The sequence below is a fragment of the Drosophila hydei genome, unplaced genomic scaffold (assembly GCF_003285905.1).
Source record: "Drosophila hydei strain 15085-1641.00,03,60 unplaced genomic scaffold, DhydRS2 tig00008124-arrow-arrow-pilon, whole genome shotgun sequence".
NCBI classification, from domain to species: domain Eukaryota; kingdom Metazoa; phylum Arthropoda; class Insecta; order Diptera; family Drosophilidae; genus Drosophila; species Drosophila hydei.
The window spans coordinates 1,032,704-1,104,792 of NW_022045834.1; the positions used below are offsets into that span (position 1 = coordinate 1,032,704).

At 35.2% G+C, this 72,089-nt stretch overlaps 2 protein-coding genes across 3 annotated transcripts; both read right to left on the reverse strand.

Moving 5' to 3' along the window:
- Positions 1 to 8,211: 8,211 nt before the first annotated feature.
- On the reverse strand, positions 8,212 to 9,474 carry LOC115483403. 2 transcript variants are annotated; one of them, XM_030225195.1, is made up of 3 exons: positions 9,153 to 9,474; positions 8,565 to 9,077; positions 8,212 to 8,499 (listed from the first exon to the last, which is right to left on the reverse strand). In XM_030225195.1, the coding sequence occupies exons 2-3, from the start codon at positions 8,851 to 8,853 to the stop codon at positions 8,411 to 8,413; spliced, it is 378 nt and encodes a 125-aa protein (XP_030081055.1). In that variant the 5' UTR covers positions 8,854 to 9,077; positions 9,153 to 9,474; the 3' UTR covers positions 8,212 to 8,410. The 2 variants fall into 2 exon arrangements, with proteins under 2 accessions (XP_030081055.1, XP_030081056.1); XM_030225196.1 differs by having other exon boundaries at positions 8,565 to 8,750; positions 8,799 to 9,474.
- Positions 9,475 to 36,804: 27,330 nt separating this feature from the next.
- LOC111600365 (transcription factor Sox-1) lies at positions 36,805 to 39,604 on the reverse strand. The gene has a single exon (XM_023316442.2). The coding sequence runs from the start codon at positions 38,630 to 38,632 to the stop codon at positions 36,848 to 36,850; it is 1,785 nt and encodes a 594-aa protein (XP_023172210.2). The 5' UTR covers positions 38,633 to 39,604; the 3' UTR covers positions 36,805 to 36,847.
- Positions 39,605 to 72,089: the final 32,485 nt, after the last annotated feature.

Here is a 72,089-nt window from a genome sequence, read left to right on the forward strand (position 1 = left end):
ATTTGCAGCAGAGCTCTAGCTGCAAGCGCACAAATTTTAAAGTTTATAAGACTTTTTAGCGGACAAAAAGAAAAGAGAAAATCATAAATATTATAATAAAAATAAATATAATAAAACTAAATAAACAATTAAATATAAAATATGATTGATCAATTCAAAAGTTAAATTAATACAAACTGATCTTAATTCAATTCAATTAATTCTAATACAAAATCAAATATTAAATATCCAGTAAATCACTAGCTTTACTTGCTTAATTAAATTTGATTTATTTTTTATTATTATTATTATTATTATAAAATTCAATTACATGTTTTCATACTTACTTTAGTTAAAGTCAAGCATTCATGTTTGTAAAGTTCTTCCATATTGATAAAAATATTGTAAATATAAATATACTTTAAGTGTCCAATTAGCATCTTAATCGGCATTCTACACACTTAAACCATTAAGGGTCGTTCTCGATACGTATAAAGAAAAATGTATATTAATAACCAAAAAGCCAAAAATTCCATTCATAAGAAAAAATACAAATATGCAGATATTTCTCACTTAATACATAAATATTTATATTTTTGCTGCTAATATATTTATATACCAAACGACGTTCATTCACTTGAACTAAATATAGATAAGGTAGGCTTTCTTTCATATTGTTTTTAAGCCGAGAGACCACTTAATATTCTACGCTATTATAGGCAACACCATCTTAACAATTTAATCTTAGGTTCCCCCATTGATAAAGTTCAGTATTTAAGATTGGCTTTTGTAATTTAAAGAACTTGTCAATCCACATTGGGAAACATTGAACAAATAAAAGCTTTCAAAAATAAAATAAAAAAGATATTAAAATAAGGAATTAAATAAATTAATGAATGAGAATTGTCTTCGGGAATGTGTTCACAAAAGATACCCTTTAATGCACTTAACATTTATTTCAGCTAGTTAATAACAAATTAATAAAGGAAAAATTTTAAAGAAATAATGAGAACTATAAAGTATTTATAATTTATAATATTAAAATAATTTAAAAAAAATTGGGAACTTGAAATGAGTAATTGATTAAAATAATATATTTGTAATCAAACCAAAAAAAAAAAAATATTAAAATAATGGAAGAAATCGTTACAAATAAAAACAACAAAATAAAGTTTAAAAAAAATTGCACAAATACATATTTAATAAAGCTTGCAAAAATAAATAAACTATTTTTGACTTAAAAATAAAATATAAATAAAACTAAAACTGAATTATATTTTTAAACAAACTATTATAATAAATAACTAAATAAAATAAAATATAAAAAACAAAATGTTATATGTAACAAGTAAGAAATTTATAAAAATGAAAAATTGAAATAAATAAGAGCCTCCAGATTTGCAAAATTTTAATTTAAAAAAATTTATTCCTAATATATAAGAAAAATATATGATTTTTTTTAAATTATTTATTTATAATTTTTTTTATTACATAAGAGTTTTCTAAAACTTAATTTGATAAAGAAAATGGTAAATATAGAGGAAAAAATAATAAAAACAATAAGTGGAAAAAATGGATTCTGTAAATATGAATTAAAATGAAGGTTTAAACAAAACAAACAAAAATTCTCAGATAAGCATCAAGCGAATCCGTAGCAAATCGCATGGAATTTAAATTGATCTCAATTTATGCAAAATTAACACTTTAGACACATGATTTGCGACAGACAACAGATAAGCAGACAGACCTTAGATATATCCACCACCTGAAACCAGTTACAAATTTGCATATTTCACGAAAGAAACTTGATTTAGAGTAAGGCATCAGAGCACCTGGGTTGCATATAGGCATATATGAATATACAGATAGCATATGTAGATTTCTAAATGGTCTACATCGATCTAGATAAAGCATAATTCAGCGTGTTTATGGCCCAAAATGTTGACGGCCGCTTCATTGTATGTCTTTTATTTATATGAAAATTAAATAGTAAGTCAATTATAAGCAAATTATGATAGGACGATGGACGAACAATAGTGCGTCGCAGCAAGTTATAAGATTGTATAAAATCTTAATCCCCCAACGGACAGGTTGCCATCATTAGGCGAGAAATTCTCCGCTCTACCGTTTCGATTTCTGTTTGGTTTTTGTTATTTCCACAAGTTGGCCATAAATTTGACTTATAAAGTTGTTAGCTGACAGCAGCTGTGAATGAACTGGCCGGCCCTTCGGTCAGCTCTCAAGTGTGATATCATTTTTGTTAATACGCCAAGAATCGAAAGGCGACTCCTCATCTGGTTAACAGCTTGACATATGTGTCTATATATTTATGAATTCGAAATGGAAATGGTAAGAGTTTTAAGTTTTGACTTAATTCGGCTCTGAACTGGAAATATTTAAAAATATACAAATTTACATTACTTAATCGCAGGGCCAGGAACCTGTTGCTATTTCTTGTTTATGAAACTGCAGAGGTCCATGAAAGGATGGAGAATGAGCTGACACAGACGTTATCGCATGAGTTAACAAAAACTGTTCGAGGATTAGAAAAAACTCGATGAGATTTAAGGAATTTTTTGAAGAGCACGAAATGAATATTTGGGAAAAATAAATAGTCTTAGCTGAATTTATATATATTTTTGTATACCATTTGATTACATTGATTTTTTCAGCTGTCTGAGAGTCATCAATTGTTGGTTATTACAGCTGCAACGTTCCAGTTTCCAGTTTGGCTTCAATTTGCTGTTGGGCACCCCCGCTCACGTATTGTTTGAAAGGCCGTCGAGCATAGACAGCGCGAGAAATTTGTAATTGCAGTTGCAAGTACAGCAGCAGCAGCAACCCTTCAGAAATCGCGGCTCACTTCAAATGTGCGAAACTAATGACATTTCGTTGCAGGCATCATTAGAGAGTCATGGCCATGACTTTCACAAACATCGCTCGGGCCAGACAACGTGACGCGGCTCGACGGCTCTTCAAAAATTCCTGCGGCTCGCACACACCTGCAGCAGGAACTGCAACCCCATGCAGCGAGCAGCAAGCAGCAAGCATCGTCGGGGCGTCTCGCTGTCTGTTTGCAAATGAAAATTTCGTTATAGTTCTCTCGGCTCGAAATTGGCAAACGCATCGGGCTCAAACTGTGCGCGGCCTTCATCCATGCTGCGACCAGGTGAGTTGAGGCTAAAACTGCATGGGCTCGACCATATGCCAAAAATGCGAACTTAGCCCTAGATCTGCTGCCTCGTCTGGCAAGGTCTAGACAGCAAGGCGTCAAGTGCTTTAGCAAAAGTCTCAGCAACGGCAGTGAAAGGCTCCGGCAACAACTTTCTACACTGCACGAAAATACTGAATTACTGAGTATTTACCAATTTTGATGGCCTCAAGTCCATTAATAAATGTAGAACTTCAGCCATAAATTCGAGCGTCTTCTTATCAGCTAATGGCCCCTAATAGATCACAATATAAAAACTATAAAAACCATAAAAATAACCCCCCCAAGATTTTTAGCCCACAGCTACTTGTGTGTGTGGTCAAGAATTTATAAAAAAAATCAAAATTTATTCTAAAAATTAATTTGAAATACATTTGAAATTTTGGAGTCTTTGTTCGAGCTCAGCCATTGCGATAAGCAAATTTAATGAGTTGAACTTACTAATTCTAAACATATAATTGGAATTTAATTTTATAATATTTTTATAGCCGTTGATCATAAAAATCGAAATGAAAAAAAAAACAAAACAAATAATGAATAGTTTCTTTGTATTGGAATATTTTAGGAACCGGCTTGCACATATGCCTCAACTCTCTCGGATGAGAGATCCGAGAATATCTATTTCATTTGATTTTACGAGCGAAAAATAAAGAAAACAATTAGATCTTCAATGATTTGCATAATATAGAATACCCAGGCTGGCATTGGAGTTGGGTATATTGAAAAAATATTATATTATAAGTGTGAAAATTTATTTTTTTACTTTTCTGTAGAACGTAGAGTAGAGTGAGCTTTTAAAGCAAAGGTTAATGATATAACCCCAATGAGTTTTTATGATTGAAAACTTAATTTATTCAATTTTAAATATATTTATTTTTTTCAAAAGCTCAATCAGAGCTTTCAATTTGCATGACTTCTGAAAAGCTCACGCTGCACTTTAATGTGCTTTTAATGCGGGAGCTTGTGAAATTAATACGTTTAAGCTTTAGTGTGCTTTTAATGCCACAGGGTAGAGCTTTCAATAGCTTTTTATGCGCAAATTACTACAGAGCTTGCTTTAATTTACTCTTAATGCGAATAGAAAGACTGATATACTTTGATATACCTTTAAATTTAAGCTCAACAATAGACTTCTCCAAAGCTAAAACTAAAGCTAAATGAAAAACTGCTTAAAAGCTTTACTTGAGCTTACATCTTCTTCGACTCACTTTTTATCGATCTAAATTCTTAGTCTCCATTTAAGTATGTATTAAGTATCTTTATTTTTGGTATGTGCTTTAAGGAGGCTGCCAAAGCTGCATTCATAACAGCTTTATGCCTCCCCAATTGATGAGTATCTGCGAGTTTATTTATTTTCGTCAAGTCCACTTTTCGAATGGAATCTTGTGTGGCTCCAGCGCTAAACGATTTGTACGTTGTGCGATCGTAAAAAACGAAAATACAAGAGTCGTAAAATCATATCAGAGCTCGGCGAACAAATGCAGAGCTGGTTTCCAATGTTTGTGGAGATATTTTGAAAAAGATTTCGCACCTGTCTGTACCGAAAACCCAAGAGGCGATCGCTCACAGCCACTACACGAGCATTTTACGAGCCCAACCAGAGACGAGTGGGGAGGGGGAGCAAATTGAGGAGACTCGAGATGCTGCTCATAAAACCCATCTTTGAATCGGACTACGGCACTTTAATCGTTGACTTATGTGACATTATTGATCGTTAAAGCCGCGCTACCTTTGCAAAGAGACTACGCGCGTTTAGCGTAATTTTGTAATTTGTTTCTAAATCTGAACAACAATATGCTACTTAGAATGGGTTCACCAGACGGACGACGCGACGTCTTGGTGGTCTGAACCTTTGAGAGACCCCGAATTTGTAGGTTTTTTCAGTTGCTGTTGTTGTTGTTGAAAGATATTGCTTTTTATGATAATCTGTAGAGTTGAGCTTTTATTTTTTATGTTGCCCGGTTTAACGAGCAACTTTTATGAGGTGCGATGACTTAGATATTGCCTTGAACTCGATTCCATTTTCGGCTTATAACGGTACCGATTTTATAGTAGTTGACTTTTTATTTTATTTCAACTCGAAATTATGACAAGTTCGCCTAATGAAATGCATCTAGAAAGTCTACCTCCGGCTTGACTTAAGCTCAATATATTGCCTTACTCGTCACTGATATGCCATTAGGGCACACATTATCGAACTCTGCCAAGTCTTGAGTCGGAATCGATGATGAAATGTATACTTGGAAAAAATTCAAATAAGCTAAGATTTGTGGGAGAAAAAGTATATTTCATAGATAATATATTTGATAATTTTCTTCTATAAATTGTTAGAATTGTGCATCAGTGAGACTTGCTATGTCCTGGAGTGGATTGAAGAACCAAGTTATATTATTCAAAGCAACATTAGAAACCTGAAAGTAAGACTGCTTTAAATATGATTTACTTGAGGCCCCTAAGCTCATAGAGTAATTATACGCGAGCTTAAGAAACAGTTGCAAAGGCTTTTTTCAGCTAGCTTTGCTTACAATTTGTTATACTTCGACTTGGCATGATTATAATGAATAAACTTAGTATGATTCAAGAGCAGATAGTAAATATTTGAGAATAAAGGGAAAAGTTACTTTTAAAATAGAGTTTTCTTATGTACAAAAATAATGCCTATCCCAAAACATTTACAAACTATTGGGAAAATTCAGTTGCCATAAAATAATTCTTTTTTATTGTGAAAGGTACAAGCTAAGAGCTACATGATGCTAGAATCCCTTCAACTTAATCAGTTGTATAATTTAGCAAATGTCAGTTGTGTATGAAACAGCTAGTTCATAAGAACTTCGAGATCTATAAAGAGAAAAATGGAGAGAGCTTAGCTTAACTGTTCCTTTTAAGCAGCTCTACTGCAATTTACTAGCAAACTAATAGAAACAATTATGAATGTAGTTTAAAATGTTTTATTATCCTTCTTAATTTTATGTTTAACACAAAGTAAAAGAGGAGCGTTCAATGGTGTGTGGAATGTACTTGCCTTGATATGTGCTACCAACAGGACAATGCCAGCTGAAAAGAAAATCTATTTTTTACAGAAATGTTTGTTGAGCGTATTATATAAAGAAACATCAGTCGATTGGCCAATTCGATCCCGCAACTTCACGTCTTCAGATGCTTACTTCATCTGTGGAGTCGCTTCAAGAGTTTGGTCAATTAGCCGACGACTTTGGATGAAGCTAGAGCAAATATTTAAGCTGAAATTTGTGTGAAAAGTAATCGAAATAGACCTGAAATTTTTGTGAAAAAAAATCGAAATGAACCTGAAATTTCTATGAAAAATTGTTTAATAGAAATAAAAATTGTATGAAAAAGTGATCGAAACAGGCCTAAGAATTGGCCTTAAGAACTTTACGAAACCGCAATTTTCTACCAGTTTTTATCCAAGCTCATCTAAAGTCGTCGGCTCATTGCTGTCGGCTTCTGTGTTCAGACTTCTTCAAAGAAATGAAACATATTTCACAATGTCCACTTCTGTTTGATGCACAATACAATTTATTAATATCTCCAACTTTATTTATTTTATTTCAAATAGTGAACATACTCCTGATGAAATCCCAATAAAAACACCAAATATATTTTTAAAAATTCTCAAACATTTAATAAAATTTATTAAAAACTATAATGAAAATTACAAACAACTTAAAATTTCATACAAAGTATAATTTGAAGACACTTAAAAATTAACTTAAAATTTCTTGAAATTTCAAAAGAAAAATCCTCCGCGAATAGACTTTGATCTTTTGCTGTGACTGCGACTGCGACTCGAAAATAAATATGTTAAAAAGTCCAGGCAGACAACAGGCAACGGGCAGCTGCTCAGCTCCACGGGGGTTACAAATTTTATTTATCCACATTTGACATTTCGGGAAAATTGTCTCATAGGCGGGGGGAAAAAAGAACTCCATAAACAGCGCTAAGTAGGCGTTGCCTTGGAAAAATCGAAAGACGGCTTAAGTCACAGGCCAATTCCACAAGCCAATATTTTCATTGATAGCCGATCGAGTTGGTGTGTTAACTTCTTTGACATGGGTTTTATTATGGAATCGCTCCTCGGGGTATTTGGAGTCGGCACGACACAGCACAGGCTCTGGCCGTGTGTGTAAAGTGTGAAGCGACACGCATAAATATCGAAATACATATTATTTATGAGGTTCATCAGGAGTTTACGATGGCCGAAAAAAATAAGAAAATACCTGACCAGGTCATAAAAATTATAAAAATAACGTATATGTGCTCTCGACTTGGCCACATGCTGTGTGAAGGGCCCGACGTCGAGTCCCAAGCCAAGAACCTCGAGCTAAAACAAAGCGATGCAGCGCAGCGCATCCTGATTTGAAGCAGCAGCAGCAGCAGTAGAAGCAGCGCGTCTGCCTCGACTCAGACTTCATGACGTCTTCGATGTTTTGGCCCCGTTCGAACGAAAGTACATTTTTCATAACTGGCCTCGACTGCAGATCGATAAATATTTCTGCTGCAGGTAGTCGTCTGCTCACCTACACACACACGTGCTTCTATATATATATATATATTTAAGATATTTGTCGGTGACTGCATGCAGTGCAGCAAGCCTCTCTCGCTTGCCAGACAAACTGGCAGCGGCATCATTAGCAGCAGCTGTGTTGCTGTTGTTGCTGCTGTACTCCCAATGACAGAGCAAAAAAGACAAAAAAATATAAAAAATTTGAATTGATATCAATAAGAGTTAAAGAAAATAATTATATAATTTTCTTTTAGAGCAATACAATTTCTTATTTTCAGCTCTTTATTTTACGTTTAAACGTTAAAAATATATAAAAAAAAATGACAATTTGATTAGACTGCCAAAGAATGACAAACACAAAATTAAAATATTAAAAAAAAATTTTATAAAATATTAATACATATCCCAACACAATCAGAAACTCATTTGATACTATGAGCACATATATTTTATATTTTTTAAAAAATATTAATAAATTATCTCATCTCATCCATCACTTAAAACATCGAGCAATCTTCAGAATGCTCTGAGAACTCTGCTGCACTAGAAGTATCAGCCAAGACAGACACAAATCCAATACAAAAAGAGTTTTTCGAATATAATGAAATATTTAGTAACGTTCTCTCCTACTCTCCAAAGATTTTAATCATCAACTCAACGGGAGTACTTCCACTCCTACTCCTATACTTCCACCATCAGAAAAACACTACTATTCGAGCCGAGTCGTCGGGGGCTCCTACATCATCCAAGTCATAGAAACGTTTGTCATCTTGCAATCTTGATCCTGAAAATTAGGATTAGGAAGACATTGTCATGAACGTCGAAGGCAGCAAAAAACAGCATCCTTACTGCTCCATCTTGCTGCTCCCCAAATCTTTAAACCTCCAACGATAATAATCTTCAAAAGGAGAACTGAATATTCCACCTCGCCACTCTGCAGACAAACACTGATCTTCCAGAAGATTTTGGCTCTTAAGATCCCCATCAAAGGCATCGGTACACCAATCAACATTGAATCCATTCTCCTCTGTGGAACTAGACCCGAGATCTTCAATATGATCAAATTAAAGTCCGCCGCCATACCACAAGCCTTCTCTTTCAGCAACCCTCGTTGCGTCAAATGCGGCCAATTACACATGACGGCTGAATGCACCCAACCAAAGGCCCACACTGCCAACTGGAGGGGAGTCCAGAAGCTGAAAGCTCTCCGCTTAACACCACTTACAAGACAGCCAAATACAACAGGCACACCACATATTATCGAGTGCTGCAGTGGCCAAAAAGTAGGTTGCCACGAACCCCCCAGAGCTGAACAAAGAGCATCTCCAAATAAAACGCATCAGGATTCCGCAGCCAATACATCTATTATACGCAAATCCTCTACTCCTGCATTAGGTTCTTGCGCTCTATATTGAACAAGAAATTCAGACAAACTACCCAGCATCGTATATATCACCTGCCCACTCGAAAAACTCTCGTCAACAACATTCCACAACACATTCCCGAGACTGTTGCTGGAACTGGTCTCCATGGAAGACCCAAACTTCTACTAACCATACTCCGCATCATCACTCCGTAAAAAAAATCTAACGTTCTCCACCGCAGCTCAAAACCCCAGTTGGGAGTAAGCTCAAGACGAAACAAAAAGGTTACGGGCAAACGGAACATCAATGTACAAATTGAATAAATTATAAATATTTAATAGTTTTGCCTCTTCCTAACACAACGAAACAACACTCTTCATGCCCCAAGAAAATAAAATTAATAAATTATACATAAAAAAAATAATTAAAAAAAGAGAAAAAAATGTATATAAAAGGAGAAAAAAGGAGAAGTAAAAAAAAAAAAAATATATATATATATATATATATATAAGGAACTGAAGTTCCAGTCAGCTCGAGAGCCAAAATAAAAGTGAACTCCACAGAGAAGCATTCGAGCTTAGCTGTAAAAAATCAGTGTTGCATAAGAGTGGGGAACATCACAGTGTTGGTCAATGATGATTTTTTTAGTGTTAGTAACTGTCCAGTGTTGCATAACTTCTGCTCAAGTGTTCGGCGCTGCACAAAATGAGGCTTGATTTATTTTAGTGTTAACATTCATAGGAGTACCCTAAGCTGTGGAATATTAGTGCTGTGTAACAGTTGAGGCTATAAAAGTGTTGCACAATCTTAGTTTTTTTATTATCAATTCATATTATCCTTAAGCGTTGTATAACATTTGCAGAAGTGTCAGAAATTCTTAAAGTTTGCCTCGTTGTGCACTGCAAGACTTACTTGTGCAGTAGCTGCTATTGTCAGCATTTGCATTGGTCACACTCGAGTGCAGGCACTTGAATCGAGCTAACGCTGCTACTCTTTGCCCTTAGCCCAAATAAAAATAACAACTCGCACCTCTCAAGTGACCAATATACACAAATTATTGTTGTTTGTGTAAGGTCAGAGTGGCGAGACCTCGGCCGCATGCAAATAAAGATAGCCAATAGATATTTGACTGGCCACTGGCGAAGGTGTCAAGTGTTCCCTGGAACCGAGTTGAAAAGGTCAAGTGAGCCTAGACAAACAATAAATAAATGAATACGTAAGTAGAAAAGAAAGTTGGCTTTGCCTGTGCCTTTGCTTTAATTTGCATAAATCGCTTTAATTGGCTTCAGCTGTCAGAGTCGGCCATCAAAAGGAAATATATATAAATATATATGAGTATATTTTACCAGCTAATTAGCCGCAAATGCGACTCGCGTGTGCTGCCAATCGGATTGCGGCTCACAAAATTTGGTAACTTGATACAAATTAAATGAGGCACGTTGCCACGGCTTACACAAAGCTTAAGGGTTACGCAAGCAGCACCTACCCAAGCCGCTCAACCACCCAGTGCTCACGAGCCACTCAACCACCTGAACAGCCACAATAATTGTTGCCATGGCCGTGGCTAGCGGCCAATTAAAATCATTTTACTTCTGCCATCCTTCACGATTGAGACGGAGAGATATTTGCTTTTTGATACAAAGTAGCTAAAGAAAGTGAATTCCGTATTTTGTATATGAAATACATTTAAATTTTTATGGATGACTTCTTTTGCTGTGTTAATTGTTACAGAAGAAATTTTTTAAGCCTGGCTATTTGTTTCTTAATTAAAAATTCTTAACAATTAAAAATTTAAAAACAAAGATTATAATATAAAATTAAATTTTAAGTAAGACGCTTATAACTAAAAGAAAATATATAAATTTGTTTTTTTAATCTTTTGCCTAGCTTTTCATTAGAGTGTTCATAATATATTATAATAATAAATATTTATAAAATTCAAATATATTTTTAACGAATCATTTTTTCAGCTCTGCCTAGAGGGTATCGAGCACATAGTCAACTACAGCCTTCTTTGTTTTTTGTTAGCTAATGTACTTAAAAACTTAAAACAGGGTATCTAATAGTTAGACAAATAATTTATGTAAAACTTTTGTTTAGAGTATAAAGTAATAGCTGAAGTAGAAATTAATTTTGAAAGTTTTGACTGCTTCGCAAATAAAAATTACACAGCAATGGCCTTTTTTATATATATTCATTCTAATTACAAAGACAACTTCACACATGCATAGATAAACTTATATACTGAAACTACTATCAAGCTATATATGAACTGCAAGACACAGTATCGGCTAGGCAAGCTTTTATATTATATTTTTAAGTTTAGAAAGACATCATTTTGTGATGCTCAGCAAACTCTTTCATTGAATACTGCAGCTTGAGAAAACAGGGTATGTACTGGTCAAACTAAAATGTAAGCTTGTCAAAACAGGGTAGATAGGGTATGTGCAAATACGGCCTTCTTTAACAGGCTACTTGCCCGCCTATAGGCTGGGCTTCGAATGATGACCTAAGCTTAGGTCTTAATATAATTGGGCCTATAAATGCCAATCAATATGGTCCACTGATCAATATTTGAATGGTATATAGAAACAGGGTATCTATGAGTCAAATGAATATGTAAATTCCGTCTTCTTCAAATACCAGAATGTTCTTTGGGTCAACAAAGTATGCCCTAGATGTCAGCCCTCGATCTGGTCTACGCATCAATAATTGAAGGGGATCTCAAAACAGGGTATCTGTTTGTCATAACAAAAATAAGCAACAACTACAAGCATCTTGCTGGTCTTTTGAGTATGTATGCCAAGTTGATGGGTTATACTTGGACTCAGTCGCAATCGCAGCCTCTCTCTCCCTCACTCTCTGTGTATGTGTCTCAGACCTAGAGCCAGACCGACCTCGAGTGTTGTGGTCCACTTGAAATTATGCCGAGAGATGCTCGAGTGGGCACAGCCGCCAATAACCACGCACAACACTCAGCCAAGCGACCACAAACAACCCTCAGCAGCAGCAGCAACAACAACTACAACAACAACCTGAACCTTCACAAATAAGGGTTGGGGGATGGATGCATTGCGTTTCGCTTCGTTTTCAATCAAAGCTGCGCGCACTGCGATCTTTCTAGTTGGCCTCGTTCAGGGTTCGAATCGCGTTACCGGAATCTGTCCATCAGTCGGTTGCAGCTTTAGCTACGCATCGCAAAATTGCCAGCAATTAAGTATTCCATCTACGTATTTCTCTTTACTAGTTTTTCCTTTTTATCCATCAACGCTATATATACATATATTTCTCTCTCTTGTGGGCATAATTATGGGCTTAGCGCAATTTATTGACAAGTGAATTAGAAAAATATTTTCGCAGCGCGTTTCCTATTGTATTCCCTGTTTAATGGACCATTGAAATGTAAAATTCGCTTGAGAACATATTGCGAGCTGTTGGGGTGAGCACAGTTTTCAGTGCCTAATGCCAATCAGGTTAACTCTGTGATTACAAAAGATAAACTCACACAAGCATCGAAAATAAGTTCTTAAATAGGCCAAGAAATTGGTAATTATTTAAATGGATTATTTGGTGAAGTATTATAGATTGTAAGTATATTAAAAACTTGGAAACATTTAAGAAAATGTATTTTTTTTTAATTTAATTTAAATTTTATAATACCTATAATAATAAAATTTAAATATTAAATATATATATATATATATAATATACATATATTAGATATTAGAAATATCATAAATACAAAATTAATAATAAAAATAATAAAATAATAATAATAATAAATTATGAACTAATAAATAAAAAAAATATTTAAAAAAATAAATAAATAATTATGTTTATAAATATAAAAATACCTGATTACACAATTAATATAATTATAAGAAAATTTCAAATATATAAAATAAATATAAACACAAATCTATATATATTTCAAAAGCTTTTATTTTTTTTTTTTTTAAATAAAGATAAAGATTTTTTTAAATTAAAGATATATTTAAAAAAATCAAATAAAAATATACAATAAAGTAAAAATATTTATTTTTTTTAAATAAAGACAAATTATAATATTAAAATGAATACACCAATTTAAGACTAAGCCTAGATCGACAAATTTATATTTAATGCAATTTATTTATTGTTATATTTTTATTAATTATTAATTTTACATTTATGCATTCCAAAGAGTCTTGCGAGTGTCCATGTCCATTTGAATAATTAAAATTTCGAAAAATATCGTAAATGTCTTTTAATAAGAAAAAGAAAAGATACATCACCTGAAAACATGACAACACTTAATTAGCTAGATATTTATTACTATTTAAGGATAATCTTTTATTCACAGTCAAAACTTACGACTTAATAAATGTTGCTGTTTCTGGGCTTTGACAAGTTGTGAACAGGTTGAAGACCCTTCAAATACATTCAGAGATATATATACATAGAGTAGTAAATATATCAACAACAGTTATGCATATGCATATCCAATAATATTTATGGCTTTTAGTCTGATTCCTAAATCATCGAGTCGCGCCTTAAAACAAACGACATTAATCCAAAAAAAAAAAAAAACGAAACAAAATATACAAAGATTTAAATTTTTAAAGAGTTGCCCCAGAAAAAAAGACAGAAACTATAAAATTGAAAGAAAATGATAATAATAAAAGAAATAACCAAAAATCTGTCAAAATGTTTATTCATAGCAAATGTAATTTATAGGCACAAACAACACTTGAGATTTGCAAAGCCAAAGCTAAACTGGCTTTATAAATATATATATATATATATATATATATATATATATATATATATATATATATATATATATATATATATATATATATGTGTGTGTGCATATATCTGCTGTGGCAGCTGCTTTGGGGGTTGGTTTGCCAGCTGGAAGGGGCGTTATGTTGCATGCAAAAATAAAGGATACGCTGGCTGTATGTATAATCAATTTGGATGCCGTGACGTCATCATGACGAATTTACACTCTCAATAAGTGTGTGTGTGTGTATGTATTTGTGTGTGATTTTCACTTTTCGACGAGTTTTCAAGTCGAGTTTTTCGCTGCGTATGCAGCAGCCCAGTGATTTTTGGATGGACACTGGAACAGGCCTAAAACATTCGATTCGTTACGTTTGTTATACATTTTATTCCACTACAGACCCCACACTCAACTGCCCTGTGTGTGTGCGTGTGTGTGTTGGCTGTGGTAAGTGCTTTGGGCCTTTGGATTTGGGCCGCTGCTGCGATAGACTGTGACGGTGACTATGTAGATTTTTTTTATTTTTATTATTATTTGGATTTCGGTATACGTTTTTTTTATGGCGGCAGCGTAACAAAATTCTTATGAATATTAATTGGCTCGCTGTTTGCGTTGGTTGTCACTCAAAAAAGAAAAAAAGAAACCGAATTGGTAAGTGGATGGCATAGTTGGGTTTCCATTTCGATTTGTTACGCTTGTTTACAGCTTTGGACAGGTTGCTCCAACCTAACCTAAGCATTAGGTTTGTCGTTGTAGGTCGCAGACTCATCAAACTCATCTAAGTGCAGTCTGATTAGATAATCAACACAGTATTAGGAGTACTATAAGGGACTGAAGTGCTTTTTGATTGTCTTTAGACTCAGATAAGAGCGGAATTTACTTCCAAAAGGCAGCTGTTTTGATCAGTTTGTCATTTATGAATTCAAATATATTTAAATTTGGAAATAAACGTTTTTACGATTTTACAGGATTTTGTATTTATTTTGTATATGTTAGCTTAGTTTAAATTTGGATATTTCAAGCTACAATGTCTAAATTAAAATTTAATTTAAGTTAAACTAAGTTCTTTTAATTATTATTAATTTAGCATATTCTAATATTTTTATTTTTAATTTAACAAATATTAATTAATATTAATGTTTTTAATTAAAGAAAAATTGTTTGATTTGTTGGTTTTTGTTTAACATTTAAAATAACTAAAAAATATTTAGCTTTTAATTCAATTTAAATTTCTACAAAAATAACTGAATAGTAAGTTTAGAAATTAATACTCTTAATTTATTTTATTTATTTTTAACATATTTATATAATAATAAACCTTAAATACACCCTTTATATGACAATAAGCCATTTCAATATTTTAATAATTTTAAATTTAACGATGCTCTCACATAGACAAACGCCTTTTGCTACGTTTTACCTTTAATGTGTTTAATGAGTGTTCCCATGGCATTTTGTATATATGACTCATTTTATGAGATCTTCACATCCTCTTTATGTTGCTGTAGACAAGTATCAATCGCACAGACACAGATTTCTCACACTCTGCCTGGCCTGGGGTCTCTCGGCACACATTATCACGAATTCATATTTCATATCAACACAGTGAGTAAAAAATTTATGCGCCCACACAGTGCCAGCCGTTTCCCCATTTACCATTTACCATTTACCTTTTATTTTGTTTTTGTTTTTTGGGGTTGAGCACGGACTGACGTCTGACTGGCTGCTGTCCAACATAATCTACATCAATGCGTTGCTGTTGGATGTGCCTGGATGCTGTTGGCTGCCTGCGCATATTAGAACGATGCCAAATGCGACTGTCTTTCCAACAGCTGGTGGAGGAATCCATGAAATAAAGGCTTAACCCGCTGATGTGCTACTAGATATGCTGTACTTTTAAGGCAATTAGAAAACCTAATGAAGGTAGAAAGTTCTAAAAATATTTATAAATACGTGATAATATTTATATTTTTCAAACGACAAAATTGCTTAAATTTTAAGTCAAAAGCTTATCAATTTTTACGTAGAGGCTGTAAATAACAAAATCATAAATATAAATTGAATATGAAATATAGCTAAAAATAAATTTGTGCACATATTACAATTTAATAATATAAATAAATAATTATTTATATAATATTTATTATAATGCCGCAATAAATAAAATAAATATTTATTTAGTCATCACTAACAAAGCTTTTCAAGTTTAAGGCAAATAATAACATTTTTTTAAATTTTTCTGTGGAATCTCTTCAAAACTCAAATAAGTTTTCAAGCAGAAGTTTTCAATTGGCGTATTGCTTTTTTTAAACATATTCAAAAAATTGTAAACTAAAAACTAATACAAATAAACGCTTAAAAATTTTTATGACGTCAAAAAATAAATTTTTAATAAATATTACTTAGTTTTTAAGAAGTATTTTAATTCAGTCAAAAATAACATTTAATAAATTTTATAAAATAAATTTTAGTTACTTCTTATCCTTAGTTATATGCACTCACCTTGCCAATTCCAAGGATAGGGTGTAGAGTAATATTTCTGCTTAGATTGCCTACAGGTATTCAGGTATTCAGTTAGTATAATTATCTCGCGTTTGGCCGCCCACGCAACACATGAGACGACACCTGAGTCTGCATTTATGGCCCAAGGCCCCGTTGATAGCATGTCTCTATTTTCAGACACAAACATACTTATATATAAATATATATATAGATGCAGATATGATGGATGTATAAGTATGAGAGCGACACAGACAAATGCAAAGTTCTTTTATTTTTTGTTATGTTAATTGGCATTTGCATATGCCCAGTTGCCAGTTGCTAGGCCCTTTGCCAGGTTTGCAGTAAAAAAAAGATTTGAGAGAGAGTGTGAGAGAGAAAAAGGCGCACAAGTGGCAGACAGGCTTTAAAACGCTTAACCAAACAAGAGAATCTAAAATAGTTTCACTTTTTTTCGTATGTGTGGCGGCCAATGCGAATGCCAAGGAAGCCCCATTTCAATTGAAGTGCGGAATGTCGCCATTTTCTGCCTGTGTATGTGTATGTAAATGTGTGTGCCTGTGTGTGTGTGTGGTGTTTGTGTTGGCTGTTAAACTCAGCGCTATTAAAGGCTAAGGCCGACTTTTTGTCAGCCATTATGATGCGCACCTTTTGTGCTCGTGTGTTGTTGGTGTTGGTGTTGGCGTTGCTGCTGTTGTTGTTGTTGCTGCTGCAGTTTTCTAGGGAAACCCTAGCACGCACACACACGTAAACATTCAGCTGTGCCCCTCGACACATTCATGAAATGTATAGCATAATAAATCTTTACTTACACCCAACTAGGGACTATGCTATACATATATTTCTCTTCTTTTTTTTTTGCAGGTAGCAGCGCGTTTTTGCCACCTTTGCCACAGGATGTGCGGCAGGCAAGTCGTAGGAGTTGCTTTTAGCCACTGCCTGTTCCCAGAACTATGCACACACACACTCTCTCAGCTAGTTGGCCTCGCATTTTTACGTACCATTTTACGATTTTGATTTTTATCAAGTCTTGTTTCCCTTAGTCCTCGTTTTTTTCTTGCGGTATTTATTAGACAATGCCTCGGTGTAGGTCATCATTGCAGCGACTACTGTGCACTGAGAATTGTTGTTTCTCTAATTGTCACTTGCGGTTCGTTTGATTTGAACAACTGCTTATCGCTAGTTGCATCGCCAGCGATAAGATTAGCCACGACCGATCGCATAAGCCCCTTTGCCCACATATGCAGACTGCCTGTCGCGTTTTCCACAGAATTGTCTGCGGTTGCGGGTGCTAAATCGAACGAAGATAAGTTCGAAAGGATCTCAGAGAATGGCAAGCATGTGAGATTGTGCTCTAAAGGCGCTAGCAGTTTCGAGTGCAGATATGTCTGATGAAAATTATGAGACCAATAATAGAAAAGGGGCAACAGTGGGTTAAATGAACCAAAATGTTGTATAAACAAAGATTTTACGCATTTATTAACTAATTAATAATATAATTTAAAGAACTAATATATTTAAAGGTATTTTAGGTATATCTCATAATTTATCAAGTCGAAATAATATAATAATAATATAAGAAGGTTTCAATAATAATGAAAAATACTAAACGCAAATATAGAAATATTTAATGAATCACTTAAAAATATAAATAGAAAAAAAAAATTTGCAAATTGCCATAAAAAATTAGAATATAATATATTTATATATATAATAAATAAATAAAAAATGCAGTAAAGCAAAATGATAAGTTATGTAACCTTAAATAAAAATAAGTTTAATGCTCGAGTTCTGCTATATTTTTAGAAAAATATCTATTTAATTAAGTTCGGCTTTATAATCTTTATTTAGCTTTTTTAACTTCTTAATATTATGTAAAAGTATTTTCACCACATTTCTACATTAAGAATGATCGTTGCCCAACTTCTGCATTTATAATTAAAATTTATATCTGATTTTCATAAGACATATTATTGGATACCTTAGCTCAGCTGTGCTTAAGTTAATCATGAATTTCTATTAGGCGAGGTCAGTATTCACTTGGCTTTCACACAGACCTACGACAAACTAACTGTACAAAGCAAACCCAACTTCACTTTCCACCAAACGGCAACAACAATTAAGACTTGAAATATTTTTCCCAAAAAAAATCAAAAAATCAAAAGCATTGCAACAGCAGCAGCAGCGCCGATTATCAAAGACTAACTGAAGCCAGATCGACGCAAACCTCAGCCAGCCGCTCCCTTGTCCGGTGTACGAGCTTAAAAGATAACCCAATACTATTTATGAGCTTTAAATTTCGAACAACGGCAACATTTTCGAAATTTTGTTTGCTTTTTTCCCCGCTCTCGGTTCGAAACCAGTTTGGCGACGTTTGTTGTCAAACTGATCCATCGTTTGAGAAAAAAACAAAATATATATAAAACATACGCCAAGTGAAATAAATAAATGCGTTGATTTTTAAGTGTTATGCATAATTTTAAATATGTTAGTTGAAAAGCCACGCGAATGACATTTGGTTTCTGTTTTAAATTATTCCCGATGAGCGAGTCCGAACCAAAAATTGTTGTTGACCGTCGAGTTTTGTTTTTGTTTTTAGCTAGTTTGTTTCTGTTGTTGTTTTTTTTTTTTTTGGCTTGCAAAGTCTGTCGTCTAGCTGGCGCTGCGAAACCGTTAACACCCATAATAATAAGTACCGCTATGTACCCTAATTTTGTGATGGCTTTAACTAAGCTGCCGCGCTTTTAATAGCCAGCTCTGCATAATGGACCCAAACATTAGTTTATTTCGAATACATCTATGTTTTTTTTTCTCTTCTCGTTTTTTTTTTCTTACAAATTTTCAGTGAAATCGGCGTGCGTTTCTCAATTTCCAGTTTTTGGATGCGCTACGGATTTTTTGGTTAGCAATATTTCTAGTTCATTTGTGAAACTTCAGCGCGACTCTGGAGGGTTTTCGCTCTGCTTGTCGCAGAGTCTGGGGCTCTGCGAGGGCGGAAATTATTTAATGGCGCGTACATTTGAACTCTGCTGTGCGGAAATCACGCACTGACTGCGTCTGTTGCCTCTGCCTGGCAGCTGTTTTCCATTTCAATTTTGTTTCTTTTTTTATGATTTTATTTTATTATTTAATTTTATACGCTTTTGGCAATTTTATTAGCCTGGCTGCCATTGCGTTGCTAATATAAAAAATATGTTTTTTTTGCTTGTCAAATTATTTGGCAAATGGAATTTGAAGAAGGCTGAGAGATTGGGGGATGATCTGACTGGTGGGCGTTGTCAATTGCAGCGGGCGTGGCTGGCAGAAGTCAAGTGTGGGTTCTTTAAAGTTGAGTAATTTTGTGAATTATTCACGTGGAAATGCAACAGAAGGGGGAGAAAGAGTTAATAGCAAATAAATTGATTTAATTAAGCTTAAAGTTATTTGTTAAAAATGTACTCAACATAATTCAAAAATTATAAACATTATACTTTTTTATCTTAGAGATTTGAATTTGATTCTTTCTTAATTTTGTTTTTTTTTTTTTTTTAATTTAAAAAATATTTACTATCAAGTATATACATAGATCTTTTAAATGAATTTTTTTTTTATGACATAAAGAGAAAAAATAGATATCGATAATAGTTAATTCAAAGTTATAAAAAAAATTAAATATATTTAATTCAATGTTTAATTATTAATACAAAAAATAAATTAGCGCCACATCTGTAAACAATTTTACATTGAAACATTTAGCGACTGCTAACACTGCCTATCACTATAAAGATCCCTTTCTTAAAGCTGTTGGTCAAATGTAATCAAAGTCTTCTTTCTGCTTGAAACGCACTCACTTTATCAATATTATGATTACTGAGCCAACAGTTGGCTCTGGTATGTTGGGCTACTCTAATTATAAGCGGACACCTGCTTGACACGACAACAACAACAACAAGCAGCGACAATAACTGCTGGCGCACAACGCTGCGTATGAGCAATTCGCAATGCGTGTCAACACACACACACAAGCACACACACTCGCCTTCAACTTGAATTGCGCACTTGAAAATTAGTTGCAAATTACCTACTTAAGTCTGTTTGCGATGACAGTGGCAGCATTAGCTGCAACTGTTGCAACTGCTGCTGCTGCTACTGCTGCTGAGGCAACAACGTGTAGGGCATGTGCGCCATTGTTAGGGGCAAGCGTACGCCCATTTAGTTGCGTCGCTGACACGCCCAACTCTAGCCATAGACGCTGAGTGTGTGTGTGTGAGTGTGGACAAAAGTTTGTCTTATGCATTGGCACTTATGCAACCTTGCTGAGGAGCCGAGAGGGCGACTGAAAGATGGCTGAGCAACCTATTATCAGGCAATCAACAAGTGCAATTAGCAGCTCTCTGGGCCGGCACAATGTGCGTGTGACAGAGCAAACAAATTGTTTAACAAAACCAAGCAAGACACACAAACAAGAAATTTATCACATATATATAAATATATATATATATATATATATATAATATTTGTAGAATAGTGTGTAAATATGTAGCTGCATCTGAGCTCAGCGAAGCATACGAAATTTTACTGAAATACTAGGAAGCATTGCCTTTGTCTAGCATTATGTTCATTTGCAGCTCTTGGCCAGTGTTGTAAGGCAGCTGGCAGTGCACTTGACAACACTTCTCCAGCACGCCCCTCTTCCTGCCTCTTCAAGTTGTACTTTTCCCTTGCCGATCGCGCCACCAATTGAATTGGCAATTGTCCAGACGTTGAGCTGTTACAACGCTTTGTGGCTTTCTGTTTTCTTGAGCACATTCAAAGCAATTTGTTGCGCAAACTCTTGCCACACACACAGTGTGTGGCAGCTTGTCTCCGTCTCTGTCTCTGCCACGGACAGCAATTATTGGCCTATTAACTTCGAATCGGCATTCAGCATATGGCAGACGCCTCGCAAACGTGACTCGATTCCTCTTCGATTTGTAAACAAAATAATAGAATAATAATAAAATTCAAACTGAATTAAATGAATATCAGAAATAGATGCATAGGCATGATCATAAGAATGTTGGGTATATACTTTATAATTCATTTATCATATTATATATATATACAGTAGGTCTATAGTTCAAATGATTAAGAAAATATTTTAGATTAACGAAGAAACTGTTCATATATATCAATTATATATATAGATATGCATATAGATACTTGTATATATATATTATATAATTTAAAGTATTCTAAGCTGGAAAAGTAAATAAATATGTTTTAATAAAATAAAACTAAAATAATATAATATAATATAAACTTATATTTTTTAAATTATTTAAATTTCAAAAATTTATAAATATTTGAATTTAAAAGAAAAATTTCATTTTACAACTCCATAAACTCCTTTCAGCATTTTTTTTATTAAAAAATATATATACTTTTTAATATTTATCAATATTAAATTAGTTTAAAAACTATATTAATTGTTATCTTTTATATTATTATTATTTTTTATCTATATCATTTTTAAAATGATTTCAATTACAAAAAGAATAAATTAATTTTGTTTACGTATATTAAAAGAACTTTACATAAGAGATAAAAATTATATATAAAAAATTCATTTTATATTTCTTTTTTTAGAAAGTTAATAAATGATATTTGATATTCATTAATAATATTAATTCAAATATATTTATAAATACTTTATATATTACAAAAAATACATTTATTATTTCTATTATTATTATTATTATTAAATTTTTTATTAGTTTCAAATGTAAATCCTATTGCCTTGCCCAATTGCTTATTAGATACAAATATATGTATTTAGCACTTGAGCCTAATTAGTTTACAGCACAAACAACTCCCCAGAGACGACCAATTAATAAAACCACAATTTAGTGCTTAACAAAAAAAAAACACGAACTGCCAAAAAGAGGAGAGAATAAGGCGAAGCAGCTTTGCTCATTGCAGCTGTAAGTCGAACGAGTGTTGAGCTGAACGCGTGTGTCAACAAACCGCAGACTGACAGCAACATAATGAGGCGAACAGGGGGAGGCAGGCTGGCTGACGGGCTAGCAGGCTGTCAGGGAGGTAGCTAAGCATTTGCCTATAGAGCGGGTGGGGGGTGGAATTGTTAAAGCAGTACGAATAACTGGGCGAACGCCTGGGCAGGCTGCACATTTGATTGACATGTCGGCTGGACGCTGACTTGCATGTCAATTAAAACTAACGACGGCGTGTGACAGTTGCCCGGACGAAGGACGAAAGTTGTACGCTGGCACACTTTAATAGGCTCAAAGTGGATTTTAATTTTATTTGATTTGATTTGATTCGATTGCACACAGTCGAAGCACACGCTCAGCATGTGGCTACCCGAAAGGGGGTGCTGCTGGCTGGATTTTTGTGCGACCCTTGAGCTCAAGTTACACGACAGGATCTGCAGCTGCTCCTCATCGCTGCCTGCATCGGACAGGCTAAGGAGCATTATTAGCGCTAGACTGACGCCTGACTCAGTCACCTACATACAACCTGATGGATTTCCCACGGCTGCTGTGAGCTGAGAACTGAAAAGTGCTCTCGTTTGATAAATTGGGTGCCAAATTTGCGGCAAGAGCTTGTGAAAAAGTTAAACGCAACGCTTACGAATGCCCAGCAGTCACGCACAGCTAAAGAATTTGGCCGAGATGCGTTTCGCTTGCCATTACTTTATGAGCCCAATTAATGAGATGCGAACGAACTGTTTGCCCGTGGGAGTGCCTCACGTGCTGTAATATGCTGCAAACGCTGCCAAAAACTCAACTTGGACAGTTGTAGCCAGGAGGAGCTGAAGTTCTGTAGTTGGAGCCGAAGCTGAGGCTGCCTGACAGTTCGTGACTTGGCGCTATGTGAATTATGGGGCCGTCGTCTGCACGCCAACAACGAAATTATATTTAAAAACACATAACTCAAGAGATTATCATTAAAAACTGTGGGCGCTCAGTTCCACAGACTGCGAGCAGCGAACTGCGCGTGCGCAAAGCTCGAACGGAAGTCGTTAAGGCGAGGCAAGAAGTCGGTGTCGGTGTCGGAGTCGGAGTCGAAGTCAGCGAGTCGGTCGTCAGATATGTCGCAAACGCGTTAAGGAACCGCCTTAGGGGCATGCAGCCCATTCAAGGATTATGCGGCAGGACAATGAATGAAATGCTGCCGTTGACAATAAATTGGTGTTGCATTTAAATAAGCAGTTCAGCACCTTTTAGGACCTGAGCAACACCTTAGGGTTATATTAGCTGCAGCACACGGCATCATATCGGACTCTCCGCATCGCATCTGTCTGCCAATTGCCGCTGGGCCAACGTTGCGCTCGTTTAGCTGTTGAGAAGCTAATGCGTTTTTTTCTCTCTTTTTTTTATTATATGATAAAGCCTCTTTCAGAGTTACGACCCCTGTAAGACTAGTGAGTGAGAGAGAGGGGCACTGCGAGGCTTGTTTGACTTGTTAAATGACTTTCTAAATATGTGAGCTCGCTAAGACGAATATAGTTATAATAAACTGAAAATCATGTGCGAATATAATAAGGGTTTTCGAGTTATGTGTATGTGTATCTATTTGTTATAGTTACAAAAAAAGTGATTTAAATATATATAATATAAAAACTATTTACAATATTTTCTAAATATATTAATAAATAGTGTAACAAATAAAAATAATATATATTTTAATTAAAAGTAAATATATCTTAATTAAATAATATTTAACTATATTTATGATGTCATTATTTAAAAAAAATTAAAATATCATAATAAAAAATTAAAAAATATTTAATAAACACATGAAGACAAATTAAAAATAAAATAGGAATATTAATTTATATATATATTTTGATTAATATATAAATTAATTTGAATTAAGTTAATTATAATTCAAGCGGTAAAGGTATCAAAAATGTAAAAATGTAAAAATGATTAAAGATAGTTTATTAACAATTTATAATATAAATAATTTCTCTTAAAAAATATTTTATATTTTTTGGTTATCAAATGAAATCCCAAATAACTCTATTTAAAGCACTTAGCTAAAGAAATATATATATGATAATAAATATATATATGTATATATATATATATGTACCTGACTGCGCTCTTCAACATAATTATAGCCAACCAAAAAGTAGTAATAAATCTGGCCACAAATTAAAGTCAACTGATTGCGATTGACAGGCTGTCAGTCAGCTTTCAATTGCATACGACTGAGTCATTGCCATTTAGAGAAAGAGAGAAGTAGAGAGAGTGACAGAGAGAGAGAGAGAGAAGGTCAAATAGCAGCATTTCGCACTCGCAGGCTATAAATTCAGAAAGAGTTGCATTTATCAGCAATTAGCGATCTAGAAATCACAGTGTGACTTGTTCTTCTTCTTCTTAACATAATTATCTCGTTTGTAATCAATGAGATGCGAAAAGTATCGCTGAGTGTTAAATAAGAAATAGATTGCCAGCAGCGGGTGAAACGAGAGCTGCCAAAGAAAGTTCGAAAATAAGTTTTTATTTATATTTCGTATACATGAAATGATAAAGCATTTAATATGCCATAAAGCGCTCAGCACATCGCTACTAATAAGAAGGTGGTCGGTGGCATATCAAATGGAAACAAACGGTAAACAACAACAACAATACACTCATAAACAAATCAGCCGAATATGTGAGACGCTATTGTTATAAGGCCAAGAGATGCTGGAATTTTGAACGTACAACGGTAGTTTTTGGCGCACGCTAAATTATTAGACTCGATTTGTTATATTTCTGGGATTTCTATCACCTCTCTGCATATTTATCTATTTCTCTTGTCGCCCGATAGGCTTAGAAGTGTGAAAAAATAACTGTTATTTTAATTGGAAATAAACAATAATTTTTATAAATGATCTCTGTTTCAGTTTTCGACGGCCTGCTTTATAACCTATTTCATTTGTCTGAGCTCCGAAAAATTTATGGGCATCCCATGAAATTGAGCCTTACCAATCAATGGCATTCAAAGCAACTGCTAGATCAAGGGATTAGAGTTGTTGGCCCTTTCCCCCATCCAAATTAGCTTTAATAAACTGAGCTGATTTGTTTGATATAAATATATTCATTAATATCAAAGATATCAAAGAGTTTTTATGTTAATTAACATGTATGTAAATATAAATTACGAAAATATAAAAATATGCAATGAACAATAGAATATATTATAGAATTATTTAGTTCTTCATTTTGTTTATTTATATAAAATTAAACTTGAATATGTTAATTCGATTACTTTTGCAATTTATTTGTGTCTTTTGATGGTTTTGTTTAAAAAGAAAGCTCGAAAGTTTTTTTTACTTAACTTATATTCTAAAAAAGTTATTTTTAAGTTACATAGTTAATAAAATTGATTTAACAAATTCAAATGAAAATATATATTCAAATTTTGCTTTATACAATTAAACACAATTAAAAAAATCGAAATGTATTTTCATATCATAATTATTCTATTTATAAAAGAGTTTTATTATATGTATACATACATTCTTAATATAAAAAAATATATACATTTAAACCTATTTTTTAATATTAATTAAAATTTTTCGAATTTTTTCTATAAACATTTAGTTCTAAATAAAAATGAAACATTTTCCACATCAAATCGCTTTCAGTGTTAACTAAACCAATTAAAAATGTAATTAATTTATATAGACAAATAAGTTCTTGTGCATAAAATGGGTCAAAATTCATGGCAATTCGCCATGAACTTTAAATATGGCATATGTGTATATTCAAATAAGTATATATGTAGATATACATATATATAAGTCGTTTGTTGCCATTTTAATAAAGCTTGGCGCAGCCCAATTGATGGCCCAATCAAGGCCCAGACGCATTCAGGCCTCACCTGTCTGTACGTTAAACCAATTAATTTGCAAGCTTATGTATTAACTGTTGTTTGTGGTGCTTATATACAGACTTATATATAAGTACGCATGTGTGTGTGTGTTGCAGACAGTCAACTTGGCTGCCACATATACATGTACATATATATACATGTGTATATATAAGCAAATTAATTAAAGTTGCCACTTCAGTTGAATTTTCCAGGTGAGTGATGCGGAACAAATAATCAATCAATCAGCTCACACACACTCACACACACACACACCAACACACACAGACACATGCATAAAGCTGCAGGGCACACTATCTAGGCAGCACAGGCGGCGACTTTTATGGCATTGGTCAGTCACTCAGTCAGTCCGTCTCTCAGTCTGTCGAGCTGTCCAGACAGTCACTCAGCCAGCCGGGGCTTGTCATTGACGTCGCTTTGCCGGACATGGCGAAATGTTCAAAATAAGTATGTGAAAGGCTATGTGTGAGCAAAAGTCTCTCTGTGTGTGTGCATGTGAGTGTGTATGTGTGTACTTTGTGGAATGTGTATGTAAATGCGCTACTATAACAACAAATTTCAATTTGCACAGTGGCTGAAAATGTTATCAAATTAAAAAGATAATGCAAAGCACATTTTAGGAATAAATCATTAAGGAATAATTAAATATTAAGTATTTTACCATTTATATTTTGTAAAATTAAACTACTTTTATAAATGTTGTAAATTGTTAATTCTGATTATTTAAATTATATTATAAAGGCAGGTAATAAAAATAAATGAAATAAAACTCTATTTTTATAGTACAATTAAAAAAATTAAATCTAAATTTCTAAATTAATGCATTTTAAATTATACAAAAATATGTAAAATAAACTAAAATATCTTGAAATATTTTTTTTGTAATATTTAAATAAATAAATAATTCAATATTTACTTAAAAATTTACCTAAAATTATAGTTTTTTTAAGTATAAAATAAATATATTTGTCTCTAAGAAATGTAAAATATGTGATAAATTCTTAATAATTAAAAAAATAAATCTAATGTTTTGATGAGCTAAGCAATAATAAAATAATAAAAAAAATGAATACAAATTATTTATTAAATAAATAATATATTTTCTTTAGTAAATAATACAAAATATTAAAATGAATAATATAAATTAAAATAATATTTGTTTATAATTCAACAAATTTCTTATTTATTGTTGTAATGATTCTCTCACAATCTTTGGCCCACTGTGCATTGGTTTGGCAGTTTCAGCTGCAGTTGTTGCTGCATTTATCTGTAGCTTTTGAGCTCATGCATATGTCTGGTCAGTTCCTGTCGGGGCACACTCGGCCATGGGGCACTGTGGGACTTGGGGGGTACGGCTATTTGGGATTTGGGATGTTTGGAATTGGGGTCTGGCTCTTTGGCTCGCTGCGCGTTTGAACTTTTCCAATTTGCAAGCGAAAAATTGAAAATGCGACGCTGAGAGCTTTGCCAGTAAGTAAATAAATAAATGCGAGCACAAAAAAACAATCTGTAGTCGCTCAACTGGGCGCGGTTGATTAAAATAAATACATATATATATACATGCACATATATATATATATTTATATAAGTATATAAGTTTAACAAAATTGAATTGAAAAAAAATTGTAATTAAAATTGAATATCGCCTTTTGGGTGTGGCTGCCACATGTGGCGCCACTTTTTGGGTTGGGGCTACATGGATTACAAGTGCATTTCACATTTAGCCCAAAAAAAAAAAATAATTGAGAGCTGCCGCTGCCGCTGCTGCTATTGCTGCGGCTCAGTTGTCATGGCGCCTCGGAGAGGTGCAATTTATTTAATTAGATGCATAAAACTCATTAAGATAAGAGCTGAAGACTGACGGCTGACTGCTGCCCGGGTTGCCATGTTGTTCAAGTGCGCGAATCAACAAATGCGCCAAAGTGCAGAGCTAACCACCCAGCTGCCTCCCAGACTCCCAGACTGCCAGCCTGCCCTTGCCCTGGTCTAGCTCCTGCCACGACCCAATCCGAGCTGCTGAAAGAAGTTGCTAGCAGTCGAGGAATTGTTATGCTCACTTGCCTGCCAACCAGTGGGCGTGGCATGAGCAGCAGGTGCTGGATGTTGGCTGCTGGATGCTGAAGCATCAGTTGGTAGTTGAAAGCTGCTCGGGCTCGAGCGTTGAGTAATTAACTTGAGCGACGACAATAAAACGCCGACTTAATTAAGTGACACAAGTGCTTCACAGTGTTGTGTGTGTGTGTGCGTGTGTTTGTTGTGCCAAGCTTAATACAATTTGTGCATTCACAAATTGTCATAAATATTGCTGCTGCTGAGAGTTTGTTTTGAAATTAATAGAGCAAGCAAAGCTGATGCTTGAACAGCTTAAAGATTCCAGTTGATTTCAGAGTATGAAAAAAGATATTAGGCAAATACTTAAATGTATGCTTGATTATTATATATTTTTTAAAAAATACTTTTCTTATTAATAATAATAAATAATAAAAAAAATTTTAATTTGCAAAAACAATTTGAGGAAGAAACTGGCTTAGGCTTGGCCCTGCAGACAGTAAGACCAGATATTAATGCAAAAATAAATTTTAATTTAATTTAAATAAACATTTATAAGTCAAATTTTATTTTGAGAATATAGTAGGCAAGTTTTTTTAGTAAAGATATCAGCTATAGCAGCTACATATGAATATACTGCCATGACATTGACTTAGCCGCAGACCACAGTGACTAGTTCATATTGAAATTTTAATATACTAATATATATTTATATAAGTATATATACTATTGTATATGCCAATTATAATCTACTTATATAAGAAATTTATATATGAAAAATCTAACAACATTTTTTATATATAATAATTAATCATATAGAACTCAGCATTTGCATCTCTTTGACTGAGATTTTCTTATGAATTTGTTATTCATATCAACGATGCGCTGCGCTCTCCCGCTCCCTCTCTCACCCGCATAGTTATACAGTTGCATTGCATCTGCAGCAAAATATCAATGTCAAATCAGGGCGTGACTAAATGCCTAATTGCAAGCCCAACCGCAGCAGTATCTAACATCCCTCACCCCTACCCTCCTCCCCCCTCATAAAAATGCAAAAAAAAAAAAATGTTATATATTCGTAATTCGACAGCGATTAGCATGGGGTGCTACCCCCACTCCAAGTAGATGCCTTGCTCTCTTGTTTTCGAGATGCAGATTGTGCATTTTATGCTGGGCCCCGAAAAAAAAACACAAAAACAAGAAGAAGAAACGAGACCGCACTCTGTCCACAATACTGATTAAATTACAGTGATTGAGCAAATGCGGGTGATATGCGCCTCGCCTGGGAGTACGCAGAAATCGCCGAGGGCAGCGAGCGAGGAAGTCTTAGAGAGCAAAGCTGAACTGTTTTTGGCAATCTGCAACCTGTTGAGTCGCCGGCTAAGCCAGCCTCGGCTGCTGTCCAAATTTTATTGGTGATTATGATAATGTGCCCTGTTTGCTTAGGCCCTATTGTTACCTTGGCGATTCGCATAGAGAGCAATATTATTGTAGCCCTTTTCGCTTTCTGCTTGAATGCGTTTGGCTGAGCTCGGCTTTGGCAGTGAGGCGTGGATTTTAGAGGTTCATTACCATGTCGCCTACCTGTCTGTCGCTGGGTTTTCCCCTGCAGGTGTGCGCAGGTGTCGGCTTAAGCATTTTAGGCTAGGTAGTTGCCAGGCAGTCGCCAGGCAGTCTGACCGACAGCATTTTTGCATGAGGCATAAATCAATGTGCGGTCCATCGATCAAGCCAATACAACATAAATTCTTACGCATGCCACACATCCATCAAATCAAATAGATACAGATACAGCTACAGCATCAGATACAGCTACAGATACTTGTGTGTATCTTTGAGCTGACAACAGTTTAAAAGTGTTGCCATTGCACGACGGTGCACAACTAATTGGATTTTTTTCTATTTATTTTTTACCCAAACTCTTTTCTGTTGTTGCTTGTCAACTAATCCGATTTGTTTATGTACGTTGCTTCAGTGTCAACCCAACCCCAAGAGAGAATTGGTTACAGTTTTAGGCTTATGAATCAACTCGAGCATTTATAACATTGCGCCGTCTGTTAACCTAGTTTCAAAAGTAGTCGAAAAGCAAAATAAAAATGTATTCGTGAGTGTTTGGTGCCCTTACTTTAAAGGGCGCCTTCTTGTTGCCACCTCCCACTGCTCTCTGCAAAGGCCATTCCAAATGGTCTCTACTTTATGCTCAACCACAGTCACAAGCTCTTTCTATATCTCTGTTTCCTGTATTAATTTTAGAAGTTATGATACACCCTCTTGCTTCCCTGCTACACATGTGTCTTTCTCTTCTCTCATGATCAATGACTAATCAGAATGAATCAAATATAGTGAGAGACTGCAGAGAGAGAGGGAGAGAGAGAGAAATAAGGAGAGAGAAAAGTAGAATATAGAGAAAAAATCGAGAGAGAGAAAGAAAGCTGAAGAAGAATGAATCAAATATAGTGAGAGACTGCAGAGAGAGAGGGAGAGAGAGAGAAATAAGGAGAGAGAAAAGTAGAATATAGAGAAAAAATCGAGAGAGAGAAAGAAAGCTGAAGAAGAAAGCTGAAATTTACGTACAGAAACAAAAAAAATAGTATGAAAATTAAGAAAAAAAATTATATGGTTAAATTATTTATATATTTTAAATTTTATATTTAATCATTGTGTAAAATATTAAAATACAAAATTATGTTTCATATGTAAGTCATACTAAATGCATTAAATACTTAAACATATAATTCTAATATATAATTACTTTAAGTATTTAAAAAAATAAATAAAAATCATTATTTGCATACAAATAATGTGTAAGAATTATTTGCTGAAATATATATTTAAGTCATTAGGAACTCTTGTATTTAGTTGAATAAATCAAGCTTTGACGTAAAGAAACTTGTTCCAACTGCAAAACTCTCACGATCAGCCGCTGCCAGAGATGCGTCGGATTCGATTGTTGGCGATGAGTCAGCTGCAACTGTCACGGCGAAGCTGAAGCAACAACAGCAACCAAAACAAATGCGAAATTTGTTTAGAATTTAATTTAATTTGCAAACGCCGATTGCATGGCAAAATGAAGTGTTGTCGCTTAATTTTCACACAAATTGCAATGAATGTCAGCGGACAACTAGAAAAGCTAATTAGAGAGAGGGAGAGGAGCGAGAGAGTGTAACCGCAGCTAAAAATAATAAAAAAAAATAAAACTAAATCAAATATTGCTCGAAACTGAAAAAATAAACAAAACGATTTGCATGTCAAACAATTCGAGATACGTATCGCTGTCGCTCTCGCTGTAGCTATAGATATCCGATATCTCTGTGTATCTGCTGTACATTGTCGAGCGTACAAATGCCGCTCATAAAAGTGAAATAAATTTGATTTTATGCAATTTAATTATGCATGTATCTCAAGCAATCGCAGCTTTCAACATGCATCAAACAACCAAAAACAAAAACAGAGTTGCGAAAAATGTAAATTCCGTTTCGTTTGTGGATCAGAAATTCAAAAAAAAGGCAGAAGAAGCAGAAAAACATAATAATTTGAATTGAAACAAAAAGAAGAAAAAAAAAGTAAATTGAATTTTTAATCAAATATAGTTTGCATAAAAAATAATTTGTAATTAAAAGCTAATTGAATGCAAAAAGAATTGGACTTAAAATAAAATAATAATAAGCGAGGTGTGCCCTAAAGGTATAACGAATGTTTGATTCCCTATTTTCTTTTCATTTTTATTGTAATTATTATTAAGTAAAAATATTTTTAAAAAAAATGTGCATTACGTTTTAAACACACCTCGCCCAGATTAATTGAAATTCCGTGCAGCTTTTTATTTTAATTTTTTTTAGTTTGTTTTCCTTTTGCCATTTATAAAAATTGCAATAATCAGCAGAAAAAAATATATAAATAAAAAAATGACAAAGTGTAGTAAACTTTATTTAATATTTACACAATTTAAATAATTTATTTTGTTTGTCTACGCGTATTTTTTTCATTGTTTTTTTTTGCTAATCTTTTTATTGTTACACTCTGATTTTTATTGTCTTGACGTCAGCTCAGTGCTTTGTGTCCATAGTTGAATTTGCAATTTTCATAAATAATAAATAAGTGTTGTAATTATTTATGTATTTTTATTAGAGTCCATAGATATAAAAAGCATGGAAAGGGTGCAGTTGTACGATGCTTGATATTGTTAATATATGCGATTTTTAAAGTTGACAATCTAATTTTAAAAAGGAATGGCATTTTATTTACAATATAAAAATTATATTTAAAATAAAAGTAAAATATATAGGATACTTTACTAAAAAAAGGAAAACTTGCACTTATTTGTATTTTTCTAAATTATAAAAAAGCTTTATATAATAATCTAATTTTTTATTTATATACAAAATAAATGTTAAAAATTAAAAAATTTATAAAATAACATGAAAAATATTTTAAAAATAATTAAGAAAAATATATACAAAAAATATAAAAAAAATCACAGAATTTAATCTAGACTTCCAGGTTTTTAAAAGCATTTTAATATAATACATAATAATATAAAAAATTTTGCAGGCATATATTTATTACATATTCACTTTATTACAAGTTAAATTTTTTAATTTAAAACTGAAAGAAAAAAACTATTAAATCTTTTGATTGATTTGAACTTAAAAAGCGTATTTACCAGCCGACTCAAAAGCATTCTCCTTAAAGTTATGTATAGAAATGCCCAAAGTGTGGGCAAATTTTGAGCTGTTTGCCTGATGCCCGCTGCATAAATTTGTAATATCGTATGAGTGTTATGGCTTGTTTATAGAAATGCGAGGTCGCTTGTAAACTAAATACAAATAGTTATAAAAATATAAATAAAAAAAATGAGCGGCATAGGCCAACTGAAGACTGTGGATTTTCATCAAAATGGAAAGGCAAAGGCTAGGCTCGACAAAACTTTTTGAAAGTTTGTGAACAATTTCGTAAATTCAGATGAGTCAATATTATTGGAGCTGTATTTCAGTATACAGTATAATATTTGTTTATACAAAATGCACTCGAGTAAATCGCCAATTAATATAATTAGCATTAAATCAACGGCGACAACTACAAAACTCCGCCTTCCGGTCACGTAAATTGTGGGTTATAAAATAAATATTAAAAAAATAGAATAAGTAAATAATAGTGCAAAAAAAATTATATCAAAATTAGCTGCTGATAATAACTAATATTTTGCGGTTGGGCGAACCAGAGCAAAGAAAAATCATGCAAATTATATATTTATTTATATATATATATACACATATATTAAAATACCATTAAATATAGTTAAATGCTTGTATTTTTTTAGAATTTTAGAATTTACAAAATATGATGAATATATACAAAATTTAAAAAATATAAAATTAAATAAAAAATAAGTGTATTTCTTCGGAATTATATAAAATAATACATAATAGTTACAAAATTATAAAACACAAAAATCAAAAATAAAAATAAGAATTTGTTGCACGTTATATGTGTATATATTTTATAATGTAGTTTCATCTTTTAGAGTTATATTGTTAAATATATATATATTTTAAATAAATAAAAAAAATTGATAAATTTCTAGCATTAACAAAACTATATATTTACATTTATTAGTGTTCCCATACTTTGAACTTGTTATTGCTATTAGATTTGATACACAGAATATTCTCTTGTATTGCAAATATGTTATATATGTATGTAAATAAATAATTCAACAAGAAGATTAATAAATAAATTAAAATAGGAATATTGAACTTAAGTTAATTTGTATCTAAAAAAAACGTTTAATAAATATTTTTTTAAATATAGTTTTGTAAATATAGAAATTTCTTTTGGAACTGATGGGAAGAAAATATTCACGTTTTATTTATGGTAGAGTAGATATTCAGTAATAATCAAATAACCTTATTCAAGATTAATGAGATATTTAGATAAGCATTTGGTATATATTATTAACTGAAGCAAAACAAGTTTCTATTTATTTAAGATAGTTAGCTACAATTTGGCAGATGTAAATAGTTTTGGAATATTCCGGAAACAACTTGGCTTGCTTTTTACATTAATTAAATAAATTGGAATTAAGATTATCAATTTACATTAGCATGTGCATTATTTATTATTTTAAAAAAATTTCTTGTAAAAATTAAAACATTTTTATGTTGCTTACTTTTTTCATTAATTCATCATTTTTTTAATCATCCGAGAAAATGTCTTTTAAAACTCGATCTTCAGCTCAGCCATTTGAATATGATCAAAAGCTTAGCAAATAATCGCTTCAGACTGTTGACCCTTTTAAAGGTAATTTAATACATCATTAAATTGATATTCTAAGTGATAAAAATAAAAAAGAAAATAAGCAAATATATTTTCTACATGTGGCCCGTTTATGTTTGTTGAGTTCGTTAAATGGTCCCGATTTTTTCGTTAAATCATTTAATTTGTTAATGATGCAAATTTCGTGTTTTAAATACCGCAACCAAGGCAAGAGTCAAGCAATAAGATTTTTTATGGCGTCACTGGATATTTTGGCCCAAAGAAGACGTGAAAGCAGCAGCAGCAGACGAAGATCAAATGTATATCAACAGGTTTCGTTGCGCCGCCCATCCTGAAATCAAGTCAAGTTCGTCTGCTGACGGAACTAAGTGAACGCCATAAAATATCGTCGTAAATCTCAAATATCCAAACAGCATTTCAACATTTTATTAATTTAGCACATTGAAAAGCTTGTTATTAAAAATATATATTTATATATATGTGAGTATATAATACACATAAAAAAGCTGTTAAAAAATAAATATGTCAAGAGAATCGGCACGTGACGTTGAAACAAAACGAAAATTAATAAATATATTTCAAATTTATGTCAGCCGTCGGCAAATTGGGAAGTGCTAAAATAAAAATTAATTTAAATGTAGAAATTTGTCTATCTAAAAAAAAAACTAAATAAAAACATTCGGTTTTATATTTTTTTTGTAAAGATTTTTCTTTTATTTGTGTGTTTTTTTGTGTATTTTTCTGGTTTTTTAATGTTTTTCACCAGACGCTTTGGCTGCAGTTTTCTTTGTTGTATTTTTTTTTAGTTTTTGTTTTTTTTTCTGTTTGCCTTGCGCCTGGTTTTCTCAGTTGTTTTTACTAAATTTTCTTTAGGTTTACTAACATTTTGTTGTATTATAATTATTTTTGTTTTTCTCTTTTAATATTATGTGGTAGATGCTTGCCTTTTAATAATAATAATAATAATAATAATAATAATAATGTTTTTGTTTTTGTATTTGATTTTATTACAATTAATTGTGTTTTGTTTTATTTTATTTTCATGTTTTTTGTTTTTCTTCTTTGCAGTATTTTCGTAAGCATAATTAATAATTATAATTAAATTGTTTATATAATAGATAATAATTAGAATTACTTAATGTATAAGAGAATCTATAAAATAGAATGTGTTTGCTTCATCTTCTGCCTCGTCTTGTTTTTTGTGTGTTTTTTGGAAATTCGAATTCTTTTTTTTAATTTTTTGTACAGCGCAGAAAAAAACAAAAATTAAAATAACATGAAACAATTTTTTTTATATAAATTTTTTGTTTTGTTTTTTTTTTTTTTTTTGTATTTTTGCAACAATTTTTTTGTATCACACAATTGTCGTTTAGGTTTTTTCTCATTAGCAAAAATTGGTTGTGGAATGCAAGTTGTGGAATGTGGATCGTGGAAAGATGTTCGCTTTGTATGGTACAACAGTGCGTATGCTTAATTGTAAAATGCATTTAGTTTAATATTATAATAATCGTATTTATTTATCAATTGAATTCATTTCTTCTTCTTCTTTTTTTTTGTTAAACTAAAGCTAAAAAATTGTTTATGTTTTATGCTTGCAATTAACGCTAAATGTGTGTGTGTAGTATCTATATATATACGTATATATATATATATATATATATATATATATTTTCAATAATTTACAATGTGGATATATCCAACAAGGCAGCGCTTGCTTCATGCAGCTGCTGCGGATGCGTGGCATGATAATGATACAGCTGATGCTGATGTTGATGCTGCTGATGCTGCTGCTGCTGCTGCTGATGATGCTGCAAATGCTGCTGCTGCTGCTGCTGCTGTTGCTGCAGATGTTGCTGATGCTGCAGGTAGTGCTGATGTTGCTGCTGCTGCTGTTGCTCCTCCAATTGTTGTTGCATGTCCAGCATGCTGGCCGAGGCCGCAAATGCACTGGCCGCTTGGCAGCTAGTTGCAGCGACTGCAGCGGAGACTGTGGCGGAGGAGGTGGTGGCTGCTGCCGCTGTTGTTGCGGACAACTGATAGGCGGCAGCGGCAACAGCAGCCGCCGCCAAGGCGGGTGAATGCGCTGTGGCAATATGACCACTAGAATGCGCCGAGGAGCGACCGCCCGACGAACCCGAACCCGATGCCGTCGGACTTGGCCGGCCATTCAGCAACTGTTGCTGCTGCTGCTGTTGCTGTGCGGCCGCTGCCGCCGCCGCTACGGCTGCTGCTGGCATATAAGCGCCAGCAACCGCAGGCGGCGGCGGCGTCACAGACCCAACGGCGGCTGCTCCATAGGCGCTGGCCATTTCTCACATGTGTGCCAGCGGCGCCATTGCACGCAGCGATTGCTGATGCAGCTGATGCTGTTGGTGCTGCTGCTGTTGCTGCAGATGCTGTTGCGGATGTTGCTGCTGCTGCGCCAGTTGCTGCTGCTGCTGCTGCTGCTGGTGCTGCTGCTGCTGCTGGTGATGCATCACGTGCTGCATCGATTGCTGCTGCAGCTCCGGCGAGGCCGTTTGATAGTGCATCAGATGACGCTGCTGCTCGGGCGCGTCGTGCAGATGGTACATGTTCATCAGATTGTTGAGATCGGTGCCAGCGCCGGCTGCTGCCGCCGCGGCTGCTGCTGCTGCTGTCGCCGATGTCACGTATTCGCGCTTCATAATGTGATTGTTGTTGTTGTTGTTATTATTATTGTTGTTGTTGTTGTTGTTGTTCAGTGCAATCGCACTGGGACTGGGCGAGACGGGCTCCGACTTGATGCTGGAATCGCTGGGACTGTGACTCTGGCAGGATATTTGCGCGCCATACGGCGCCGGCGAGCCGTTGCCCGGCTGCTGCAGGCCCGCGCTGCCGTACGGCGACGGCGAGCCGGGCTGCTGCTGCTGCTGCTGCTGCTGTTGCAAGCTGCTGCTGCCGTACGGCGAGGTCTGGCCGCCAGCCACCGTATCGTACATGCCGTAGCCGTTGTACATGTGCGTCATCTCGTAGCGCGGCGCATAGTTCATGTAGTGCGTCTGGTAGCCAGCGGGATCGGGATGCATGTAGCCGTTGGGCATGTAGCCGTTGGGCACGCTCATCTGATGTATGTTGGGGCGCACCTGTTGGGCGGCAGCGGCGGCGGCGGCAGCAGCAGCGGCGGCCGCCGATGCACCGCTCGCACCGTTCAGCGCCTGGCTGTTCTGCGACATGCCCACCTGGCTGATGCGCGTCGGGGTGCCGGGCATTTCGCCACCTGGCTGCACCTGGCCGGGCATCAGGCCAGCGCCGCCCATCGGGTATTTCTCCTTGGTCTTGGTCAGCGTTTTGGTCTTGCGACGCGGACGATATTTGTAGTCCGGATGCTCCTTCATGTGGACGGCGCGCAGACGTTTCGCCTCGTCGATGAAGGGTCGCTTCTCGGCCTCGGACAGGTCCTTCCACTGGGCGCCCAAACGTTTCGATATCTCCGAGTTGTGCATTTTCGGATTGTCCGAGGCCATTTTGCGACGCTGGCCGCGCGACCAGACCATGAACGCGTTCATTGGCCGCTTGACGCGATCCGCGTGCTGTTGATTCTTGTTGGCTGTGGCGCTGTTGTTGTTGTTGTTGTTGTTGCTGGAGGTCATGCTGCTCAAGGCGCTGCCCGCGCCCATCAGCGATGGATGCTGCGAGTGTTGCTGCTGCTGCTGCTGTTGCTGCTGTTGCTGCTGCTGCTGCTGATGATGGCTAACTGGTGAGGTCATGTGATGGCTGCCAATGCTGCTCTGCGTCGGACTCAGCTCGCTGGAGCTGTGCAACGGCGAGCTTTGCTGCTGCTGCTGCTGCTGCTGCTGCGTGGCGCCGTTCAGCGTGTTGGCAATGCTCGACTGCAGCGAGCTAAGCGGATTGGGGCTCTGGCTGGCTGCAATATGTGCGCTCATATGATGATGATGATGATGGTGATGGTTGTGCTGGCTGAGATGCGAGTGGGTGAGATGTGATGGACCCAGGTTCATGAGCGGCGCCAACGCCGAGTATGAAGTGGCTGCAGCAGCCGCGTGCGCATGGCCATGCAGCGGCGGCATTTGTCCAGGCAAGATGCCACATTTCATGTCCGCTTCCATGGTCAGCATGTTGCAATCTGTGTTGCTCTGGGCAATTGGATTTCAAGCTCTAGTTTGCCAGTGATCAGGGCAAATACATCAAGCTAACGCAAGGCTCTTGGATACTTTCGGTGCTGCTCTTGGCTGTCTCTAGTATGCTATAGATACTTTGCTAGTCGTAGATACATTTGCTGCGTTGCAAATACTTGGCTGTGTGCTCTCTACTGGCTTGTAGATACTTTGCATATCATAAATGCATTGGCTTTAATAGCTGTAGCTACTTTATTGTGTATCTCAAAGATACAATTGCTTTAGCTGCCTTGCCTTGGCTGCAGATACTTTTAAGCAGATACTCAAAGATACTTCTGTATATCGCCGCTTGCAGATACTTTACAATTCATAGATTTGCATTAGCTGCCTTTTGCTTAGCTGCAGATACTTTTGTAACTCAAAGATACTTTTGTAGTTACTTTACAATTCATAGATACATTTGCTTAAGCTTCTTTTCCTTAGCTGCAGATACTTTTTTGTGCATCTGTTGCTGCCTTTGCTGCGTTTTATAGCCTGCAGATACTTTTGCAACTCAAAGATACTTTTGACTTGAGTTTGATTTTAAATATTTGCAGTTAGTCACAGTTGCAGATACTTTTTACTAGCTGCTGCCTGTGGGCTTTGTTAGCACCTGTAGATGCCTAAATATCCAGAACACTTCAATTAGTGTGAAATCCGTTAAATGCACGTTTGTATCTTGCAGATACTTTTGCTGTTTGCTGTTAGCCAAAGTCACTTTTGCAGCTTTCACAGTTATTTTAGTTCAGTTAATATTCTGAGATGGTTAAGTTATTTTTTATTTTTTAATTTTTTTATCAGTTATTTATTGGCTATGATTTGTTTGAACATTTGTTATGGAAACCATGTTGCACTTGTTTGATTTATCTAGTTGTTCGGAATTGCCGCAAGTTTTGGCAATTGACACACATATATATATGTATATAGATATATATATATTTATTTCTTTTCGCCTTTTGCAACTGCTTTTGCTATTTGTTTTAGCTTTTTTGCTTTATTTAAACATTTGATCGCAAAACACTTGAAATTTGTTTATTAAAACGCGTCGCGAAATGTGCTTTGAAAAATTAGTTTGAGTTTTTTTTGTTGTTTTTTTCCTTTGAGATTTTCTGCTTTTTTGGAATTTTTGCTATTTGGGCAAAAATCAGCGCGTTGCGTGAGACGTCGAAAAATACCTCCACACAACGCGGAATTGAGCACCTTTCTGTTTCGCCGTCGAGCGAGCGGACAGCGGCGAAACCTGTTCCCAAGCGTTAACGAGCGCCGTCACCGAAGCGAATAACCGACGACGTACGTATATACGTGTATAAATTTGTTGGTGTGTGTGCGTGTGCGAGTGTGAGTCTGCTGGACGAGGTGAGGGCGAAAACTCGTACGCGAAACTCTCGAATCCGTTGCTCGTTGCGTGCGCGTGTGCTGACGACAGCGAATACGAGAGACGAATGAGAGACTGACTGGCCAGCAGCTGAGACTGAGGCCGTTTGCCGCAGCGATACACTCATACATGCATGCACGCATACACGTTCAGGGTGGCTAGTCAAACGGGTATAGTACGGTGCGCCAGTGTGTGTGTGACTGTGTGTGACGGCATTTGCAAACCAGTTACACTGTGCTGTTGGGCAGGCGTGAGCGTTAGACAGAGACAACGCTAGTGACTGCTGTGCACGCTAATAAATCAAATAAACGCTGTGCACGGCTTGTGCTGTTGCTGTGTGCACGTGTGTGTGTGTGTTGGTGTTGCTTTCATTGCTCGCTTGGATTATGCGCAGCGAAGAGCGCCAATGAACGCTGTGCGCGAATGAGCTAGCAATATATGACGCATTCGCTTGCGCCACATATCGATCTGTGGCGTTGTTGCTGGCGTTGCCATAAAAATGTCGTCGCTGGGCAGTCGTTTTTATGGCATGCAACGTTGCCAGTTTTCTAGCAGCTAGCAGCTAGCAGCTTCAACTCAAAAGTCTGGCGGAATTTTTTGCGCTTACGAACGCTTTAAATATGGCCGACCAGGCAAAAAAAAAACACACACACACAGTAAGTAGAAATAAAAACGGGCAGCCAGCCGGGCAGCTGGAGCACCTGGAAACTGACAGGCGGGGCAGTGTTTGCGGCGTATTTACCATTGGCGCGTCTCACGCGCATAGTTTGAATTCTCTTCTTTTTTTGTTGCCTTTTTAATATTTTTGTTGTATATCATTCTCTGCTGCTCTTCTTCTTTTTCACTCTTTTTCTACTTATTAACCTAATGGGTTTGCCAAGGTAGCAAAATAATAGTCAAGCCAGTCGGCGGCAGCTGGCAAAAATGTATTAAGCAAGTGCTGCCAAGTGCACTGCAGCAAACAGTTATAACTAACGGTACTTGTCTGCCGCCGTGTGTGCGTGTGTGTGTGACTTTGATGCGGTCTGGCATCCTTTAGATGGCAGATACACTGGCTGCCACGAAGCATGTGTTGCCACGTTGTTGTAATTATAGTTGCACATATGAATAGGCAACCGCATTGTCTTCTACAGCAGCGGCACTTGCAGCGGCAGCAGCAGCAGCAGCTACGCGGTTTTTCGGGCATGCTCCACTTCAGTGGGGTCTCGCTACCTGCTCTTATTGCACATATGCGTAATTATTTTTTGTATTTACATTTTTTTACTTTTTCTGTTTTTTTTCTTTCGCATTTTCAGCTGCTTTTCATTAGCGCAAAGTAACTAGGAATTTGGGGCTTTTTGCACCCTCGCTGCGTCAGCTTCTTGTTAATGAGCCGCAGAGCTAATGGTAATACAATTTTTGGATCGTATTCCTATTTCGGACTGCTGCTGATTCAGTTCTGGTTTCGGCCTTTTTTAGTAACTGTAGCTGGCAATTGGTATGAATTGCCATACCTGAGCTTAGCTAATTGAAGGCCCTGCAAGGTGCTTACCTTTTTAATGCAGGTAGTTGACTTTATAAAGGGAAACTATATCAGCCGATGCTATTTGAGAGCAGTTAAATACAAATTACGTGCAATTGTAATTAAAATTAAACTTTTATTAAAGCTTTAATTACAAATTAAATTAGACCTCACTTAAAATAAAGTATTTTTAAAATTTAAAAATATAGTATTAGACGAACTACACACATTTATATATAAAAATAATACATTTTTATTTTAATGTTTATTAATTTTAAATATATTATTTATTTATATTAAACACGATTATTTTCTGTCACATATTTTTTTACAAGACTTTTAATAAAAAAACTCGATAATATAAATAAATGTTTCTAAAAATATATTTCATATTTTATTACATATTTGACGTATTTATTGTTTATTTTTCTATTATTTATGTTTCTGTATTACAATTATTATATTTCTATTATTATTTATATTTCTATATATGTAAAAGTCTGAACTTAATTGCGTTTCATCCAGACAATAAATACATTAAATTTAATAATAAAATTTTTGATAAATAACTTAAATAATTTACTGTTATATTTTCTTCGACTCTTATTTTAAATTAATTTTAATTTAAAGTTTGTTTTCTTTATTTTTGTAAATATTTTTACTATCATTAAACATATTTATATTCATTATATATTTATTTATGAATTAATAAATAGTTTTTTGTTGCTTATAATTTTTTCTTCTATTGTTTTTATTATATTTTTTTATTATTTAATATTGTATTAATTTTAATATATATATTTATGATTGCTGCATAATTTTATTATATATATATTATATAATTTATTAAATACATATATAATCATAATTTTATTTTACAATTTATCGATAGATTTAGTCTTTTATTATTGATGTCTCACTTTTCCATTTCTACTCTAAGTTTCCTGCAAGTCATTTGAGCCACATCCCGCTCTCATCAAGCTGCTAACCCAGAAACGAGTTGATATACAAAGTGCGATAAATGTGAGGAAAAAACAAAAGCAAAAACAAATTTATGGCCAATTGCAAATGATTTGACAGCGAACAAAGCCCCAAATAAATAAAACAAGCGAAAACAATGAGATAAAGTAAGTATATATTTATATGAGCAGAAGACGAAGAAGAAGAAGAACAGAAACCTGCCCCAGTAACTGACCTGCAGCAACAAACGCAAATCTTAAGCCACAGCAAAAAAAGCTGCTGAAAGCCTTCCAAACAAACAAAAAAAATATATAAAGAAATAAACGTTTCTTGTTCATTATCAGAGAGCACTTGTTGTTGTAGTTGTTGTTGCTGTTGTGGTGTATTATTATTGTATATTTGTGCAGCCATTCGATTCTGCTTTTTGGGGTTTATTTCGAATAAAAAAAGAGCGCAGAACAAAATAAGCCCAAAAAACAAACCAGACCCGAGCCCAGACTCAGTTCCAGACTCAGACTCAGACCAAGTAGACACTCAGACGGCTTTTGTTGTTGTTGTTATTTGTGTTTTATGTTTGACGTTTGAGCGTGCTGGGCGCGTGTGAATGGGAAAAAGGAAGCTCACACACACACACACACACACACACTTAAAAAAACAAAGTCAAGGTCATTGCAAAGAGTTTTAATTGTTCGCATAACAACAGCAACAACAAAATGAAATAAAAATACAAATACAAACACGCACACACAACCAGCAACAACAACAACAACAACAATGGCGCCGAGCATTACAAACAAACATTCGCACATAATAAAAGAAATAAAAACGCAACAAAAACAGGCAGCGCCAGCGGACAATAGCAAAAGGCAACAAGAGGAGCCAACAACAACAACAACGGCAGCCACAAAAGGCATTTGGCAAGCAAACAAGTTCAACAAAAAAATATTCGCACAATTCGCTTAGTGTGAAAACATAGCAACATCTTCCTCTCTTTATCTATCTAACGTTTCACGCATGCTGCACTATCGCTCTCTCTCTGTCTCTCTTCCTCGCACACATGTGCACCTGCAGAGCTAAAAATGCTTAAACTTGACTTGCATCCAAAGAAATGAATAAATAATAAATAAATAAAGTTTATAAAAATTGTTGATAAACAAAAATAAAAGATTTGAAAAAAAAACGTTGATAAAAAAATATTAAAAATCTATAAATTATTTGGCATAAAAAGAATATAATTAAAAGCAACAAGAATGTTTCTTTGAGAAGTTTGAACAACATATATAAAAAAAATATAAATTAATATATTAATATAAATAAATCATTGTCCAATCAACTTAAAAAGAAGAAAAGAAAAAGAAAATTAATACAAAAAAAAAAACAATAACATAAAAAAATAAAAATAAATGAATTGAAATAAGAACAAGAAAAAATAAATAAATGAAAAAAAATATATAAAAGTAAGTAAATAAATAAAAATAAAAGCAGAAAAAAATTAAAATTATTATTGTTCGAAATAGCTCGCCTTTGGATTGTTTGTGGTTAAATTTTGTTTAATTAAAATTGTTTTTATTTTTGTCAGTTCACTTTTGTTTTTTACTTCATCTAAAATTTTGTATATATTTACTTTATATTTATTTTTTGTTCTTATTTTTTTATATTACATAATTTTTTCTTTATTTTTTTACACATTCTTAATTTTGTATTTATTTATTAATTTATTTTTTAAGATTATATAAACTGTTCAAAAATCTCACGACGGAAAGAGGAACTTAAATGTGTTCAGGCTGATAGACAGATGTAGGCGTTGCACACCTCAACACAGGTAAGCCTATGCTATTATACCTGTTGCTTTGGACCTAAGTTAACTAAGTTAAACTATGAATCAGAAGTTAAACCTAGAACTTAAGGAACATTTAAGTTTCAAGCAGAGCATTTCATATGCATTCCAAAGCTTTCCATCAATTAGAAATTGCTATAAAATGCATATTAAATCCCTAGTTAAAACTTCCGTCTCCACTTAATTTCAGCAAATCTAATCTATTGTTTTAGCGCTCATATTTCACATGCAGCGAACTTTTCCGAACTTTGCATGATAAACGGCACAAAATAGAAGCGGAAACTTTTGTTGCCTACTTTTGTGGCCAAAAGCTGGTTAATGGCCCAGCAGCTAACAAAAGTCGTGTCGGCGACTATTGCTACAACTCTCTGGCAGCGAGGCGAATATCTCTAAATGCTATTTCTAGTGTTCTATGAGTTTAAGCGTTTACCAACACCGACACTGCAAAAAAAGGGGCCAGCAAAAACAAAATAAAGCCGAGAGCAGAGAGAGAGAGCAGTAAAAAAAACAAGTATACGACCTGTCTCGACACTTGCAGACTGAACCCAAACACACACACACACACTCACACGCAAAGAGATGCTATTCAGACGTTATTCATTTTACACATTCATTTCCTCATTCAATTCGCAATTGTATACGAAATTTCAATTGTTTGTTGAATGTATTATACGGCGAGCATGGGCTGCTTCTTGTTGTTGCTGTTGCTGCCGGCTTAACTGTATGCCTGTGTGTGTGTTGTTGTTGTTGTTGTAGCTGTTGATGACGTTGTTGAAAATTGCATTGCATGGCGAAGTTCAGTTCAGTTTCAGTTGAGAGTCGGCAACAGGTTGCCCAGTGTCTAGCTTTTGAAAACGCAATAGGGAGACAACAACAGCAACAACACTCAAATGAAATGAATGAATGAATGTTGACTGGGTATCTGTGTATGTGTGTGTGTGTGTGTGTGTGTCTGATTGCATGATGTTGATAAGCGCGAAGTTCTGGCCATAGAAATTGCGAAACGTGTTGATGATGAGGGAACGTTCCAGCACTTTGACTTGATTGTTCTCTCTATCCCTCTCCGCCTCTCTCTTCCTCTGTGCGAGTCTCGCCCACTAGCTGAGCTGAGAGTGAAAGTTGTCGTTGACAATAAATGGCATTTAGTTTTTGGGCGCTGAACTTGGCAAACAATAAAACTAGCAATGGCAGCCGCAGCCACTGTCGCAGTCGCCGTCGCAGTCGAAAAGGGCTTCAGTTCTAGTCATCGATTTTCTGCGGTCAGTCAAGGGTGCGAGCGAGATGCAAGTGAGCGGCGACCCACATTTGGCGTGCCTAATAGAAAAAGAGTTGAAAAGCGAAAGATGCAAATAATGCCGCTATTGCTCTCTTTAGCTAGTGCTCTCACGCACACACTCACATCAGAATGATATTCGCTCGCCGCACAAAAGGAGTTAGCGGGCATGCTGGCGAGAGCGGGACAGGGCGAGCTAACGTTGTGCGATGAACAATGAAAGAAAAGGCAAAGAGCAAAAGATGTTATTGTAACTGTTAGTGTTGTTGCTGCTCTTGTTGTCGATGTTGCTGTTGTTGTTGTTATTGCATTGTTGTGCATTACTTTTGTGTCATTGAACTTTTTTGTTGTAATAAAAGTGAGTAAGCCGCAAGGCAAAGGCAAGGCAAGTGGAACACGAAGCCCAGAACATTTTACAGTTAGCGCAGGCCAGAGCGAGACAGCCACACATAACGTGCAATGAGTGTGCAAAGTGCGGCAACAACAATAATCATTATCAAGCAAAAACAACAAACCAAAACAATAGATGAGTGCATATTGAGCGTATCAGCAACAGTAGCAACAATAACAACAATGGCAGATGTAAAAGGTATGAAAATGTACGTTGGAAAGTGGAGTAACAATTGATGAAGCGCAACCGACGATAAACCAGTGCAAACAATTTATTATCAAAGTCAAGAGACATTTGTCATATTAAAATGGAAACGTGAAGTGGGACAAAAAAAAAAAAAACAAGAGGGAAAAGTGTTGAAGGCAACTGAAGGAGAATTTTTGCAAGAAAATTGGAAAAAGTTAAAAGTGCCGTGGGCAAAGTGGGAAGAGTTGTGTAAGGAAATTGAAGCTTCAGGAATTTAAGTTTGTATTTCAGGTAAAGTTTAAAAAAGTAATTTAATCAATTTAATTTAATTAATTTTATGCTGCTGAAATTTAGCTAACAAAAATAATAACCCTTGTAAATTATTATATAAACTGAAAATAATATATAGTAAATAAACCAAAACAAATATGAAATTTAACTGAAGTTAATGTTATCAATATATATATTATTAGTACATATTAATAATATTCGTACAATTATTAAATAATATATATAGCGTATATTAGTTATATATATTATTTAATAATAGTACGCATATTCTTTTTTATTTTGTCTTTAGTTTTCAATTGAAGCTAAAGATACATTTTAGTTGGAAACAAATTTCGTAAACACTTCATAATTCTTTATAATATGAGATTTGCATAGAAAGGCTGACCAATTAATATTCAAACTTGGCTTAGTATATTCGAAGTGTTTTAGACTATTGAATTTGGTTAAGCAAAGTTAAGCAAAGTTGGTTAATGCAAAATAAAAAATTGAATTGGTGCATACACGACTGCATCATACTCGCACAAGCTATAAAATAGCAAAGATTCATACGTAAATCAATATTTGTATCATTTAAAGTTATGTTTGCCAAACAAAGTAGAACAAACTTTAGATATTCAGGCACAAAAACTGTTGAATATATAGTTTGTTGATATATATATATATGTGTGAAATTTTAGACAATATATATTGAGAATATAACTGTTTCAGTTTCAGTTTCAGGTTTTCTCTAATTTGAAATATTTTTGTTTATTTTTTTTATTTTCCATATTTTATCACTTAATTTGAAGTCGTCTGCCCCCTTCGGCTGATTTTTGATCATTTGTCAGCTTGTCTTGAAACTGTTAAGTGGCAATTGGTCATTTAATAAAACTAATCAGCTCTGCCCCGAGCCCAAGAAACAAATCAGAAACAAGTAAGAAAGCTCTAGTCGGGGTGCCCGACTAGGAGATACCCTGATCCCAGTCCTTTGAGTTTTGTAATATTTTCCGTAGTTTGTATCGAGTATTAAAAAAAAAAAAAGAAAAAAAATAAAAATCGACTTTGCGAGACCAGGATTCGAACCCGGATTATTTGCGCAACGTGCACAAACACTACAAACACCGCCACTTCATAACTAAAAATAAAACAATAAAAAACATTTCATCTCCACTGGACTCGAACCCGGACCAAGCTGCATGCGAGCGGCGCCTCTACCAACGCAGCCGCTGTCCTTCTTATGCGATCTGCTGCAAATTTGAACATAAGTAGCAGCTAATATTCAGCTTTAATTCAATCGCAATTTCAATTCTTGGAATAGAAAAGAATTCACGCATTTGAATGTATGTGTGCACACGCATAGGAAAAATGCGTGCGCGTGGCGCTGCTGACATGTGCTTTTGCAAATTGGCCAAACGTTTTGTTTAATAACTTCTGTTTTACTTAATGGATTTTAATGAAATTTTCAGCATATGATCTACATATCCTATTGGCTTGGTTGAGATGCAAACGCCTTCACATAATGGCCCTAGTTCCAACTTAACTTAAATTCTAAGAATTTGGGGGAATTTGGAGCCGGTATCCAAAATCCAACAAAAATCAAAATTGCATAAAATATACATAAGACTAAATACAAAATTTGGAGGCTCTAGCTCTTAAGACGTTCGAGATATAATTTATTTACTGCATTTCAATAATGTTTTTATTCGATAACAATTAAATGCGAATAGTTATCGAATATTTGAAATAAACTTGACCTGCGCGTGCTATACACGGACCTACAAAAAAAATTTCAAGTCTCTAGCTCTTATAGATGCTGAGATCCACGCGTTCACACATACGGACAGACGGACAGACGGACAGACGGACAGACGGACAGACAGACAGACGGACAGGGCTCAATCGACTCGGCTTGTCGTCCTGATCAAGAATATATATACTTTATGGGGTCTGCCACGCCTCCTTCTGCCTGTTACATACATTTGCACAAAACCATTATACCCTGATTTCCCATTTTTAATGGGATCAGGGTATAATAATGCAAACAGCAGTCGCTGCGCTGACAATCTCCATTTTAGCTTCTAGAGCGGATATAACCAATTGACTGGGACGATGACTGTCTCTCAGTGTGTCTCTGTGTGTGTGTGAATATTATGGCTGTTGGAGCAAATTATAAACTACGACGAGCGATTGCCCAACACACAAATTGCAGCCATTTAATTCAATTTAAATAAATTTAAAATGCGTCCTCAACTTGTTGAGGCGCTCTCGACTCTCGTCTTAAACAACCGATTTCAATTTGATTGCACTAAGTCATACTCACTATATATGCAGATGTATATGCTAGAGAGAGTACAGCTGATCTAAGCTATAGTTGATATTTACACCGATTTGTGGAGCTGAATCTGAATATGCAATGAAATTGAAATTTTATTTATAAAGAATTCAGGTTTCAGATTTCTTTTGATATGCGAGGCGATTTTATGTATATAGTGTATATAATATACTGGGTATATAATGAGATTATAAATTTATATCTTAATATATATCCTTTATATGTGAATATTTCTCCTTTATAACTTTTTGGAAGGATGCAATTGAAATTCTATTGATAAAGAATTCAGATTTCAGATTTCTTTTGATAAGCAAAGTATTTTCATATATGTAATGAGTATATATCTATAGTGTATATGATATATAGGGTATATACTGAGATTGAAAATATATATATATCTTATCTATATTATATACACATTCATTATTTACACATTCTTCGAAAGATGCGATTCTATTGATAAAGCCGATTTCTTCTGATAAGCGAAGTATTTTGATATATGTTTCGCACTTGCTAGACTCAGTCGTAATATAGGAAATATTTAATCAAGCAATCAACCTGTATATCTATCTATATATGTTCATATATAACCAATATATATATCGTCTGTTACAGCTTCTTCAACAGATACAAATATACTTGAATCAAACTCAATTTGTTGATGTATATTGATAGAATTAATTGAAATTTTCCAATTATTATTAAATTTATATTTAATTATATATTTATAAATATTTAATTTATAAATAACAAGCAGCTAGATCACTTATATATATAATCCAATGCAAATAGATCAAATACACAATTTTATAGTCCTGCCCACATCGCTTACCAAATATTCTTCCACATATAATTGTTCTATAATCCATTCAGATCCATTGCCCAGTCTATTTGAATGCAACAAAGCTGTTGTTAAACCAGGCAAGTGATAAATCGACGCGTTTTAAGCAACAGCCAAGATATTTTTGTATATCGTCGAGTTGCTGTTGCCTTGTCAAACTTGGGCAAGGCAAACAGCAGAGAGCGGCCAATGCAGAGCTCGGAACACGGAACTCAACTCAACTGAACTGAACTCTAGTCAGAAGTGCTCCGGGCGTGAATAAATGAAGTTTGCAAATTGCACCACGCCTGACCACCACCAAAAAGGCAGACCGAAGACGCAGTTGCTAGACATTACGAATGCAAAACTTTGTCCTCATTACTCAAACACTGAATGAGCTGAGTGTGTGTGTGTGTGTGTGTGTGTGTGCCCCTAGGTTAAGGCGTTACGCCAGAGCCCAAGTTATGGCGTCTGTCAAAGTCATTTTGCTTGCAAAAAAAAAAAATAGAAAAAGAGGAAGAAAAAGTTGTCGTCGCCTTCGTCGTCGCATTGTCCGGCCCAAGCAGCTGCAGCTGAAGGACGACAACGAGCGTTGATGATGACGACAACATCTGCATTGGATCGTGGTCAGCAGCTCGCACAGCTTCCCAGCCAGCCCGCCTGTATGTCCAGCCTGTCCAGCTGTCAGCCCGTCTAACAAGTGTCACTGCAACTTATTTTTTTTTATTTCTACTTTTTGTTGTTTTTTTTTTTTTTGTTTGCTCCGCCCCACTGGACACTGGAACTGGACAGCAGCTTCAAGTCTTCCAAACTACTCTGCTCTGCCCTACCCGGCTCGGCTGCCTCTCTGTGCGTGCGCTCTCGGTTTGAGTTTGTGAAAGATTAAAATCTGCAAACAGTTGGCATCAAGTTTTCAAATTCGCAAATATTTCATGTGAATGTCCGGGCACATTTTGGCATACTAGACTCGAGTCGAGTCGAGTCGAGTCGAGTCGACTCGACTCGGCTCGGCCCTGAGGCTGGCCGCTTTTGCTGATTAAATGATTTAAGGTCAGTTGGACTTCTCGCTTGGCGGCAGTCGCAAACTCAAACTCAAACTCATAAATAAATGTTGCTAGTCAAACTTTATAATGCCAACTTCAACTAATTGACAGCCGGCTGTTCACTCGGCCCATACAAATGGCGAGCGATGATAGCGCAAACTTTTCCCCAAGAATATAAGCAAATACAAATACATTTCTTATGCAACATGAATTTAAGAATTTGTGTGCTTATTTCTATGTATGTTTATATTTAATTTTAAATAAGTAATAATTACAAAATAAATATAACTTTTGGTTATTTAAATATATTTGTATATAATATATTAAATATATATACATATAATATGTATACATGTATAGAAATACATATATTTGTAAGAAGTAAATTTTTATGAACAATTTGAATTTTGCCTAACTAATTTTATAGTGTTGCAAATTTTATTATTATAAAAAATAATATCACTAATTGGTAAATATTTTAATGTTATACTAAATAAAAATGAACAATTATCTAATTCTAGCTGTTAATTGCAAAATATAATTTTAATAATAACATAATTCTTTGAAAAGTACAATTTTGTTAAATAGAATTAATGTTACTTTTCTAAATTAAAATTAAAATACATATATATTAAAGACATATATTTTTAAAGGCCTAAGAAATAATTTGAAATTAAAAAATAAATAATAAATTAAATAAAATAAAAAAAATAAAAAACATATTTAAAATATTTAAAAAATGAGAGAAAATATATATATTTAATAATATTAGTAAGTCAAGAAGTATTTTGAAACATTTATAAAATTATATCATATCAAAAATATTATTATATATAAGATTATATAATTTAATTTATTAGTCTTGAATAATTTTTAGCGCATTATTAGGAACATATCCTTAAGCTGACAAAACTGAAGTATATAATATAGAAAGATTAACATAGAAAAGAAGAAGTCTTATAAGAATGGACTATGACTGGTCGACTGTCATGCATACATCGTATATAAAAGTTTTTAAAAACAGGTTTTTGCAGGAAACAGAAAAATACCAATCTATGGCTAGCAAAATGAATGAACTTTTTTTTAGATGAATGAAATATTTAATTAATTATAAAAACTATAACAATAATTAAATATTTACAGGCTTTTCTAGATTATTTCTAATCAACAATTAACAAGCAATAAATATATGATATTATATTATTATTTTCCATTTTATATAATTTATAGTAAATAATTGACTATATATAATTGAAAATAATAATTTAATCTTAAATATTAAATATCTATTATTATATATTTTATATTTTAAAAATCAATTCATTCAAAAATAGTTATGAAATACTCTAATTTCTTTTGGCTTTAATACAAAATGAAGCTAGAGCAATTATCAGTTTCACAAACAACAATTTGCTACCGTAAATTATGAGAGCTCAAATCCCACGTTAGTCAGATTCCACCTGCCCATTAGCCAACTGCAACTGCAGTTACGTCTTTTGGACCACCTACGCAATGCAGACATCAAAAATAACAAGGGCTGAACATCGTTTAGGGTAACATTAGACTAAATAATGCTGCTGACCGCATGTAATTGTATACACATTGTAAAATATGCACAACAATTAGGCAACTGCCCGAACTACCCTCGATGTAGATCAATCAAGACGGCGCTTTGATCAAAAAAAAGATGTAGAAAATAGCTAAAAATCTCTTGTTATTTCGTCTAATTTAGCAGAAATTTAGATTTTATTTTTCTTATACCCTGGACAGCTGGCAATTATGTGAGATTGCGTGCCCCTGCCCCTGCCCCTGCTGATGACTCTCCTCTCGCTTGCCCGTTTCTCAGCGCCATTTAAGGCACGCAAATTTTTCCAAGTATTTTGCCAAAGACCCGCTGCCCTCTCTGCATTTGGGGTAAACGAGTCGAGGCCGCAACGAGACTGAGACTCACTCTCTGTGTCTGTGCCTGTGTGTGTGTGTCTCTGTAATTTGAGTCGATTTTTCCGGCATGCTGTTCGGGCCAAGACTCGCAGAGCCCACAGCTCAGATCTCAGACTGGGACTGAGATTGAGATTGAGTCTCTCGCTCTCTACTCTGCTCTGCTCTGCTTGCTTGGCTGCTCGGTGGTTCCATTTTAATTGCAGCGCAAAAAAAAAGGTTCGTCTTGTTGTTGTTGTTGTTGGGCCCGTGCAATTAGATCCACAAGTAAAATGAAGCCGCAGACGAAGGATCGCTGCTAGATGCGTACCCAGCGATACGATACGTTCAGCGAGACGGATCACAAAGTTCATCAGATGCCGCTGCCGCTGCGTAGTTCTTACAGTCTAAAGTAGTTCTATAATTACGCAGCTTGTGAGAAAACCTGCCTTCAAATATACCCCCTCGCCCCTTACCCTTAGCAGTTGAGGGTGAGTTGCCTTGCCTTTAATTTGAATAAGAATGCGAAAAAAAATTATTTCATTTGACGGAAGTTTGGTTTTAAATATTTTGTAAATTTTGTGGGCGTCGAAAAAAAAATTTATGCACAAAATGGCGCTACTCAAATATATATATAAATATATATATATATTTGTATATATATATATATTTATATATATACATATTATTTTTTTTTTAATATCTGTTGAGTTAAACCTGAAGCTGTGCACTGAAGCGTTTTAAAGTTTCGACGCATGTTTTGGACACTCCCTCAAGACGCAACCCCGCGAATTTTTTAGGGCACATCCCATTCACAATGTCGCTCTTCATCTCTGCTTCTTCTCCTTCTTGTTGTTTGTGTGTGCTCATTCCAGTTGGTCGCTGATGATGGTGATGAGTTTTTAATGGCCGGCACACAGTTTCGCTGGCGCTGAGCCAATCTGAGTTATGGGTTGTTTGTTTCTTTCTTATGTTCCACTCTTTTTTCGCGTCTCAAGAAACTGGTTATGGATTTTTTTGTCTTGGACAAAGTGGAGCTAATTTGCGCAGCGTTTGAGGCGAGCTAAGCACAAACAGCAAATAGTTGTGCAGGGAACTTAAAGGTAGTCAACGAAAGGTATTCAAATTAAGCAGGTATTTTGCTTGCCTCATTGATAAAAAACTTTATAATGAAATTATTGAAATTATAAACAGATAAAAGCTATGTTTGCATATAAATTTTATTACACTAACAAGGAATTCTTGTTCAATACTCAAGTTCAGGTGGCGAATGAGTAAACAGCAAACCTGAAAGGCAAATTTTTCTTATGTAGATACTAAACTATAATAAGTGTAATAATTGAAGTTACACTAAGTTGTTGCAAATTTTAATTATATTTATTAAAAAAAGTGCTTAAGGAAGTTATAAGTTTAACTGAACTAAACTGAATTTTTTGATCAAAATTATATATTTTTATAGTTTAATTCTTATATATTAAATGCTGTATACGAATTTTACATTGTCCACTTAAAATGAAATTTTTAAAACAAAAGTTATTCCAAATATAAAATGAATTTTTTCTAGAATTTTTCTCGCATAATAAATCATTCAACAAATATTACTTTTTCCATTTCAGGTTTAATTGTTCTGTTTTTAATATACCTCATATTATATATACCTTAAAGACTACCACTAATACTTATCACTAGTCAATGATCAGTGATCACTGATCAGACTAGCATTCACTTTAACCACATAATCAGTTGTTTTTTATTTATTTAAATAGAAAGAAGCGTGTCGACTGAAGCGACGAATGGGATACAATGGATTCAGTTTGATTGTGTTGTCAGCTGTATCCGTTTTTTTTTTATTTTTTTCGATTTTTTGTTGGGGTTCGTCCAAGTCTGGTCGAAGCATATTGACCCGTCAAATGTGCCATGCTCTGCAGATTAGACCATTTCATATGCAAATCGAAGAGGCGCAGAGATAAAAAATCTCTCGACGTGTGTTGTCGGGGTATTTGTTAAATACCCACTATCGCTATCACAAGGTAATTTACAGCGCATACAGTTAAGACTTTCGTGTCATATATTATACATTTTATATGGCCTTTATGCACTCCAGCCAGATATGGTTCGCATAATTTAATAACAAAAAAATGCAGAAAAAGTAAATAAATGAATAAATTAACAAGTCCTACAGTTGACTATAAATTTAGAAATACATTAGCGAGGAGCTGACATCTAGCTAATACATTTAAGAAATTAATAAATTAAACATCTATATATTTACATGTATTTCTCGGCATATACTTTAACAGTTATGTCTTCATTTGATGCCAACTTCTATAATTTTGCCATAAATAAGCGAGGAACAAAAATTTGAGTTTTGTGCAAATTTACGTTTTAAATTATTTTATAATTAGGCAATTCCATAATCTGCAGCACGCACCAAAGACACAAAACTAAGCGCGAAACAAAAGTTGATTGTGATTGGTTTATAATTTATGGGGTCCGGGATCTTAGCAGAACCAACAGATTCGTGAAGCTGCCACAACTTAGATGTATTCGTACGAATTATCTGCAATAAATTTAAATATATATATATATATAGAGAGAGGGAGAGATTAGCAGGCACAGTGGTATAAGCTTAGATACAAGCTGCTCAAAATAAATAATTAATAGATATACTTGGTATATATCAGTTTAGTTGTGAGCTTTATCAAAAATAAAATATTTATATACTTGTTAAAAAAAATAAATTAATAAAATTTAAGCTTATTTATTCACATTAAATTATATTAGAATATGAAATATATAAATAGGCTTATAACAATATTTTTAAATTTTTTATATATTATGAAGTTATTTAAAGTTTATGTTATCCGAAGTAAATATATTAAACATAATATTATATTATATATTTATATTTTAAATAATTAATAACTGGTTTATTATAACAAATTAATACAATTGTATATATTATTAAAAATTTTGTTTAAAAAAATTAAGTTTAATAATTATTGTTATAAAATAAAGTAAAAAAAAATATTAAAATATAATTTAATATCTAATAAGAAATTGACAATATCATCATTTTAATAATATTTATATTAATTATTAAATTCAATTCAAAAAGCGAAAAACAAATTCAGATTTTTTCTAGCATAAAAGTAAAATATGTATTTCTTTAATCTATATGTAACATATATCCATAATCTATAATTTATTATTTTTCTCTTATTCTCAGCTTATTTTTTGTGCCTTTTTAACTCAGCCTTTGCCCATTGTAAGCAGTTCCAGATACGCGACGAGTATCTTACAGATACGCGCACGCATATTCAACGGGAACAAAGAACGTGCTGACCGCTTGGCATGTGGCTGGCCGTTGGGCTGCTGCTGCTGCCGTTGCTCATCTGCCCTCTGCCTCTACGTCTGTTCATCTGTAGCTCCAAGTAATAAGCAATTCGACAATGTCGCCGTCGTCGGTGTTGTCGTTGTCTTCTTCTTGTTCTTCATCTTGGTGAGCCATTGAAATGCTGTTACAAGTAACAGAAAAATGCGAACAATGAACGTGCCGGCCGGCCAGCCGAGCGAACAATGTTCGGGGTGCACTGCAGTATCCCCACACAGCAACCCCCCACCCTAAGCCCCCCTTTTCGGATAACCAAAGGCACGTAGATGTTATTAATATGGCTGCCAATTTGTCGTTGTCGTTCATGTCCACATACAGCGAGGCGACCGTGGAGTGTGTGTCTCTGTGTGTGTGGCGGGGGTGCTCTGAGTGTGTGGGGAGGTAAAAATAAAATGTCTCTAAAATAAAAAGCAAGAGCAGCTGAAATTGTCGCACTTGCAGCGCCCATTTGCCATTTCATTCAATTAAGTTCCAAGACAAATAATACAAATAAAAGCTATGTAGGCTATGTATATAAAGATATATATAAATATATATATATATATATATATAAGTTAACTTATAACACTTAGTTAGCTTATAACACTTAATATAAGGTATTATTCAACACTTATTATCGGGTGCTAGACAAGTTAAGGAACAGCCCTGGCAAGAGCAACTCTACTTACGCCGGTGAGGCTATGATTTGTAAAAATATAGATCAGTCTCGTGTTTTAACTCGTACTGATAGGACATGCTAAAAATTGGTGTCATATAAGTAAAACTAAAAATAGTGAATATAATAAGAAAAACCAATAAAATTAACTGTTTCGATTATTCAAAAAAGAACAATTAAAAGCAGGGTTAAAAAGCGTTCTTCCAGTAAACCGCTTAAATAAATATTCACTCCGTCATTTGCTCGTTAAATGGCTTATTTCATTGTCTGAGCCCGAGGCCAGCAATAAGAGGCACAGTCGCCTCTCAACCTAACTTTCAGTCACCACAGGACTGGAAATCATATAATTGGCGCCCAACGTGGGGCCGGACAGAACACTTATCGCATTAGTGCCAGAAAGAAGCTATACGCACCCATACCAGGTCTCTCCGAGCAGCAACAGCAGCCAGTGCCAGCTGTTGATCCCTTCCAAGCACCGCCATATCCCACACAGCCATCGGCAGCGGCGGCAGCAGCAGCATTCGAGCAGCCTGCACCACCAGCCGTTCAAGAGGAACGCAAGAGCGGTGGTCTCTTCTCACTCACTAGTCTAGTGCCCACTGGCGTGTTACAGAATATTTCGGGTCTAGTGCAATCGGCCACAGGCAGAACCAACGAACCTGCGCCACCCCCACCAGCCAGCTACAATCCAGCTGATTCTGGTGGCTACTTTGACATAAGCACATCCGGCGCTGCCGTACCGCAGCCGCCTGCAAACTTTTTTACGCCTGCAGCTCCGCCTGCTGCTGCTGATTATTTTTCGCCCACTGTAGCACCACCCACTGTAGGTGGTTACATCAATCCTTCCGTAGTTGCTGCAGCTCCGTCTGTTGGTAACTTCTTTACGCCAGCACCAGCTGTTTCTGGGCAATCAACCGGTGTTCAGCCAACGCCAGCCGCGGTACCACCGACATTTACTCAGCCTGGGGCAACTGCTCCGCCAGCGACATACGCTCAGATTCCGACAGTCACCCAAGTAGCCACTGTCCCTCAGCCACTGACAGCTGCTCAAGCACCTGGTTTAATCGAGAGTACTCCAACGTTTGCACCGCCATCAGTGGCTGCAGCAACTCCCCCACCAGCGGCAGTAGCAGCACCACCACCAGCGGCAGGACCTGCACACTCCTCGTACCGCCTGCAGAAGGGTACCAGACTCTACAAGAGTCCACTGACAGCTCAGGAAACTGCAGTGCCCGCAACAGGCTTTGGCCAGCAAACAGCTTTAACAGCCACGCCCTTTGCACCCTTCGCAGCACCTGCTGCTATTTTTAATCCTTTTGGAGCACAGCCTACAGAAGTTGCCCTATTTACAGCGCCAGCTCCGTCAGCTGCACCAGCGCCAAGCCAGGAAGTTCCTCTGTTGCGGCTGCACCACCCCCAACTGGGCCAGCAACATCGCTGTTTACACCACAGGCATCGACGGGCCTCTTTCAGACTCACGAAGCAACTACATCGCTTTTTGCACCAGCACTATCCGATACACTTCAGGAGGTTCCTCTCTTTTCCAGTCCGACTAACGCAACACAAGGACTTACACCAGATACAAGCAACAACCTTTTTAAGTCACCGACTCAGAGGGAAGAGCTAAAGAGCTCTTCAAATCAAAATCAGGAGGTTACACTATTTGCACCACCGCCAACTGCATTAATTCAAGAAGTTTCACAGCCACAGGTTGCTCCAACCGCTGTCCATCTCTGTCGGCACCTTCCACAGCTGCCGGCTCATCCTCATCCTCATCGGCAGCGGCGTCACGTCAACTGCAGCGGCCGGCATTGTCGGCAGTTGCCGCACGGCAACAGCAGCTACTGCTGAACGGCTCGCTGAAGAGCAAGACGAAGACATTTCCTGCGTATCGAGCATCGGTGCGCAGCGAGAGCGACGACAAGGAGTACAGGGCGCCTAGCAAAAAGTCGGCCGGTGTCGCAGTCGCTGGCAGCCAAGATCAGCGGCAAGAACTGTAACAATCTGCTGCACAACGCCGGCAATAAGCTAAGCGTGAGCAGCAACTCCCTCGGCCTATACGCAGCATCTGGCATCATCGCCCAAGAGCCCTGTCTCCAGCAACGGCCATCTGAACAAATACTGCCTGACGGACTTGACGCGCCGCAAGGCCGAATTCAATCGCCAGCTGAGCGCGCCGACAGACTACACACATCACTCGTCCAGTAACGGCTCATAGCATCGCTGGAGTGGTGGGACACAGTCATCACGGCCATCACGGGCACGTGCACGGCCAGTCATCGACGGCGCCAGCCACACTCAAGTCGCTGCAGCTGCACAACTTTGGTGTGCATCATCCGATGCCAAGGCTCACGTCCACGTCGGGCACCAACAGCTTCAACAGACGCCACATACGTAGGCGCAAGAGCAAGCTTAGTAAGCGCCTGCTGAACGGCGATAGCGAAGAATCAGTACGCTGCTCATACTGCTCCGTATTGAATGTGAATGAGAACGACTTGCGGATTTCATTCGAGAACACCTGCACCGACTCGCTGGTCACCGCTGCTAATATGCGACCAAGGAACCGAAATGGTGCACTTTGATGATGTGTCGTTGTACGGCACTCCGAAAGAGGAGCCATATGCTGTGCTTTAATCTGCATTGGCCTCACTCTTTGGTGGATCATCGACGCAAAGAAGTCCGCGAAGCACTTGCGAGGAGTCGTCGCTGGAATTGGGTCGGTCGAGGACGACCTTACACTTGAGGGGGGGGTAGTTAACTTATAACACTTAGTTAGCTTATAACACTTAATATAAGGTATTATTCAACACTTATTATCGGGTGCTAGACAAGTTAAGGAACAGCCCTGGCAAGAGCAACTCTACTTACGCCGGTGAGGCTATGATTTGTAAAAATATAGATCAGTCTCGTGTTTTAACTCGTACTGATAGGACATGCTAAAAATTGGTGTCATATAAGTAAAACTAAAAATAGTGAATATAATAAGAAAAACCAATAAAATTAACTGTTTCGATTATTCAAAAAAGAACAATTAAAAGCAGGGTTAAAAAGCGTTCTTCCAGTAAACCGCTTAAATAAATATTCACTCCGTCATTTGCTCGTTAAATGGCTTATTTCATTGTCTGAGCCCGAGGCCAGCAATAAGAGGCACAGTCGCCTCTCAACCTAACTTTCAGTCACCACAGGACTGGAAAACATATAATTTATATACATGTGTGCTTGGGTGTGTCCAACATCTTGTAGGAGCCATTTTCAATTTGCTGCTGCAGCATTTTGTTGCTCTGTGAATGGGAAATGCATTATCAGCATTTGCATTGAGTCTTTCAAGTCTTGAAAATTACTTGAGCTCTCTTGGACAGCGTAAATTACCAAAAAATGGCCACTGGCAATTGACACCACCAATAAACGCAGCTCCAAAGCAGAACCACAAATACACGCCACACACACACACACACACACAGCATACACACAGAGTCAAAGGCACAAGTTCGACAGTCAAATTTTCGCTGAGCTGTGCAATTGTTTTGTTTAGTTTTTGCCAGCCAGCGCTGTGGATTGTGGCTTTTAGGGTTTTTATGGTCGTAGGTATTGGAGGAGGCATTAGGGTTCGTTAGGTTGCCGTTTCACTTTGTATAGCTTGTATGGCAACAGTTTTTGGTCAACGTCATCTAATTGTGGCAGTTAAATGCGCTAATTTTCTGCTTGACTAAAGCAATTTATACTTTTATATAGCCTAAATTACTTTAACTCTGCTGAGTGCCCGCCCATATGAAGTAGCTTCGTGTGACTGCCTAATTTCGTAATTTGCTATTATCTCAATTGGGCATTTGACTTTGAGATATAGTCGGGACGACTAAACTGAATTGGAGATGTCAATTGCTGAGGACTCAGACAAAGCAAATATAAATACATGAATTTTTAATGCAAAAAAAAAAAAACTAAATAAAACAAAAAGCTAATTAAATAAAATAAATGCATTTTAAATGAAAAAAAATCTGTTTTAAAAAATGAAATAAATTTATAGAGTTACAAAACAAAATATATAAAATAATAGAAATGACTTTTCAATAAAAAAATTATAGAAATAAAAATATGAAATAAAAAAACATTTTAAATAAAATTAAAAAAAGAAAATAAGACATTTAAAAAAAATCTTTACAAAATAAATAATAAAATAAAATATATATTAATACTTAAAAAAAATATATTAAAACATATAATCAATTTTGAATAAAATTTCGGTATATATATACCAAATATTATATATGATGTGATATATTTACTGAAAGAAGTATTTTAATATAAATTTCAAATTGAGCATAATCTATTATTATTATCAGTTATTTGAACAGCTGAATGTCACCGATAACTGTACCAGTTCCTGAAATCATTATCGAAAATGGTATCATTCTTGTTTAGTCTCGCTATATTACTATTTAAAACCTACCCTTTTAGATATGATTTTGACATTAATAAATAACAAAAATATCTTAAATTTCCCCAGTTTTTTAACTTTTATGAATTCCATCAAAGTCCTTAATTGAAAATAAAATAATACAAATAAAAGAAAAAACAGATAAATTGAGATTGCAATTGTCAACGAATATGAATCACTTTCGCTGACGAGCTCGAACTCGCTGAACAAGTCTGTAAAGTTTTTTAATTAGATGCCAGGCCTAACATGAAATCTCCCTAAATACATTTAAAATACAATGAGTTCACTTAGAACCACAATAGGCATAAGAGCTGCCAGTAAAAAAAACTCCAAGCTGAAGTCACTTAGAGCAGATTGTCTCAACTTTAGAGAGATGCTCGCAAATGGTCAAAGCCAAGTGCATGGCGGTTCTGCACTTGAGAGTTTGTTTAATTGCAACAACTTAAACTCCAAATAAGCACTTAATTTAGCAGGCAAGTGGCATGTCATAAATCAAGGACGAAATAAAACACATGAGCAGCAGGAGAAATAAAAAATTTAAATACTAGACAGTGAGAAAGAGAGAGGGAGAGAGAGAAAAGGGAGGCAGATCTGTTGACGTCCAAGGCGAGAAGCGACTCCATTGCCAAAGCGCAGATACCCAGCCGTAGACTTCACCAAACCCGCACGCCAGGCCAGGCCAGGCCAGACCAGGCCAGCGACAAGAACTGCGACGACGACAGACAAACAATAAGCGACAGTAGCACTGATTACTTGAGCACAGCAACAACAGCAACAGCAGCAAGAGTTGCCTTCACCCTCTCTCTTAGCTCGGCCTTAACAACTGCTGCTGACATTCAAGCCACGTTTGGCTACATTTCAGACAGGTTGACTAGGCTGAGCTGGCTGCAGCAACGGGGGCAATGGGGAGTTATGTTAGCTGGTGCTGACAGCCCCATAAGGTGCATGTGCCTTGCGAGTGGAACGTTAGATGTCGCGCAAGAACTTAAGTAAAATAACTCATGTGCAGCAAGAAAGAACAGTTAGGCAAAATAGAACGAATTGTGTGTGCTCTGTAAGTGCTGGAAAACGAATTGTATAGAGCAGCATACTTAAAATATACATAAATATTTATATGTCTAAAGGTAGCACAAAGAACTCATTTTATAAAAATTTCCAAATGTCAAAAAATTGTTCAAAATTTAATTTCATATTTTTCATACAATTTTTCATATTTAAAAAACATAATATAAAAAAATAATTAACTTATATAAAAAATTATATATTTTAGAATTACATCAGTAAATAGTTGAATGCATTTTAATACAAGAAAAAATCGTTAGACAGCTGGAATTATGTTTTTAATTTAAAAAATTAAACATTTATTGAATATATGAAATTGAAATAATAATTTTTTTAATTTATATAAGTTAAATTTCTTTCAAACAAGTTCATTAAAGTAGTTAATAAAATAAATATATATAAATAAAATATTTTTCTTGCTGAAAAGAAACTTCAAAAATATAATTCAAAATATTAATTTAAATAAAAGCTAATATAATTATATAGCAAAGTTAATAAAGTCGACTCTTAAATTTCATACATAAAAAATCTCGAATTTATTATACCCTTTTGCGAGTGCATAAACATGTGAATATGAATGCGTGTATGAGTGCTGTTTGTATGTGGATATGAATGTGTCTGGTGCTGCCCTTGCCAGAAGCTGCAACGTTCGTTGCACTTCGCTGGAGCACAGTTTGAAAGTCACTGTCTAGGAGCAGTTAGAAATATATATATATATATACTGGTTATATGTATATATAATGTTTTTTATGCACATTTAGTCGAGCCAAAAGTGCTTAGCTTACTTATGTTGCTTGGCCCACTCGATGACAACTTCTTCGTTGGCTTCTGCTGGGGGCTGGATGCAGGGCTGGGGCTGGCCGCCCAAGCCAAAGAGCACTCCGACGACCTGCAGCGAGGCCAACTTGGCTGCCATATCCCTCAGTTTGTTTGTTTGTTTTCAGATTGCTTTTAAATTACTTGAACTTGCAGCAAGCAAAAGGCGTTGGCAAGGAAGATTTCTCTTCACTCTTTTTTTTTGCATTTGATTTTGATTGATTTTGTTGAATGCATTTTCTGTTTTTCTTTTGGCATTGTTTTGCTTTTTGGTTAAATTGCTTGGAAAGTGCACAAAGTAGAATTTTTTAATTTGTTGAGCTTAAATCAAGCAATGAAAGCAATAGAAATCAAAAAGAGGATTTTATTATATTTTCTATTCACAGAAAATAAATATTTTAAAATTTTAATCAAATGCTATGACTAAATATATATATAAAAAATATATAAATTTAAAATAAAAACTGGAAATCAAGTTGTTGCTTTTGCTAACTCTCTAACTCTCCGTCTCTCCCTTGACTCACTGCCTCAATTTTGAGCATTAAAGTAAAGGCCATAAACAGAATTTAATTACCATCGTAGCTATAGTATATGATGGAATGCTTGGCTTCGAGCACTAAATCAGTGCTAATCCCAATGAGCAGCAACTGGAAACGGCATCTGATGTTTGTGCATAAATCAATGCTGGCATAAAATTTCACACCTTGCCAGCTTTTATGATTCCACACTTAATTTACAGTCTTTAGATAGTGGACTGGGTATGGGGTGCTGAGGCAGCTTTAAGATTCGCTGTGCTCACTGGAATGTCATAAAAGTAAATTCAATAAAAATTAAATATATCCTTTTGTTTGCCAACGTACAGCTGCCATCAGGTTTGCAGGGTTGCCAGGCGCAATTGAACAACAATTTTATATATGTATATATATAGTTGAAATTTGTTTTATAAAAACTTGCCGGCCAGACAAGACGACGCCAAGACCAAGACAAAAAAAACTACAAGAAGATTTATGACCAAAGGGAAAGTGTTGTTGCCTTGCAGACCAGTTCTATTGCGTGTCATTAGCACGCCCACTGTGCTCAGATTTCCAGCAAAATTTACTGCAATTTTCAATTTTCCATTTTGCTGCCTCAAAGTGCAAAAATCAATAAACAATGCCAGCTTTATACAAAGGTTTTTTCTTTCTGTTTGTTACCTTTAACCATTTTTTTTATATATCATCTCATTTCGTGTTCTCAAGTGCTACACAGATATACCTAGACACTTGGCTAACTGTTCATCGAGTTCTCAGAGAGACAGACAGGCAGACAGAGAGAGAGAAAGAGAGAGAGCAAGCACTTGTGGCTACCCATTTAGAGCTGACAATGAGCACGGCAACAACAAGTCGAGCAATATCATCAACAATAGCGGAAAGAGCTGCCATGATATAAGTACTATACACATACACACATATATATATATATATATATATATATATATATATATCTATTTGTATATCTATGAAAAACGCAACCAACAGGTATTTATTGTATTTGCTCAAGCTGAATATATCCTGCGGCTTGGCTTGACGCATTGTCAATGGGCCATAGGTGAGCGGGGTTGTCTATATAAGTTGCCTACATTTTCATGCTATGCACACACACACACACATTCACATATTTGGTTAGGTTGTGCAGCCCCTTTTTGTCTTCTTCTTTTTTTTTGCTGGTGGGAAAATTGTGCATAGTCGTAAATTTTGATTTCCCACTGTGTGGGAGTCGAATGCTAATAAAGAGCTCTACATTATCCACGATGATCGTTTACGTTTAAAGTCTTTGTTCTATTGCATGGAAAACATTAAAGAGATCTGCCAAAAATCGAGCACCCACCCGCACGAACAAGTGTTTCGTGGGAGTAAATATTCGGGCAGTTCACATTTTGAGAGTTCTCAGAGGCTGGCAAAAGTTATTCAATTATGCGTTAATAATAATAAATATACTTGTTAAATAACTTAATAGTTTTTATTAATGTCCAACAAAAAATTAACAAATTAATAAAAAATCACCATGTTTATTATATTAAAAAAATCAATTAAAAATAATACTATATATATACTATATATATTGAATATTTAATACAAAAAAAAAAACAACCTATGCTTAATTAATTTATTGTATTCTATAGTTATCTCTCTTGTATTTAAATGTACTTTTAATTTTATTTTTCATTTAATTTCTTTTTTCTAATATTTAGTTTTATGTGTTACTTTTTCCTTTTTTCGAAGAGTGAATTAAATATTTAAATTTTATATATATATATATATTTTTTTTAATTTTGAAATACTTATTCTTTTATTTCGCATTTAATAATTAAAAATAATACAATTTTTAATCATTTATTTATTTATTTTAATAATAAATAATATACAATTATTTTTAAAAATAAATATTGTAGTTTTTAGCCAGAGAAGCTAAGTTTTTCAGGCTGTGAGTTGGGCATACAAAAAAGTTTATTTCATTCAATTAAATATAAAATTAATTTATTATTAATGGATCTGTATTTGGGGTATATAAATTTCTGTGTGCCTAAAATATATTCTTCTATATTTTTAATACATCTTTTAAACATTTTTATTTGGCAATCAAAATATCTTTCTCTATATATAGTTTATTTATATATTAATCTATTCTTATCAAAAACATCTACAAATAAATGCAAGCAACAACTATCAATGCCAACTGCTTCAATCTTATATAATTCATCCATTTATTGTGCCAGCCATGGGCAATCTATCACTGCGAGTCACACCGAATTCCATGAAGCATTCTTCGCCGATTTAAGCCAAAAAGTCAACGACAAAAGTCGGCAAAAATCTATGAATTCAATTCAAACAGCCTTCAGCAACTGCCAGCAGCAGCGCAGTGCAGCAAATGCGCTTGCGCAATGTGCCTCAAAAATGGTGAAGTGAGAAAAATTGAAAGGAAATTCCCAGCGGTGCAATAAAATGACAAGTAACTCGTAACTCTATTGAGCGAATGCATCTGCAAGCCTGCGAGCTATGTGTGGCTGCTGCACACCTGAGAAGGCAACGGATCTCACAGTGTGACGATGATCGATGATGTGCTGTAATGCCAAGACGGGTTGAAGGGAGGGAATAACAGATTGCATAGTCAAATATATATATATATATATATATATGTTTGTATGTATCTAGCTTCACTTAATCGATTGCCAGACTTTGAGGCGCAGTTGTGACAGCCCTGCTTAATTAAGTCAATGCGTAGTGTATCTTCTAGATACTTAAACTCGTTGCTACTGCGCAGTAGCTGTGCGATATCCACAGTTTTTTTTCTTTACTTATTTTTGTGGAACAACCCCTATGAGCTGCTGCCACCTGGCAAAGCATGCCGTAACATGTTTTTTCCTTTATCGTCTATCGAGAGCAACTGTTGAGCCTTGGCCCTGTTTGGCCAATTATCAGGAAGCATGAAATTTTTTGAGCTGCAATTGCAATTTACCAATTTTGCGGCAGTTGCTCAAAGTGTGCATTGGAACGCAAAAAATGAAAGATTTATGTGAGCTCTTTCCACTGAATGTGTGTGCGTGTGTGTGTGTGTGTGTGTGTATCTGACAGATTTTACGGCTACACCTTTCTATGCGTATTTAGTCAGCAAATTGATCCTCCTACATGGCCCTCAAAGCAGGTAGGCAGCTGTCCCGCTCGGTCAGCCTCCCTGCCTCGCCCTCCCTCTTTCTCTCCCTTTCCCTATCTCCCTCGCCCTTGCTCTTTGAATGGTGCGCAGTTTAATCCTCACAAATCGCCTACAAAGCTGATTGCGCACCGGCACGGGCACACCTGGCCTCGCTCGCTGCTCGGTGGCCCCGGCCAGGAGGGTTGCTACTGCTGCGGCTGTTTCTACGTTTTTTTTTCGGGTCCTCTGTCATCCTGATTTGCAGTACTCGGTCTCCTGTTTACAGAAAATTTCTGATTTAGTTTTTTCTCTCTCTCTCTCTCTCTGCTCCGCATTTCCTGGCTTAGACTGAATTATATAGAAAACGGTGCCTAGACCTTCTTGGGCCCGAGCATAAGCCGTAGACAAGTTGACTTGATGGCTGTCAGTGGTCGGCAAAAATGCAAAGATATTGATATCAACAGCAAATAATCAACAATTCGAGTTGCAAGATAAATTTTAGTAGCAAATTCTGAAAGAATTGGTTTAGTTGTAGACTGAAAGCAGAGGCATATATCCAAGTTGGCGGATATCAGAGTAGTCAATAGCTATCAGAAGTGAAAAAAAGCAAATTTAAAATGGAAATTCGTTAGAAGCAGAGTAAAAGCAACAAGAAGTAGATAAATTTGAGTTTTATTTGAATAAGCTTTTGATTTCTATTAATTAAAATTTCAAATGGAATAAGAACACATGAGAAGCGGCCGCTGCTGCTGGAGGATTGGGCTAGAGGTCAAAAGGGGACATACCAAAACGTGGCGTCTCTTTGGCCTAATACATATTACAGACAAGGGGGGCAGAACTACTTTATCTGTATATACTGTTATATCATTTGAATCATTTAGTAATCATTTTGAAGTAAGTTGCTCTCACTGAAGATAATATAGAAACTTCCTAAAATATAGTCATAAATATATACAATAATAAATTTGCATATTATAAGAGCTATAAAAATTATATTGAAATATATATAAATTATATATAAATAAAATAATAAATATATATAAAGTAAAATATATTATAAAGTGCAGTTTACTTTTATGCTCAATTTCATTTCAGACTCAACTAACACAATATTTTGTTAAAAATTCAATACTTACTTAAACTTAATACAACTTGAATATAAGTCGAGCTGAAGCTGTTTCATACTCTCCATACACTCCATAGAGAATCCTTCTGAATGACACTCACAATTCAAGCAGATGCCTAGAGAGAAGGCCTAACTATCCTGTCTCGGCATCTGCTAGGCAACCTTTAATCAAACCTCCCCCCACACGGAACACACTTCATGGACTGTCAAACATAACTCATATGAATCAATAACTTATGTGGAATCCACCCCATTTTGTGGCATGCGGCCAATTTTTGTTGTTTCTTCTTGTTTTTGGGTCCATTCCGCAATCTGCGCAGCTGCCACAACGAAGGCCGCTGCGCAGGCGCAAACCGGCGCAGCTCGGTGTCACGACAACCCTAGTTGAAACACCTTTCAAGCGCCGTGTGCCGCGTGTGCGCCATATAAATAATATAAATTTTTCTATGAAAAACCTCTTCAGAGGTTCACATATAAGAAAACTTCCATTCAACTTCCACAACATCTTCGTCGTCGTCACCTTTTGATAAACGTGGATAACAATAAACACGAATGCATTGTCTCCACATCTTTCGCGATCCATTGGCATTGTCTGGATCGGGTTTGCTCAATGAACCGAGCATCGAGCACCGATCATAAGAACCCAAACACGTGTTGCAATTCATTCAAGTTTCTCCTTTATTATTATTATTATCAATATTATTTATGGCAAAATGTCAGCACATTGGCGCTGATTTATTGATTCGGATCGGGTCAAGGCGAGCAGCTGCCGTTTAATCAAAAAAGTGGGCTCCAGACATGTTTAACTAAGCAGGGAATATCGCAACAATATATAGTTTGATATAAGAGAAAAGCGTGGAAATAAATGTCACATTAAGGAAATAATATTTATAGCTGCCTTTTTGAGTATTTTGATTGGGGTCAAGTCTCTTAAGTTAAAATTGATTCATTTGATATTTAAAGAAATCTGTGTAACAGCTGAAAGTGTTTGGAGAATAGTAAGATATGGAGGAGCGGTCAAATGCCTAAGAAGAATAGGATAGAGGAGAGAGGATGAGAGAGAGAGAGAGATAGAGAAGGAGAGAGAGAGAGGGAGACAGAGAGGGAGAGAGAGAGAGAGAACCGTGAGGACAGAGGGAAGTTAAGCAATAAGAGAGAAATAGAGAAAGAAAGAGAGATCAAGAGAGAGAGGAAAAGAGAGAGGCGAAATGAGAAAGAGGGAGACAGAGAGTGAGAGAAATGGACAGAGAAAAAGAGAAATATCGAAAGGGGGAGATAGAAAACAACGATGGACACACAGAGAGCAAGAGAAAAACTGTTGAAACAGGAGAGATGAGGAAGTTAGGGAGAGAGAGAACGAGAGAGAAAGAAAGCGAGAAAGAGAAGGAGAACAAGACAGATAGAGAGTGGCAGTAAGGGGGATAGAGAGAGGTAGAAACAGAGAGAATAAGTTTAAGAAGAGAGGTCAAGTTACAGAAGAGAAAGGGCGAGAGAGAAGGTATAGAAAAAGATAGAAAGAGAACGCACGAAAAAATACATAGGGAACCTTAAAGAGAGGTAACGAAAGAGTGTATGAGGCATATTTTGACAGTGAAAATATATTGATTGAAAGATAGAGGTTAAGAGACAGCGTGAAATAGAGACAGAAAAAATGAAACTAAGAGCAGAACCAGAAGAACTGAAGAGAAGGAAAGAAATAAAGAAGAACAAGGCAGAGATTGTGAGAGTGTGAAGGAGATTTGAAAAGAAAAGAGAGAGAGAGAGAGAGACAGCGAGAGAGATATATCCTTAAGAAGTATGTCAATATAATAGAACAATAGAAAGAGAAGCTCAAAAACAGATGAAGACCAAGCTCAATATATTACAATTTAAGAGTCTTTAAACTGACCAAAAATATTTGGCAATGTTTCAAGTCAAATTACTACAAAGCCAACTTCAAAGCGGGCTTAAGATATAATTAGAAAATTATATTAAGTTTGCTATATATATATACATATACATATGGGTATACGAACAAATTGTAGAGCTACCTTTAGTAAATTAATTAAATTTGTCAATTATATGAAAGGCAACTGTCTGCGCTTAACACTGGCTGACTTTGAAATTAATTTAAAGAAAACATCAAACAAACATATACAAGTATTCATGTGTGTGTGTGTGTGTATTTATATATATTTGCAACACGACTTACAGTTGTCCATGTCCCATGAACCCAAACGCTCTTTGTTCCCACTGAGTCGTACTTGCGGCTCAGTCTATGCGACATGCCGCAAAAACACATCCTGTACCATGTTGCCACACCTCCAACGAAAACGCCTCCTCCTCCTGCTGCTACTCGTGCTGACACCAGTGCAAATCGTAACCAGAGCGCTGACCAACGTGTGTGCAGCCAGGCAAGAAACCAAAAACGAGCCAACAACATAAAATAAACTTCACATGTTTAGTTAACTTTCCCGCTCCACAAATGTGCAAATTAAAAGCCAAAGCCAAAGCATAACCGAAAAACAACAACTAAACGAGCCCCTTCCTTGCCTACTAGCTAGGTAACTAGCTAGCTGGCCGGCATATATTTGGCTTCTGGCCATGACTGCATGGACAGCATGGACGCCCCTTCCTGGCTGGGCCAGGTAAAGTATTATGCAGTGGATTTTTAATTTCTCTCGACTGCTGCTAAAGATTGAACCAAACGAGTTTCAACTTCATGCCATTGCATACTTTCAGGCGCATGCAAATGTCACATTGCTATGCACACACACTCACACACACGCACTTACACACTCACATGTGAGTTTCTCTGCTGTTTTTTTTCTCATTTTTGTCGGCTTTGGCATGTTTGCAATTTGAAATGATTTCAACAGGATGCCGGCGTGTCCAGTGCACTTTAGCTTTGGTTTACTTCGCCCTACAGGAAGCAGCTTGCACAAACAACAACAACTTCGACAACAACCACAACAACAGCTGCAACAGGAACTGGCACAAAAACAACTAGCATGCGAGTCAATGACTAAGGGCAAGCCCAGCAATCAGTAGCTGCTTCATCTACAACACAAACAAAATGTATCCTATCCACTGTTTCGACTTCCTCTATTTGTATTACCCACTCTCTCTCTCTCTCTAGAGACAGAGAGTGTGCAGCATTTAGACAACTTGAGTAGCCAAAACTAAACTGAAAAGCCTTTTGGCACTTTGACCGCTACAGTTAGCAATGTACTCAGATGGCATATTAATATTTATGACCTGTAATAATATATATATATATACGCAGGGTAGTCTCATTTATAATGAACTTCATAAATTATTTGCTTTGAAATTATATAAATGTATACAAATATTTTAAATATTTTACTAATAACTGCGGCATAGAAATTCTATTCGAGCAAAAACTTTGGTTTTTGTCTTAAAACTTACCGTTAATTTCTCTTCAGTTTTTCGGTTAATAATTCAAATAATTTAACTATATATTTAAAAATTCTATGGAATCACATGAACTACATAAATTTAAATGAGATTTCAAAATATTCTCATGAAAGTTTCATTTATTTATTTTCAACAAAACGCAAAACAAAAAAAAAAATATAGAAATAAAAATTGTATTATATAAGTACTTCAATATTTTAAAATATATATATAAATAATATACATAAATAAATATAGCTTTTATTTTAGATTTTTATTTGTAAAACGAATAAATATACTCTGCTTTAAATTTCATTTATTTATTTCAATATTTATTTCTGTCAAAAATAAAAAAATTTAATAAACAAACGAAAATGTGATTGTATTATTATTTAAATATTTTTAAAAATAAAAAAGTATATATTTTTTAAATGTTTATGGAGGGCAAGAATTTCAAAATATGTTTAAAAATCAATCTTGAGTTTAATTTATTTAATTCAATATTTTTTTAATGACACAAAAAAAAGTAAAAATAAAATAAATAGTAAAATATTTTATTATAAATACTTAAAAAAATATAAACACAGATTAACATTGTTTGATGATGATGACATGTATGCAAAAGGAAAACCATTTTAATACGTCTGTATTAAAAATCGTGATATTATATTATAAAATTTCGAATCAAGGCCACTTTCACTCGGCTAAAGTTCACAGGGTATTTGCAAGTTAGACGCATTATAGTGGTCTATTGACAAAACTTTTTGTTGCATAGTTCGTCGTGCGTCGCAATCAATACGTATGTAACTTGTATTGATTTTTACTCGAAGTTTGCGTGTTATCTAAAGCTTTTAATCAACCATAAATTTGTCTAAGCATGCATTAGCACGGTTCTACACAGATAGTTAGATAGTTGGTTCATTGGGTTTTATATTTTGGGCTATTTGTAACGCATACGAA

Excerpts from the sequence above, each read along its gene's own strand:
- LOC111600365 (XM_023316442.2), bottom strand. The coding sequence starts at position 38,632 with ATGCTGACCATGGAAGCGGACATGAAATGTGGCATCTTGCCTGGACAA.
- LOC115483403 (XM_030225195.1), bottom strand. The coding sequence starts at position 8,853 with ATGTGTAATTGGCCGCATTTGACGCAACGAGGGTTGCTGAAAGAGAAG. Across the intron at positions 8,500-8,564 it reads GGGAGCAGCAAGATGGAGCA|GATCAAGATTGCAAGATGAC; the intron begins GTAAGGATGCTG and ends CCTAATTTTCAG.